The following is a 72089-nucleotide window of genomic DNA, read 5'->3' as shown; positions in this document are numbered from 1 at the left end:
TTTGCACACTTTTTGACACTTGTCTCTATGTTTTTTGTGTTGTTTGCCTTATTAAATTGTGATTGTCAACCCATTTCCTGATACCATTGTGGTCTTTCCTAGCAAGTACTCAAAAAACTGGGTGTGCCTGCCCTCATGTCACAACTTCACAAATAAATTATCAATTCATTGTCTCTAACACTTTTTCTACTCATACAATCACCATAGTTCAGGCCCTCATCACCTCTTACCTGAATTATACAAAGCCTTCTAACTTCTCTACCTATTTCATCTCTCCCCACTCCAGTTCATCATGTACTTGTCAATGAGATTTTTCTAAAGAATAAGTCTGACCATATCACCCTCATTCAGTGGAGTTCATTTGTACCAATAAACAATAAAAGAAATTGGAGATTTAAACACTTGGAGAAATATTAATAGTTTATAGGTGCACCGAGCCAATATAATAATTATAGTTCTATCTAATCTATTTATTCAATGTCATCCCAATTAAATTATCAAAATTTGCCAGGAAAGACCACAATGTAAAGCCCTCTGTGTGGTATTCAAAGGTGTTTGTAACCTAATCCTTCCTCTCTTTCCTGTTTTCTTATGTTTTATTCTCTTCTATCTAGTTACACCGGTTTATTTTCTATTCCACAAGACTATGTTGTATGGGGCAGTTAGGTGGTGCAGTGGATAATTTATTTTTAGTTTTCAACATTCATTTCCGTGAGATAATGCTTCTTATTGAAGAATCATTGTAAGATAAAAAGTCCTGGGCCTGCAGTCAGGGAGACTCCTCTTCCTGAATTCCTCTGACCTCAGACACTTACTAAGCTATGTGACTGGGGGCAAGTCACTTAACCCTGTTTGCCTCAGGTTCCTCATCTATAAAATGAGCTGGAGAAGGAAATGGCAAAGCACTCCAGTGTCTTTGCCAAGAAAACCCCAAATGGAGTTATGAAGAGTGAGACAGGACTCAACAACAAAGCAAGAGAACTCACAAATCTCTCCAGGCAGTTCCTTCCTCTTTTGGGCAGCTTTATGTTAGAATGTGCCAGAAAAATAAACAATCACATAGCTCTTCTGATAGAAGGAAGATAATGTCTCAGAGAGAGCACCTGGTGTTATCAAGGGGAAAATTCAGTCTTCACAGTCTTTAAGGAGTCTCTCTCTCTCTCTCTCTCTCTCTCTCTCTCTCTCTCTCTCTCTCTCTCTCTCTCTCTCCCCTTTGTCTCTCCTTCTCCCTTTCCCACACCCTCTCCTTCTTCTCTCTTTCCTTCTCTCTAGTAGTGACTGCTTCCCTACTATAAACACACCAAATCTTCCCAATCCTCAAATAACCCTCACTGGACTTGTATGTTCTATATTCAGGGGTATGCTGGTAAATGTTTAACAACCAGGTCTCTGAAAGTGGAAAATGTACCCACAACCCAATTTTAAGTTTAATTTGCATTATTAACATTTTCTCCATCCCTTTGTTAACTAAGTTCTGACAATCAACCAAGAAAGCAATAAATCAAGCCTTGATTTGTACCACATATAAATTTCCAAGGTGTAAACACTCAAATTGCAAATTTTAAAATTTGCTCTTGAGTGGGTTGAAGCTTCTTAGCACACCCTTGCCTAAATCTCTTCTTTCTGTTGTGCTGAACTCCTTGAGAAAGTCTCTGTAATTATGCCCCAATTTCCTTTCCTCTCTCTCTCTTTGATTAGATCTCTACAGCCTGGCTTTCAGTCTCATCATTCAACTGAAACTGTTCCCTTCAAAGTTACTAGTGACCCCTTAATAACCCAATGTAATGGCCTTTTCTCAGTCTTTCTCCTTTTTGACTTCTTTGCCTCCTGGCACAATTGATCACCCCTTTGAGATTCCCTTCCTTTTGGTTTTCATGACATTACTGTTCCTAAAAGTGAATTAAGATTGATTTCTCCTTCTACTTGACTGCCTTTATTCAGTTTCTCTTGCTGGATCTTCATTCAGGTCTTTCCTGTTAAACATGACATCTACTAACTTTTCTATCCTAGGTCCTTTTCTCTTCTCTTTCCATATGATTTTGCTTGGTGATCTCATCAGATCCTATGGATTCAATATGGCTCAGGAGAAGAAAGTGAGGTTGGTGACCTTGCATAGCCCTCCTTTGCTCAAATCAAAGTCAACTGCAAGTCATGTCAAAGTATATGTTAGAGCACGGTTGAGAGGTAGAAGCCAGCTTATAAGAGGTTAAATACTATAAGTGGCAAAGAAAGGCAACTTATCTTTGTAAGGAAACAGAGAAAGGGCAATATTTTATCTAGCCCACTGGGCACTTGACAAGTCCCAGGAATTTCCAGTTCCCTCCTTAATATCTTTGTACTACAATCTTTGTTGCCCTCTCCTGGTCATGTCAGGAACTGTGCTTTTGGTAAAGTTTACCTCTGACGTTGTTCAATTGTTTCAGTCATGTTTGACTCTCTGTGACTTCCTTTGGGAATTTGTTTTTGTTTTTGACAAAGATGCTGGAGTGGTTTGCCATTTCCTTGTCCAGCTCATTTTACAGATAGTAAACTGAGACAGACAAGTTTAGGTGACTTGCCCAGGGTCATACAGCCAACAAATATCTGAGGCCAGATTTGAACTTGTGAAGATGAAGGCAGCTAGGTGGTACAGTGGATAGAGTGCCAGGCCTGGAATCAGGAAGACCCATCTTCCTAAGTTCAAATTGGACCTCAGACTTACCAACTGGGTGACCCTGTCCGAGTCACTTGAACTTGTTTGCCTTGCTATCCTTATCTGTAAAATGAGCTGGAGAAGGAAATGGAAAATCACTCCAGTTTTTCTGCCAAGAAAACCCCAAGTGGGGTCACGAAGAGTCAGACACAACTGAACAACAACAAGACTAACATCCCATCTATGTGGGTACTACCATTATGGACACAAATGATAATCCCTCTACACTTTAGTATAATTTAGTGGAAGATATTTAGTAGTAATTTAGCATTAGAGAATTTAGAGTTTCTGAGGCTAGAGAAATTCATGAACTGGAAATGCACCTTCTAATGATCACATTCCTTAGGCCCAATTAGTTTCAGCCTCCTTTGACAGACAAGCAGGCCATCCTTGATGCCTCCCTGGCTTGGCAGGTAGGATTCAACTACCCTTTGTGACTCTCCCCAGCACAATAAAGCATGAGTGTGGAACTTTAGCAGACATTTGATGAACTGATGTCTGACATAAAGCTGGAACTTTTAAAATGTCTGTCTTTCATGGTGTCATAGATCTAGATTTGGAAAAGACTCCAGAGATCAATCAATCTACCCCCACCACCCCACTTTGCAAAGAGGAAGCTAGGAATAGAAGGCTTAGATGTCCTGCCCAAAGTCACATGGTAAGAAGTATGAGAGATAGGCTTTGAACTTAAATCACAAGATTCCACAGACTGTGCTCTTTCTACTATATCCTTAGTCATTAAAAATATCTAAAATATGTGAATGAAATAGAGAGTTTAAAATGTATTCTTCTTAGTTCATGTGAAATGTTCTTTTCACAAAAGGATAGTTATTTCTTCCTATTTCACATGGCTAAGAAGCAATTTCCTTTCAGGAAAAAAAATGTGTAATATGTATTATTGCAATCCTGACTGAAAATTAAAACAATTCAGAAATATAATGTCCTTTTAACTAAAGAACCCAATATTTTCTCTTTATGGAAGCAATAGTTACTCTCTACATCATTAGCAAAATATTCAGAGAAAACAGGGGGTTGTTAAGATTTGCTGTGTTTCCAGAGAGATGTCATTATTTAAATAGTTTCTTTTTTTCATTTGTTTCAAGTTACAAAGAATTTGAGCTGATAGCATTTGTTTATAACATTAAGTTAGGAAAAATTTCTTTCATCTATGACAAAGGTGAGGAGCTTTCTGAGTCTGTCTTCCTGGTTAATTTCATTTAGCCCACAAAAATTTTCTCTTTTTTTAATTGATTTTTTAAATCAAGCATTTAGATATACCTTCTATTTATGCTTATTTAGTTTACCAAACATTTATTAAGAACCTTCTATGTTAAAAGCACAAAGATGAATAAAATAAAGTTCTTGCCCTCAGAAAGTACACAATCTAATAAAGGAGATAAAATAGCAACAGAAGACAATTTGATAAGTATATTCCCATAGGATAAGCAAGGTACCTTTGGGATAAAGGATATTCAAGAAGAGTAATTACTTCCAGATGAGGGGCAAGTGAAATCATCTGATTTGGAACTTGAAGGTCCTCTGGAGACATGACTGATCAATGATTTGATTAAAGTTCTTAAGTATTTCAAAGTTGGTTTGTTTTTCTTTTTGTTTTTTAACAATATGTTATTATTGTATAATTTGTTTTCCTGTTACTACTTGCTTCACTCCACATCAGTTCATTTTTTCCAAGGATTTTCCTACATCATCTCTTTTCTTGTTTCTTTCTAGGTTTCTCTTGACTCTTTCATTTGAATTTAAAAATTCCAACTCAGCTCTGGTCTTTTCTTCAGGAATGCTTGAAAATACTCTATTCCATTGAAGATACATTTTTTCCCTCTATAGGATTATACTCAGCTTTTTAGGGTAAGTTATTCTTGTTTGAAACCCTGTATTTTTTGCCCATTCAAATGTTCTGGTTCAAGATCTCATTGCATTTATAGTTAAGTCTTATGCAATTATGATGCTGATTTCTTGGTACTTGAACTCTTTCTCTCTGGCTGTTTGCAGTATGTATGTACATATGTATGTATTTCATATATGCATATACATAAATATACACACATATCTATATGCATATATATTATATATAATTTGATGTGGAATGCCTGGGTTTTGTAAATTCCTGGAGTTTTTCCTTTATAGATTTCTTTCAAAAGCTTATAGATGGATTCTATTTTCACTTTGACTTTTAATTCTAATAGGTCTGAACAATTTTTATTGATGATTTTTTGAACTATAGTGTTAAGGCTTTAAAAATATTTTTTTCTGGCCAAGATGGTAGAGTAGAAAGACAGGCCTGCAGTAGCTCTCTCCTCATACCTTTTAAAAAATGACTCTAAATAAATTCTAGGGCAGCAGAAGCCACAAAATGACAGAGTAAAAAAGATTTCCAGCCCAAGATAGGCTGGAAAGCTGACAGGAAAGGTCTATGACACTGGGCTCAGAGCAGACCTCAGCCCAACCTTGGCCTCAGGGTATGGCAGGGACAGGATTAGAGCAGGTTTGAGGGTGCAGAATCATGGGTAGCAGCTGTGTCTCCCAGATTTCTCAACCCACAACCGCCAAAGACAACTTCAAAGCTCAGCGTAAAAGCTCTTTCACTTCGGTGAGAAGGGAACACTGTCTGGCCCTAGCCACTGCCGCAGCAACATCCACTTTTGGAATCTTCAGCCTAAAAATCCTGGGGGAATTGAGCAGCCCATCTCGGTCTCAGTTCTGTGTGGTGGTCCTGGGGTGAGGAGGAGCACTGACTGGTGGAGCTGGTGGAGGCTCTGAAGAGGGAACCCTACTCACACATCCTGCGCAGAAAAGAGTGTTTGTTGCTCCCAGACCAAAGCGCAGGCCAAGAGAGGAGTAAACTCCTCTCCTTTGATTGTGCTACCTTGGAGGAACTGAGAACTTACAGATCCCTAGAGTATACCCTCCCCTTGACAAAGAACTCAAAAGTCAAATTAACTGGCTGAGAAAATGCCCCAAAAAAGGGGAAAAAAATAAGACTGTAAAAAGTTACTTTCTTGGTGAAAAGGTATTTTCTTTCATCCTTTTGGATGAGGAAGAATAAAGCATACCATCAGTGGAAGACATCAAAGTCAAGGCTTCTACATCCAAAATCTCCAAACAAATATGCAATGGTCTCAGGCCATGGAAGAGCACAAAAGAGATTTTGAAAATCAAGTAAGAGAGGTGGAGGAGAAATTGGGAAGAGAAATGAGAGGAATGCAAGAAAATCGTGAAAAACGAGTCAACAGCTTGCTAAAGGAGACCCCCCCCCCCAAAAATGGTGAAGAAAATAACACCTTTAGAATTTTTGCAACTAGTGTCTATGATAAAGGCCTCATTTCTAAAATATATAGAGAACTGAGTCAAATTCACAAGAGTACATGTCATTCCCCAATTGATAAATGTTCAAAGGATAGGAAAAGGCAGTTTTCAGAGGAAGAAATTAAAGCTATCTATAGCCGTATGAAAAAGTGCTCTAAATCACTATTGATTAGAGAGATGCAAATCAAAACAACTCTGAGGTACCACATCACACCAATCAGATTGGCTAACATGACAAAATAAGAAGATGATAAATGTTGGAGAAGATGTGGGAGAGTTGGAACACTAATCCATTATTGGTGGAGCTGTGAGCTGATCCAACCATTCTGGAGAGCAATTTGGAACTATGCTCAAACGGCTACAAAAATGTGCATACCCTTTGATCCAGCAATATCATTTCTAGGACTATATCCCAAAGAGATCATTAAAATGGGAAAGGGTCCCACATGTACAAAAATATTTATAGCAGCTTTCTTTGTGGTGGCTAAAAACTGGAAATCAAGGGGATGCCCATCAATTAGGGAATGACTGAACAAGTTGTGGTATATGAATGTAATGGAATACTTGTTGGGACTGGAAGCTCAATTCCGTGTGGATGGTCTCGGGCGGGTAAAAGTGGGACTTCTAAATCTTAGAGTCTTACGAGGCCCTCCATGAACAGCGGGGGTTCGAGAAGGTCAGACTGAGCTAGCTCGGCTAGCTCGGGTATTTCCGCCTCTCCCCCGGAGATACCTGATGGGTGGAGTCTCCCTGCCCTCGAGGTCGTCCCGGATTGGAGCACACCTAGTTACCTAACAGCACGGTATTGAGATGCAAACTGTGTGGCTGAAGATTGAGTAGGATTGAGGAAGCCAGAAAGCTCTCTCTTAGCACGTGTGGAGCCAAAGAGGAAAGTAGGGCTCCGCTTCTTTTCTTTCCTCTCTCCCCTCCCCCTCTCTCCCCGCTTGTACTTCTACTTCCAATCCCTTAAGCTTAGCCTCCTTAGGAAATCTCCCCCTCTTCCTCCTAAGGAAGACTCCCCTGCATTTGTAACCCGGACCCTGAAATAAAGCTCAACCCCTGTTTGACTCTGGAACGTCCTTTCTCTCATACGTTTATCCGGTTTGGCCAACCGAAGACCTGGGACAGGTAAGAAAGACTCGGGTAGCCCAATACAGGCCTCTAGGCTTGGCAAATACTAGTGTGCTATAAGAAATGATGAACAGGAAGACTTCAGAGAGGCCTGAAAAAACTTATATGAACTGATGCTGAGTGAAAGGAGCAGAACCAGGAGAACTTTGTACACAGCAATGACCACAGTGTAGGAGAAATTTTTCTAGTAGATTTAGTCCTTCATTAGCAATGCAAGGACCTAAAAAATTCACAATGGACTTTTGAGGAAAAATGCTTTCCACATCCAGAGAAAGAACTATGGAATTGGATCACAGAATGAAGCAGACCATTTTCTTTTGTATTATGTTTTGTTTCGTCTTATGGTTTCTCCCATTCATTTTAATTCTTCTATTCAACATGACTAAGGTGAAAATGTATTTAATAGGCATGTATGTGTAGAACCAAATGCTGTTTGGGGGAGGGAGAGGGGAAGGAGGGAGAAAAAAGGGTGAAAAATCTAAGATATATGGAAGTGGTTATAGAACACTGAAAACAAATAAAATAATTTTTTTAAAAAAGAAAATAACACCTTTAGAAACAGAGTAACCCAAATGCCAAAAGAGGTCCAAAAAGCCAATGAGGAAAAGAATGCTTTACAAAACAGAATTAGCCAGAAGGGAAAGGAGGTTCAAAAGCTCACTGAAGAAAACAGTTCTTTAAAAATTAGATTAGAGCAGATAGATGCTAATGACTTTATGAGAAACCAAGAAATTATAAAACAAAATCAAAAGAATAAAAAAATAGAAGACAATGTGAAATATGTCATGGGAAAAACTACTGACCTGAAAAACAGATCTGGGAGAGGTAATTTAAAAATTATTGGTCTACCTGAAAACCATGAACAAAAAAGAGCCTAGACATCATCTTCCAAGAAATTATCAAGGAAACTGCTCTGATATTCTAGAACCAGAGGGTAAAATAGAAATGGAAAGAATTCACTGATCACCTCCTGAAAGAGATCCCAAAAGGAAAACTCCTAGGAATGTGGTAGCCAAATTCCAGAGTTCTCAGGTCAAGGAGAAAATATTGCAAGAAGCCAGAAAGAAACAATTCAAGTATTGTGGAAATATAATCAAGATAACACAGGATTCAGCAGTTTCTACACTAGGGGATTGAAGGGCTTGGAATAGGATATTCCAGAGGTCAAAGGAGATAGGATTAAAACTAAGAATCACCTACCCAGCAAAACTGAGTGTCATACTTCAGGGGAAAAAATGGAATGTCAATGAAATAGAGGCCTTCCAAGCATTCTTGTTGAAAAGACCAGAGCTGAATAGAAAATTTGACTTTCAACTACAAGAATCAAGAGAAACATGAAAAGGTAAACAGGAAAGAGAAGCCTTAAGGAACTCATTAAAGTTGATATGTTTACATTCCTACATGGAAAGATGTTATTTGTAACTCATGAGACCTTTTTCAGCATTAGAGTAGTTAGAGGGAATATATATATATATATATATATATATATATATATATATATATATATACACATATGTAGGTGTGTATGGGTATGTATGTATGTATGTGTATATTATATATATGTAGGCATGTAGATGTACATAAGTGTGTATGTATATATATGTGTGTGTGTGTATATATGTGTGTATGTATGTATCTATATCTATCTATATCTATCTATAGATAGATAGATAGATAGATAGATAGATAGATAGATAGATAGATATACATATACAGAGGACACAGGGTGAGTTGAATATAAAGGGAGAATATCTAAAAAAATTTACGGTTGAATGGAATCCTAGGAGTAAGAGAAAGGGAGGGGTAGAATGTAGCAAATCATCTCACATAAAAGAGGGAAGAAAGAGCTTTTACAATGGAGGGGAAAAGGGAGGGAGATGAAAGGAAATAATTAAGCCTTATTCTCATGGGATTTGGCTTAAGGAGGGAATAACATACATTCAACATTCAAGTAGATAAGGAAATCTATTTTACCCTGCAGGAAGGCAAGGGAGGAGGGGATAGGAGAGGGAAGATAATAGAAGGGACAGCAAATTGGGAAAGGAATAATCAGAAGCAAACATTATTGTGGGAGGACAGGTGAAGGGAGAGAATGGAATAAATGAAGGACAGGATAGATCAGAGGGAAATGTGGTTAGTCTTTTACAATATAAATATTATGGAAGTGCTTTGCATTGTTACACATATATGACCTATATTGAATTGCTTGTTTTCTCAATGAGGGGGAGGGGGGAGGGAAGGAGTGAATATGGAACTCAAGGCTTTAAGAGTGAATATTAAAAATTGTTTTAGCATGCAACTGGAAATTAAGCTATACAGGAAATGGAGTATAGAAATCTATTTTGCCCTACAGGCAAGTAGAGGGGAAGGGGGATGGAAGAAGGGTGGGTAATAGAAGGGAGGACAGACTGGAGGAAGGGGTAGATGGGGTGCATGCTGTTCTAGGGTGGGGAGAATTGGGGAGAAAATTTTGAATTCAAATTCTTGTGGAAGTGAATGTTAAGAACTGAAAAATAAATAAATAATATATATAAAAATATTTTTTTCTATCTCTCAACTCTGCATTTTTACTAGCTATCTCCCATGCTTGAATGTTTTTTCTCCTGTCTGCCTACTTGCTTTCTTTGGCTTCCTTTGGCTCTTGGCTAAAAACCTATCTTCTACAAGAAACTTTTCTTAAGCCTTAAGATTCCCCTTAATGCTCCCTCTGAGATTACTTCTGACTTATCCTGCATACATCTTCTTTGTACATGGCTGTTTGCATATTGTTTCCCTAATTAGACCCTGAGTTGCTTGAGAGCAGGGATGGCTTTCTTTCCACTTAGCGTAGTACCTGCTACGTGGTAAGTGCTTATTCAATGCTCATTAACTTGATTTTTTAAATTATAATTTTCCAGGGAGGCTGGTGATTCTTAAATCTTCTTTCCTTGATCTCCTTTCCAGATTATTTTTTTTTTCTGATAGCAGCTATTTTACATTTTCTTCTATTTTTCAACCAAATCTCACATGGCATTGTTTTGACTTCCTTTGCCAATGTGCATAAGATAAGAAGATATAGAGAAACTGAGGTTTGAGCTGAGGATATGTATTAGCAACCACACTACCACACAGGATGGGCTGCTAGCACAGGTTCTTTGATCTGATTTTCTAAAGGAAAGATAGCTTTAAAGGGGTCAACAATCTTACTTTAATTACAGATAAGTAGAAAAAAGTGAGTATAGAAAATACAAGCAAAGAAATTAGCACAGAGATTCAACAGACAGGACCCAACTATCTGAACAAAGCAATACAACCACCTACATACACCACCAGACTGAGAGAGCATCAACATCTGAGTAGTCAGGAGCTCTTAACAAACAGCTACCCAGAGTCCAGTCCAGGGAATCAAAAGGTCCTTCTCATGAGTGAGCCCCCAAAGCAAAATATCAGCCTCCCTGTATGAATAGTTTTCAACTAATAGGCTCAGAACCAGAAGGCATCACAACTCACATGACTCAGCACAGCTGCGAATTACTGAGATTATCCTTCGGATGTTTAAAATTTAGCCTGAGTCTAGGAAATTGAACTCCAGAAAAACGACAACAAAATTCCACTTTGCTTATGCTTACAGGATAGTATCGTACATCTAAAGCATCAAATGAGAAGTCTCTGAAGAGAAGCAGACCAGTTTTTGAAGCCATTACAATAGCATGGCTGTGAGACAATGAAGGTCTGGATTAGGGTAATTTCAGTGTGAGTGGAAGGAAGTGAATGCAAGAGGTTTAGAGGTTGTAAAATCTATTGTCCTTAGCTGCTGGTTAGATGTAGGGGATAAGGGAGAAGAAATGGTTATAGCTGACTCTGAGATTTTAAATCCAGGTGACTAAGACAATTGTAGTACCACTAACAGAAATAGGTACATTTGCCAGTGGCACAGGTTTTAGGAGCCATTAAGGTTGATTTGGGGCATATTGAATTTGTGCTGGTAGGACACTGAGGTGGAGATCTATAGTAGAAAGTTGGAAACATAGGACTTTGGGTAAGGTTAGGGTTGAAATGACAGATGTAGGCATCATGCACATAGATGTTAAGTCATAAGCATTTATTAATCAACTGCTTCGTGTTACATACTGTGCTAAGTGCATAGGAATGATCATTAAAGCCATGGGAAAGAATATAGAAGTAAAGAGGACACAGAAAAGAACATTAAGGAACTCTCCTCTAAAATTTAGAATTAATAGTATAAAATGTAGAAATTTTGTTTCTGTTGTTAAACCTGTTAAAATTATTAATTCTGATTATTACAGTTGTTCCTATTTGACTTATTTTTATCGTTCTATTAAATTATCATTTTGTCCGAAGTTGTCCTTATCATGGCGCAAATTATTTTTTGCTTTTATTTGTGATTCATATACCTGTCTACTTCATGTGCTTACAGTGCAAACCCTACTAACCTATCACAAAACACTAAAGAATATTATATTTTAAAATCCTTTTCTGGAAAAAAGTATTTAAATAAAAATGGCAAATAATAAGTTAAATATCACCGATTCTAGCAATGTAAAAATAAATTGAATTATCCTGTAAAATAAAAAGGGTCATAGAAGACTATAAATTTCCCTAAAACAGAGAAAATATTTTTTCATCCCTATTGCCTTAAACATCATAGGCACTTTATTAATACACTAAACCCATGACCCAACAATATGCGACCTACCTACACATAATTCAACTTATATATGTCAATTCAAAGTTTACAAAGTGCTCTCCTCACAACTCTGTGAGGTACAGAGTGAAACGATTTTACTGATAAGGAAACAAATACAAAGAGTTTAGTCATGTATTGAGAATGAGAGGCAGCTTGGCATAAAGGATCAGGAAGACCTTGGTTTGGGGTCTTGCCTCTAATATTATTATTTATGTGACTGTGAGAAACTTCATGTTTCTGAATCTGTTTCTTTTATAAATGTTTGCCGAATTGAACCAAATAGACCAAACACACTCTATTTCTCTGTGCTCACTTGATGACATCATAAGCTCCCAAACATTTTGTCAACTTTATCTAGATGACTCAGTTACACAATTGATCCTAGTTGTTTTCCTGAACTCCTTTCCTGAACTGCCTAGTGGACATTTCAAGATGGAAGTACCGTGCACTTCTCAAACTCAACATGTACAAAATAGAATGATCTTTCCTCACCAATCCACCCCTTTTCCAAAATTTATAATTAATTTAAATTTAATTGATTAATTAATTTAAAATTAAATTTAAATTACTACCATTCTTATAGTCTCCTAGGTTCATAAAGCTCAGTGTTATAATCAACTGTGTTACTCTCCCTCACCCCATATCCAGTCAGAATTCAAATGTTGCTATTTCTATCTCTACATCCACTTGTCTAGATCTAAATTCTCTTTGACCTCCAATATTGAATCTATAACTGCCTAGACATCTTGAACTGGATGTCCCGTAGACATAATAAACTCAATATATTCAAAACCAAAATCATTTATCTTTCCCCCAAAATTGTCCCCTCTTCCTAACTTCTTTTTTTCTTTTTAAGGGTACCACTATCATCCCAGTCGTCCAAGATTACCATTGATTCTTCCTTCCCACCTGCCCCACCCCCTTACCCTATTCAATCAGTTGTTAAGCCTTGTCATTTCTACCCTCTTAATCCCTTTCATATCTACCCCTTCTCTCTGAAACTGCAATTACTCTGGTACAAGCCCCTCATCACCTCATTCCTAGACCCTGGCAATAGTTTGCTGGTTGGTTTCCCTGCTTCAAATATCTCCCTCCTCATTCCAAACCATCTTCCACTTAGCTGCCAAACTGATCTTCCTAAAATACAAGTCTGATCATATGCCATCCCACCCCCACTCAGTAAACACCAGTGGCTCCCTATCACCTCCAGAATCAAATATAAAATCTGTTTGGATTTTAAAGTGCTTCATAACCTGGCCCCTTTCTGCATTTACTTTATTTTCTGCATTTATTTATTGTCTCATACCAGACTGAATCCCACATGCTTTGTGATCCAGGGACATTGAACTCTGCTGTTCCTCAAATGCTGTGCTCCATTGCCTGACTCTGAACGGTTCCACTGCCTGTCCCCATATCTGGAACTCTCTTTGTCATCTCCACATTCTAGATTATCTTCTTCAAGTCTTATGTAACATCTCACCTTCTGCAAGAGCTTTCACCAGTTCTCCTTCATCTTAGTGCCTTCACTCTGACTACTCCCAATTTATCCTGTACATATCTTATTTGTACATGGTTGTTTGCATGTAGTCTCTCCCTCATTGGACTTTGAGTTCCTCGAGAGCAGGGACTAGGCTTTTGTTGTTTTTGCTTTTCTTTGTTTTCTCCAGCACTTAACTTAGTGCTTGTACATAGTAGGAATGTGATAACTGTCATGTGATGCATGTAGGCATGCACATAGTAGTCATGTGATAAATGACAGCTCATCAACTACATCTCTTGCATCTGTTTCCTTCTCTCTGCTTACACAGCTACATCGCTTCATATCTTCATCACCTCTCACCTGGGCCAACATAATGATTTCTTAGTCTACCTGCCTTGTCTCTCCTCTTTCTAATCCATCCTGAACATAGTTGTCAAACTAATTTTCTTTAAGCACAGGTTTGACTATGTCTCTCCTCTGCTACAGTGACTTCTATTGCTTCTAGATAAAGTATTAACTTGTTTGGTTTTTAAAGACCTTAAAACCTGTCTTCAGTGTACCTTCCAAGCCACATTATACATTCCTGTACTGTACAGTCCAGCTAAACTGGTCTTTATCTCTGTTCCTCACCCTCAAAACCTGATCTCCCATATCCATGCCTTTCCATTGCCAGTCTCCCATGCCTGGAATGCATTCATCTTGGCTTCAAATAATCAGTCCCTCCCTTCTTTCAAAACTTAGCTCAAGTACCACTTTTTACATGAAGTCTTTCCTGATGCTAACTTATACTGCTCTCTCTTCTATTTATTCTGTATATAACATGCACATATATATATTTATACATGCATGTATGTATTGTACATAAGAGTATATGTATCTATGTACATGCCATTTCCCTCAAGAGAATGTAAACCCCATAGAGTGTAGTGATCTGTTCATTGCCTAGTTATAGCATCTGTCCAAAGTATACATGAGGATGGGTTAATTAAATTGACTTCTTGTCCAGTTAAACATAATTTAAGCAATGTACTTCTTTCCATCACTGTTTCTTCAAGGTAAATAACTAAGTCAATCCCCTTTGAACAAGCATTGAAAATTCTCTGTAGGGTGAAACACAGTCAAGCACAATGTTATCTGCAAATAGGAGCATCTGAAAAACCTTTCTATCACTAGAAATTTTTCTCTTGGCTTTGTGCAAGAAATACACCATTTTCCCATTTCAAGCCAATAGTCAGTGTATCATTGTAGAAAATGACCACCATGGATGCATGTCATAGAATCTTGTATAATCTTAGCATGACTGGAAAACCCTGTTTAAGGAAAGTCTTTATATGGCTAACTGCAGCTTTTCAAGTGAAACAGGTTGTTATATTCCCTACACATCAGTCAACTGCATTACAGTGAACATGTGGTCTGCTGGAGAAAGTTTCTTATGGAAATGTGACTATTCCCTTTCATCAAGGATAATCTTCATGCCTATCAGGAGACCATTCCTATAACAATCAGAGACTTGAGGGACACATGGAGATCTGTAGTTGCTGATTTTTTTTTTTTAAGTTGTCTCTCTGATAATATTACAATCCATTGTCTTATATTCTTTGGTAATCTTCCCATTTGAAAACTGATTGCCAAATGCCTTCAAAATATGTTACTTTCAAGATGAATTTCCTCTACATACATTTGGTTGGTTCAAAATTCTTTTCCTAATACTATTGTGCTATAAGAAATGATGACCAGGAAGACTTCAGAGAGGCCTGGAAAGACTTATATGATCTGATGCTGAGCAAAAGGAGCAGAACCAGGAGAATTTTGTACACAGCAACAACCACAGTGTGTGAGGATTTTTTCTGGCAGACTTAGAACTTCATTGCAATGCAAGGACTTAAAAAATTCCCAATAGTCTTTTAAGCCAAAATGCCTTCCACATCCAGAGAAAGAATTTTGGAATTCAATCGCAGAATGTAGCAGATCATTTTCTTTTGTATTACATTTTGGTTTGTTATATGATTTCTCCCATTCATTTTAATTCTTCTATACAACATGACTATAGTGAAAATGTATTTAATAGGAATGTATGTATAGAATCTATATAAAATTGTATGCTGTCTTGGGGAAGGAGGGAGGAAGTAGGGAGGAAGGAGGGGAAAAAATCTAAGTTATATGGTAGTGATTGTAGAACACTGAAAATAAATTTTAAAAAATTAAAATTAAAAAAAGGGGGGGGGGAGGGAGATAGCGGTTACCAATCACTCCACCATCTTGGTTCTTGGAACTGGAAATCCATTTACCTAAATTAATTTACTTATTCAGTGCCATACCAATCAAATTATTAGAGAATTATTTCATAGAGCTAGAAAAAATAATATCAAAATTCATCTGAAAGAACAAAAGGTCCAGAATATCAAGGGAACTAATGAAAAGAAATGCTAGGTGGCCTAGCTCTACCAGATCTCAAACTGTATTATAAAGTCACAATTATTAAAACCACTTGGTACTGACTAAGAAACAGAAGGGTGGACCAGTGGAATAGATTAGGTACCCAAGACCCTGTAGGCAATGAATGTAGCAATCTACTCTTTCATAAACCCATGGACCCCAGCTTCTGGGATAAGAACTTACTGTTTGGCAAAAATTGCTGGGAAAACTGGATAACAGTATGGTGGAATCTAAGCATAGACCAATGCCTGACACTGTACACAAGAATAAAGTCCAAATGGATACATGATCTAGGTATAAAGATTGATACTATAAACAAATTAGTGAAGCAAGGAATAGTGTATTTATCAGATTTATGGAGAAGGGAAGAATTTTTGACTAAACAAGAGATAGAAAACATTATGAAATGCATAATAGATAATTTTGATTACATTAAATGGAAATGTTTTTGCACAAATAAACTCAATGCAACTAAGAACAGGAGGGAAAGAGAAAACTGGGAAAGAATTTTTGCAACTAGTGTCTGTGATAAAGGCTTCATCTCTAAAATATATAGAGAACTGAGTCAAATGTACAAGAATACAAGTCATTCCCCAATTGATAAATGGTCAAAGGCAGTTTTCAGAAGAAATCAAAGCTATCTAGTGATATGAAAAAATGCTCTAAATCACTATTGATTAGAGAGATGCAATTCAAAACAATTCTGAGATACCACATCACACCTATTAGATTGGCTAACATGACAAAACAGGATGATGATAAACGTTGGAGAAGATGTGGGAGAGTTGGAACACTAATTCATTGTTGGTGGAGCTGTGAGCTGATCCAGCCATTCTGGAGAGCAATTTGGAACTATGCCCAAATGGCTACAAAAATGTGCACACCCTTTGACCCAGCAATACTTCTTCTAGGACTGTATCCCCAGGGCAAAAGGTCCCACATGTACAAAAATATTTATAGCAGCTCTCTTTGTGGTGGCCAAAATCTGAAAATCAAGGGGATGTCCATCAATTGGGGAATGGTTGAATAAATTGTGGCATATGAATATAATGGAATACTATTGTGCTGTAAGAAATGATGAACAGAAAGACTTTAGAGAGGCCTGGAAAGACTTATATGATCTGATGCTGAGTGAAAGGAGCAGAACCAGGAGAACTTCACACACAGCAATAACCATAGTGTGCAAGGACTTTTTCTGGTAGACTTAGAACTTCATTGCAATGCAAGGACTTAAAAAATTCCCAATGGTCTTTTAAGGCAAAATGCCTTCCACATCCAGAGAAAGAACTATGGAATTCAATCACAGAATATAGTAGATCATTTTCTTTTATATTACATTTTGGTCTGTTTTATGATTTCTCCCATTCATTTTAATTCTTCTGTGCAACAGGACTAAGGTGAAAATGTATTCAATAGGAATGTATGTGTAGAACCTATATAAAATTGTATGCTGACTCGGGGAGGGCGCAGGGAGGAAGGGGAGGAGGGGGAAAAATCTAAAGTTATATGGAAGTGATTGTAGAACACTGAAAACAAATAAAATAACAATAAAAATTTTAAAAATTCTTTCCCGAACTTCCATCTTAATTACAATTGCTATGTATTTATTGATCCCTGACTTGCTGAGATTCCAAATGTGATGAGTTCCCACTATCAATGATTTTAAAAAAAATAGATCACAAAAAGGCTAGCATATGTATTCTTTTTCATGTCTGTTTTTCTACCAGCAAATGAAATTTGCGTGAAGCTTCATGCAGACTTTAAAGACTACATCAGCTATTACAAATGATTGTGAGAATGACCTGTCTTATCTGAGTCTTGTGCCAAGTTCTCTTACAAAGTGTTTATCTTCCATTGCTTTGTGAGACAATGCTCTTCAAAATCATCCATCTCCTCTAGTGTTTGGCAACTAAGCTTATACCCCAAGTTGGTGTACTTCCTAGCTGGCACAGCTCCCTTCTTGACAAGATCAAATATTTGTTGACTAAATTGTTTCCTGGACTCTTCCTATTGATTTTGGCAGCTAGGTGGTGCTGTGAGTAGAGCACAGGGCCTGGAGTCAGGAAGACCTGAGTTCAAATTTGGTCTCAGAGTTACTATCTAAATGACTCTGGTAAGTCATTTAACTTGTTTGCTTCAGTTTCCTCATCTGTAAAATAGGGATAACAGCAGCTACCTCCTAGGGTAGTGAGGATCAAATGAAGTAATAATTGTATAGCACTTAACACAGTGCCTGACACATAATAAGCATTGTGTTAACTATTATATTACTTTCCTAAGAATCTTTATTTTTGTCCTTTTTTTCCCATGGAAATTGCCAGGTTCAAAGTATATATTGATCCCCAATAGATAAAAGGATACCACTTTACAAAAGAAGAAATACAAGTTAGCAACCAAAATCATGAAAAAATGCTTCAGATCATCAGTAATTAAGGAAATATATATGAAGGCAGCTCTGAGGTTCTAAATAACAACTCACCAGATTGGCAAAAGTCTCAAGAAAGGACAATGACAAGCGCTGGGAGGGGGTCACTGGAGAACGGGGACATTAATGCACTGTTTGTTGGAGCTCTGACTTGTTGAGATTCCTTTGGATAACCTTTGACCCTGTGTTGCCACTATTAGGTCTACACCTCAAGGAGATCAAAGAAAAAAAGAACCCATATGTACAAGAATATTTGTGGTGGATTTTTGTGGTATCAAAGAACTCAAAAGAAGGAGATCTTCAAACACTAAAGAATGGTTAAACAATTTATAGTATGTGAATACAATGGACTCTTATTGTGTTGCAGGGAATAACAAAATGGATGTTCTAAGAGCAACCTGGGAAGACCAGTGTGAACTAATAAAATAAAAGAAGCAGATCAGGACCATTTATACAATAGCAACATTGTAAAGAAAAGCCACTTTTAAAGATCTGACTACTCTGATCAATACAAGGTCATGACTTCAGAAGGCCAATGAGGAAGCACACCATCCCACTTGCTTGACAGATGGGTGATGGATGGACTGAAAATAAAGAATACACACTGACAGAATGTGGAATTTTTTTAAGATTAGGCATCTTTGCTTAAAAGGGTTTCATTTTTCTTCCCCCCACCCTAACTAATGGGTGCGGGAAGGAGAAGTGGGTTAGGGATAGAATTACCGAAAGGGAAAAAAGGAAACAAGGGTGATTGAGTCATTTTTAAAAATGAACAATACATATAAAAGGCCAGAAAGATGCACAGACAAGCAGAACAGCTTGGAAAACTGCAAGCTGAATTTACTGTGAACTTTAGGAGATAAGTAAGTTATTCCTAAGCACAAAGCACTTGATTCAGGTACCTCATTTTATCTTCACAACAACCCTGAGGTGGGTTCTATTGTTACCCTTTTCACAAATGAGAAAACTGATGCAGGCAGAAGTTTAGTGACTTGTGCAGGGTCACAAAGTTACCGTTTGAGGCCTTCCTCACTGCACTCCTGCACACACTGCCTTACTGAGCATCTTTTAGGAGAACATGAGAGAACCGTAATTCTATCTATCATGTGGGTTCGATGTCTATGAAAACACCCATTTTATTTGGTATTTACTTTCAGAATAAAACCTCCCAAGGTATAGATGAACTTTGTTGACACTTTTGTCTTCACTCCTAGCAATATGTATTAGTACATTAAGTGGCAATTATCTTCATGGTGATGTCATAGACACTCTGAAGCAAAAGGATCCCACCGTCCCAGGGGATGTTCTCTTTGGGACAAATGAGGACATCACCACTTCCTCTATTTGCCTCTGAGAACCTTTCAACTGCCCTTCCATTTAGATGAAACTTTTTAGTTTCATTTAGAGCTAGAATATCAGTATTGTATCCATTTGTTCTTTAGCCAAAGACTACACATGTAGAGTACCGATCTACCAACCTTTATTTATTAAGCTCTCCTATATGCCAGATATTGTGCTTAGTATGGCAGATACAAAAACCATATAAAAACAATTTCTGTTCCCAAGGAACTTACATTCTAATGCAAAAGACAACATTAACAACACAGATACATAGTAGATGGAAGGCCTTTTTAGAAGGGAAGGTACTAGCACCTGGGGGACGAGGAAAAGACTCCCACAGAAGATGGATTTTGAGCTGAACTTTGAAGGAGGCCCAATATTCTGAGGTGGAAGTGAGAAAGGAGAGCATTTCAGGCATGGAGGGAAGCTAATACCAAGATGCCAAATAAGGGGCTATGTGGGAGCAACAGCAGGCAGGTCAGTGTGGCTGACACGTAGAGCATGAAGAAGGGAATGATTTCCATCACAACTAAAGAGGTAGGAGAGGTTGGGTTGGGAAGAGCTTTAAATGCCAAAGGAATTTAGAGCTGATTCGAGAAGCAGTTGGGAGCTGTTAGTTTATGGTGTAGCAGGGACTAGGGTGAGCGGGTGACTTGCACTTCAGGAAAATCACTTTTCTTCATGGAGTGGGCAGAGTCAAGGTATGGAGACCAATTAAAAGGCTATTACAACAGTCCTGGGGAGACGTGATAAGAGTCTGAACTAAATCAGCTTATTGATGATTTAAGAACTGTCAGACTTAGCATGCTCTGTTCCATTTTCTATCAGTGCACCAGTAGCAACATGGGATATGGAAGAGGGGGTCTAGGAGGGTGAAGGCCATTTTGCACTTTAATCTGTTTCATGAATCCCTGTGCTGGAAAAAAAAAAGCTTTCTGATGATGATTCTCTCTCTACTTGGCTTGGGATATCCTTGAAAAGCTGACACAGTTGATAGAGGAACCCATCCATATCAGAAACCTTTCCAACTTGGTAGAACCTTCAAGAGCCATCCACCAGCTTCACAGCCTCCAAGGGTGCAGGGTCACCTCCACACCACTTTGAAGACTGAGAATTCAGTCAAGGCACTGCTTGTGTATTTTGAAAGTAGCTGGCTATCATTCATAACTTAAACCATCAGATTTACTACTTGTTGGGGATCAAGAGACTCTTCTTTTTATTTGTAAACATACAGTGTCTATTTACTTCAGCTCTGTTTGCTAGCTGCTCACTAATCTCTGGCTCTCCCTACGAAGGGGTGTCTATATGCATTGATGGAGGGAGCAGTGACAGAAGAAACCAAAGATTTTTGATGGCCTGAAGTCAGTATGTTTCTTTGTATAAAATGTTGTTTTGAAAATTCAAAGATATATAGTCATATGAAAAAATGCTCAAAATCACCATTGATTAGAGAAATACAAATTAAAATACCTCACATCTATCAGATTGGCTAATATGACAGGAAAGGAAAATGATAAATGCTAGAAAGGATGTGGGAAAATTAGGACACTAATGCATTGTTGGTAGAATTGTGAACTTATCTGACCATTCTGGAGAGTCATTTAAAATTGTGACCAAAGGGCTATAAAGCTATGCATACCGTTTGATCCAGCAATAATGCTCCTAGGTCTGTATACCTAAGAAATTATTCAAAAGGGAAAAGGACCCATATGTACAAAAATATTTATAGCAGCTCTTTTTGTGGTGGCAAAGAATTAGAAATTGAGGGGAATCCCATCAATTGGGAAATGGCTGAACAAGTTGTGGAATATGAATGTAAATGGAATACTATTGTGCCATAAGAAATGATGAGCAGGCGGATTTCAGAAAAACCTGGAAAGACTTATGTGAACTGATGCTAAGTTAAGTGAGCAGAACCAGAAGAACACCATATACAGTAACAGCAACACTGTGATCACTATGACAGACTAAGCTCTTCTCAGCAATACAATGATCCAAGAAAATTCCAAAAGACTCATGAAGGAAAATGTTATCTGCATTCAGAGAAAGAACTATGGAGTCTGAATGCAGATTAAAGCACACTATTTTCACTTTTTTTTGTTTTTTATTTTTGTGGTTTTTCCTTTTTGTTCTGAATCTTCTTTCACACCATGACTAAAGTGGAAATAAGTTTAACTTGACTGTAAGTATGTAACCTTTATCAGATTGCTTGGCATCTTGAGAAGCGAGGGGGGGGAGAAAAATTTGGAACTCAAAATCTTATAAAAATGAATGTGGAAAACTATCTTTACCTGTAATTGGGAAAAATACTATTAAGTGGGGAAAAAAAAAGAAAATTCAAGAATAAGATATAAACATTAACCCTGTGAAACAATTTAGTATACATTTGGAGATTTCTCTCCCCAAGGCTGGCAGGGCAGCTGCTGCTCTGGCCTTACTGTTACCCACAGCATGGGAGTTCTGGCCTGGGTGTACAGTCCTTCCTTCTCCAGGCTGGGGACCCTCCACACCCAAGAACAGACTTACCATCATAACGTCAGATTTAATACAGGCACTTGATATGCTGCAGCTCTGAACTCCCAGATGCAAGTGATTCACCAGCCTTGGCTTCCCCCAATAGCAAAGGTTACAGGTGAGAGGCACCACATTTCTCATATTATAATAATTTGTTATAAAGAATCATCCTGAGTGTTTATAAAAATTTATTTTATGACATACTTTGTAAAATAATTAAAAGAACTCTTATTTTTGATCTAACACAAAACCAAAGTTCTTAAATTTAAAATGTTATTTATTAAGTTCTATAGTTCTGTAAAAACTGAAAATAATTGAATAGTTGGGCTATGTTGCATTTTTGCATGGGAACCTCAAGTTGTCAGATTTATATTTCCCCCCCAAACTCACATGCTTATCTTGATACTTAATATTATTATTAATACTAATTTGTATCATAAGCATTTTTATGCTTGTTTCTGAAAATTAGGAAAAGCAAATTTAATAAACATTATTAAATAATTTCCCACATGCACAGATTTTAAGATAAAAGGTTAGAAATATAAATGAACAGTAAACATGTACATGTGTGTGGACTCAGCCATTTGAAACAAAAGAAATTAATTATTCTAGAAGGTTTAATACAGAAACTGTATTTGCACTGATTTCAGGTAACTGATTTTCCATAAAACTTCAAACACCCAATTCCAAATCTTCTAACTCCTGTAGGAGGGCTTTTTCTTTCTGGATCTTCTCCATCTAGAAAATTTCAAAACACTACATTGAGCTTATTTAAGGGAAAAAAACACAAAAAGAGAAAGCCATTAATTCTTTTTAATCTGTTAACAAGAATTCTAGAGAGCTGAAGGAATAGTAACACATTTCCATTTAACAAATGAGAGAAAAGGTACACGTTATATTCCCTTAGTACACTTTCTAAATAAAAGGATTTCTAAAGATTAAGTTTTAAAATTCCAATTTAATCATGCTGTCTGCATACACATTCTATTAATGCACCAGCAAGAAAGAGTCAGTCTGTCTATCTCGCCTCCTCTTCTGCCCTTTACACAAGGTGAGGTGAGAGTAGGGCTGCCTCTACTCAGACACAGAAACTGGAGAGGGACGAGTGGTGCGGGCTTATGAGGCTCAAGTTCAGTGGAAATGGTGGAAGCAATTAATAGAAACTTGCCATGTTTTTCAGTGACAGTCCAGAGGGTAGCAGATATTTATGTAATTTTTTTTTGCTGTTTCAGAGGGACAATATTAGCAATAAATATATCAATAACTTTTTGGCTTCAGTGTGGACAGTCCCTGAATCGATGGTTCTAGTAATTTTCCTACACTTTCCTTAGCAGATGGTCTGTATATATTCCCATATGTTACATGCACATTTGTTAGATAAATTAATATATGTATAGGTACCCACGTATCTATACTTCTGTGGGGCTAGGGATAAACAGACTGCCACCAGGCTGACTCTCGGGGGAAGCGCGTACAAGGTGTCACTCAGCCCAAACTGGAAATCTTTCCAGTTCAGCAGAGCTGGCCAGACATTTCACTAATGGTTTTATCCAGGGTCACCTCCAGATCATAGCAAGGCATCAATGTTAAGACTTCAGTGGAAAAGAGTGAAACTTGACCTGTAAAATTATTTGATTGCGGTACATTTTTTTAAAGAAAAAAATTTGTTTTCAAAATTTATATACTGTCTTACCTGATAAATTATTCAAGAAAAGTAACCTAAAAAGGAACTATGACCCCAAAAGATGACAGAAATACCTGATTTTTCTCTAGCTGTTTACCGCTAGCTGCTTGTTCTTTCAATTGTTCAATTGCTTTCAGTTTCTGTTAAATTCAAATAATGAGATGGGGGAGAGAAAATAGTTTTAGAAGACTTAGTCATTACAAACAAACTGATTTCTTAGAAAGATATGAAACTAGAATAAAGCCAATTCAATCTTACTATTTTATTTAAATCAAAATACTGCAGAAATATCAGGATGGAGTACCTTTTAAAAAACTTTAGATATCACTGGTAATGTTAAAAATGTAGCACACTGTTCACAAGGTTTAAAATATGCTATTCAAATTTAATGGGGGAAAAGACAGTTTTTAAAAACCGAAGCCCCCTAAAATTCAACGTCTCTTCCTTGGCTCCAGATATCACTCTCTATCATAGCGTCCCTGGGTACCCTACGAGGCAAAGAATGACCAGGAATGATGGTGCACTAGTGAAGGAAGCCAGGGACACAGGCAGCCAGCCTGGGTACTCATCAAATATCACTCAAGTGGTGTTGTTCGATTCCATAGGGTGAGTATAGTAGCATCAACAATGACAATAACATCAAATACAACGGATACTGATGTATGTTAAAAGACAAAATTAGAGCTCATGAATTTAAAATCATTTGAAATATTATGCATGCAAGGATAAAAACTCAATGAGAAATTGCTAGCACCAAAAGGGGGAAAGAACTTCATAAATAAACTTGCAGCAACTTCCTGTCACTTTTAGAAAAAGAATTTAAGTAAATATTAACTAGAAATATTTTCATGAAAATATTTTTCTTTAGCTATCTGAAAAATAGTCTCCCAAACCTTAAGAGCCTTAGAATGTGAAAGGTCCCTGGTGTGCTGAGAAAAGTACTACTAGGAACCGAAGGCAAAATAAGTGCCCCCTGTTACTACGGCTAAACCCTTCTTCTGTTCTCCACATACACCACAGAGAAACTGCTGTGTGTAATGAGCTGCTGGCACCTAGAGAGCACACAGACTCAGTGACTGAGAATGCAACCTCACAACCCTCTCTTGAGGGCTACAAACATTTTCCCACCCCAGGCTTCTCTACATCACCAAATTCTCAACTAAACCAGGCATCAGAGTTCCAAATGAGTTTCCCAAATAATGACTGACAGTGGAGTACTGGAGACACAACAAACCTGCTTCCAGGATAGCATCAACTACCACTAACCTACAGGGAGATTCTGGGCAAGTCACCGAACTCCTGGTTCCCATTTTTTCATCCCCAAATGGCAACAGTAATGCTTACACCATCTCACAGAGTTACAACGCCTCAGATAAGACAGGCTAGGTAATACCGCTCCAGATATGGGTACCACACAGACATGCAGCATTATGCAGACACACTTGACCTGAGATGGAATGTTGGTCAGTCACAAGGGAAGAGACCAAAACCAGGGCCTCCTGCTCTTCCAATTTCACAACATTGGAGTGGAGAGCTTGAAAACTGGAAGTTTCCTTCACCTACTTCCCTGCCATTTTGTTTGTGGGAAAACTATGTCTTCAGATCATCCTCCCAGCTACTCTTTCTAGTCAGTTTCTGCTTGTCCTTTTAGTAAGAAGCCTATTACCTTTCTCAGGTTCTTGATCTTTTTGTCTACCTCAGGGTCTCCTGATGTTGGCAGAGAGACAACATTTCGTGGGGTGTTCTGCTGTGGAGTTGGGTTAAGAGCCAAATCTTGACTGTTCTCACTTCTTGCTTCCTGTAGGAATTTATTTGTTAAATACAATTCTCCAAGAAAACAGAAACACTAAAATTTTCAACCACTATAGCCCAGAAGTATAAAATGCAAAAATCAAAATGTGATTTTATCTTTTCTACATTATGAGATTATAATTAAGGGGGTCTGAATTGGAAGAATGAGCAAAGACTGTATATTATCAGCAAGGGTAGATATCTGATCATATACACATAAATAAGAATAACCTCATAATGAAGTTCTTGGGAAATAGCTGCTTTGCTCTAGTGACCAATTCCAAAAATATTGCTCTTTCTGCCACTCCAGTGATAAAGGATACAAGGTTGGCTGATGTCCTTTTGTGCAAAACTCTAAAGCAGAGTATGTGTAGTAGTTTGCTATTTTTCAACTGAACTCACAAAATGAAAGACACAAAGCCTGTTTTAGAGAAAAAAACTGAAACGAAGCTTAACTTCCCCTGACACAGATGAAGAGATTTTAATTTAAACCTCCAACTAATTGGTGATCCTAGCAGCTATTTTGCTTCTACAGGTGTAAAAAAATTAGTAATAGAAAAATACTCTGTGATTATTAAAGTTAAGTAAATGTATTGATTTTCAATCTTAAAGTAACCAAGACAAGTAAATTAGCTCATGTGTAAACATTGCTACATTCCATACTTTCTTATCTGACAACTACTCAGAGAAAATATATGCTAACAAAAAGAAATCCTTTTGATTGAACCTCTAGGTCAAACTGATCGTGTCGGTAAAACTGCCAATGATTACACAACTGACTCCTTTATCTTGGCAGCTGTCACTTGCTATGTTTTATGGTCTGTGACTGGTAAACTCATCTGGTCAGCTAATGAGACTAAGACCATGTAGCCAAGCTTGGTCCTGGGCCAGTGGTAGTCCTGCTCTACTTCATGACTACAAATGGCACTAACTTCAGATATCCATCTCATAAATGTGAGCCAAAAGGTATGATGAAGGAAATGTGACTGGCTCCAAGTGGTCCACTGCCAAGAGGCTTCTTGAGCACACAAGTAGGTTAGCCTGGATACTTTACACCCTTGCAACAACAAGATGCTATGATAAATCAGCCAATCCTTCACAGCTGCAAAGGTACCAGTCTCTTCACCCGTGGCAGGGAATGCTGGGCCTTGTTTCGCAGTTATATTCTCTAAAATAGTCTTTGATTCTATGATCTCACTTGAAAAATCTTTCTTGTATCTTCATAGCAAAAACCCCTACGTTTTATGAACATTCTATCACTGGGACTGTTGATGTTTTTCTCAATTAAAGGACAAATTCAATGTCTATCATCTCAGGTAAAAACAGCAGTTAGAAGCGCACACAGTCAGAGTGACTGGAGCAGCCATGACAGTACCTGTTTCGCAGCCTTCTTTGCCTCGTGCTTTCTCTGATTCTTCAGAGCTGTTTTAGATAAGGGCTTGTCACTTCCTGATGGTGGTTTCATATTCTGAGGTGGTTCATCCTCATGCTACAGAAAACAGACAACAGCCATTCTGAAAAGTGTATTCCACATTGTGAGTCCTAAAGAACAGCCAGGTATACATATTTCCACACATTTTAATTCACCCCATTTACTTCTTTTATACTACAAAGGCCCTGTGACAGAGCTCATCTTTGCTAGGTTCTCCGAGACAATGCTAGCAAAGCTCTGGCAGGCCTCCGGAGAAGCTAGGAGGAAGGGCCTAGCAAAGGTTCCAGTGGATCATGTGCCATCAAGGGCTGGCCATGAAGGGATAGTTTGCTTGGCTAGAGCAACTTTTCAAATTGCATGAGGCATGTTCAGGTTGTCATCTACCTACATGGATGCAAAGTATACTTAAAATGACAAAATCACAAGTCCTTCAGAAACAGTAAGTAATAACAAACATTTAAAAATTTTTATCAGTAGTTAAAATATTTTAAATGGCAGAATGGATTTAATTAGGTATTTCATCCAAACTAACACATGATATCTCTCAGCTTTACGAGAGCTGACAGAATTCACTTCCTTCTGTGAAACAATGGAGTTTTTCTTCACAATTCTGCTACCCTCTAATTCTTGTGAAACCAGATACCAGGAATAACTTCCGGGGATGCCTTTTCTGGCTGCCAAGGCCTGTGACAAACTTAATATCCAAAGCACACTTATTTTCTTTGCGTAAAAAGTTAGTTAATTTACTAGATCTTTCTTTTTAAAATCTAAGGTTAGAGGATTACCAATAAAAGCTGTAAGGCTATCCTGGGAGGGAAGGATTAAAGCTGAGATTCATTTGCTAATCTGGATTTAATTCAACGAAATCTATCTGTTGTTGTCTGTACCGTAGAGATGTTTCCTTTCCTTCATGAAGGTAAAAACCAATTCATGTATTCTAACTGAGGATAACTGAGAAGCCAGGTGGCACAGTAGATAGAGCACCAGGCCTGGAGTTGGAAAGACTCCTCTTTATGAGTTCAAATCTGACCTCAGATTCTTACTGGTTGTGTGATCCTGGGCAAGTCACTTACCCCTGTTTGCCTCAGTTCCTCATCAGCAAAACGGGCTGGAAAAGGAAATGACAAACCACTCCAGTACCTTTGCCAGGAAAATCCCAAATGGGATCATGAAGAGTCAGACATGACTGAAAAGGCTGAATAAAGTAACAAAGATACTGCAGTAGTTTGCCTCAGTTTCCTCATCTGTCAAACGAGCTGGAGGAAATGGCAAACCACTCCAGTACCTTTGCCAAGAAAACCTCAGTCAGACAAGACTGAAAAACGACTGAACCAGCAACAATACAAAACTTGGATAAGTGACTATTTCCACTACCGAGCACACACGCCATGTTCCTTCACTAACACCTACATTCCAGTCAAGGGACAGTCTTGTGAGGTCTCTAAAATGAGAAGCAATCTAAGTCATAAGTGACTGCATAATAGGGCTCACTTTCTCATGATTTCCCACCACAGAGATGCCTCTCTGCCCACTCTTACAGGGACAAATACACTGCCTTTTATTCCTGTCCTAAGGATATGTCTTAATAGCAGGAGGGCTAACACAGTATGATTTAAGCTTCTCATAACTTCTACCACACCCAGCAATAATAATCACAATCACTACCAATATTTAGAGAGCGCTGTGAGGGTTTTCATAGAACTTCCTTCATCATAATCTTACAAGACACGTAGTGTAAGCATTCTGATCCTGGTTTCATAGATGAAGAAGCGGTGGCTCTGCCCATGACCTCAGCTAACAATGGTACAAGGGGGAGATCCTGGCTCTGGGTCCATCCTTCCACTCTATTCTGCTGCTTATGCTAAGTCACTTCTGGTCCAAATAAAACTTATAAAGAAAATGCTGAGTACTGAAAAACCCAAGAATGGCATCAGAGGAATAGGAGCTATTAAAAAGCTTTCTGTAGAAGGTAAAACTTGGGAGGATATAATTAACTCTTTCAGATCACCAGAGTGTTATCTGGTACTAAATTGAGATTATCTCTCTCTTTAAGCATGTGAAAAAGATTTACTTGATAGTTAAATTACAGCTGAGATCTACACAAATATAAAGCAGGAACAGACTTGTACTTATTTCTTGTACTTCCTTTGCATATCATTTAACAAGGACATTGATCATTGATGCATATCACATTCTAAGTAACTTGACTATTTGAGAATTTTCTGCATTATAAAAGATTATGGAATTTCTTTTCACAATGAGCTCTGAGTTATTTAAAATTATTCAATTTGGGAAAAAAATTGGCTTAGGTGATCTTAAAGGAATGCATCCATTATGTAAAGCCCTATACCATGGCCTGGTGGCCTGATACAGTTACTGCAAGGTGATCTAACTTGGTATTAGTGTCCACCTTTGAACTTGGGGAGATCTGACTCAACCACCACACATCAAGCAAGGTCTCCTCTCATGAGGACTCCTTCCAAGATGACAGGACTGTTAAAAAGGTAAGGACAGTTCTCAGCCTCCTTAAAATTTACAGGTTACAAAATATGACCCAGGTGAAAAATCTACCAATTTGACTCCATCAATTCATAATCACCATTCATCAACCATCTTCTATGGACAAGATGGTGCTTGGTGCTGAAAAAACAAAAAAGGACAGTCCCTCATCTCCAGAAAACTAGTAGGAGAAACAAGACACATTAACCAAAAAATGAAGTACACTTCAGAATGGAAGATGCATAGGAGAGCTCACACTGCAAAGTAGGAGAAATTAACTGGGGAGAGAGCTCTACAAGCTTTACTCTGGAAGGGTCACCAAAGGAGACTTCAAGCTGATGCCATTTGCTATACGTATGTACATACTTCTATGTACAAGATGACAAAGATCCAGGCACCTGTAGGACTTCCTACCCTTCATGACCTCATGTGATTCTCCAAGATTCAGAAGGTAGGGCTGTGCAACATTTCTGGTTTTCCCCCGAAAGTAAGGGAATGATCACAACCAAGATGGGGCAAGCACACAGCAACTATTAAGATAGAATCTTCTTTTTCTTAGACTTAACAGAAACCCCAGAAATAATAATGTGTTTTTAAGTTTTAAGTCTTACTATTGTTTACAAGAAGTCTCATAAATTAAACCCTTCCCAGGAAGAAGAGACCTTAGTTATGCTATAAGAGGAACAAGGAGGCTCTTTCCAAAGATACCTTCAGTTACTGTCTTCTTAGTTAAGGTATTTGTGCATCTTACTCATCAGGAATGTAACTGTTTATTACTGCAATGGAAAAACAGTATCCCTAAATAGTTAGCCACTGTTACTGAGGCTGGGTGCTTATGGAAATAAAAACACTTAAAACTGAACAGCAAAATAAATTGTAGAACCTAAAAATTGGAAAGGCTCTAGTCCAAACCATACACGAAAGGAATCGCCATTCAGACATACCTGACAAGTGGTCATCTAAACACTGCTTCCAAGAGAACCCATCACTCCTCTAAGGCAGCTCATCTCAACTGTTAGTAAGCCTAAAATCATTTCTTTGCAATTTTCCCACATTGTTTCTACTTCCTCTTTTTTGAGGTCAATCGAGTGAAGTCAAGTCAAGTCAAAAAGCATTTATGAAGCACATAAGTCTCTCAACTTACCAGCTTGGAGCCAGTTATGGGTTTGTTTCTTAAGGCTGGGGGTCTGTAAGCCTTTGTAACCTTAGACTCCACCTCTGGCACTTCACTGGGTACTGCTTGGTAAGTTACTGCTTTTGCTGGAAACACTCCATCCAAAAATGGCTGCCAAGACACTTGCCATATTTCTGCATTTGATGGGACATCGTACTTGTGTAGAATTGAGCCAGTGTAATGCCAAATCTTGTATCCATTACTAACACGTAACCGTGGAGCACATGTAGCAGTTACAATATGCTCTCCATCTGGGCACCAGGCAAAGTATGTTGAATCTGAAGCCACTGGTTTGGAAATAAGTTTGTAGTTTTTAACATCCCACACTTCCATCTGTCCTCGGAGATTTCCAAACCCAGCAAGTACTAATATATGTCCGTGAGGGCTGTAGTAGGCTGCATTCCGAGGACCAGTTCCAAAATCAAACACAGGATCACATTTCAAATTGAAAATTGTAGCTTTGGCTGGCATAAAACCATAAACAGCACAAAACTCAGTGGAACTGGAATTCCATACTACATCATATATGGGACCATTTTTTGCTAGAAGAAGAATATAAAACCCATCTTATTAATAAAAAGAAAACACATTGATAAAAAACCCAAAAGAGCAAGTCCAAGAACATGTCAGCTGATAAAGGTACTTAAGTGAATATGGCAAAAGAATAATTTTCAGAAAAAAAAACTGTTAAACTTCAACTCTAGAACTGCTAGTGGGTACTAGAGGTGATAGAGTGTAGTGGCTACGGAGGGAGGCAGAAAGTCAGAAGATTTAAGCAGTCCCACCTCTGACACATACTGGTGGACATGGATGGGTCTGCACCAAGGAAATCACAGGCCCAGACCACCCACACACCCACCCACTCACCCACACACACCCAAAAATTCTAACAGAATGTGATTCGAGCTCTAGTAATGTGGTCCACAGCAGTTGATATACAAAGTTACCTTGCTATTTGTATGAATAATTTGAAATAGGTGGCAGAATGGTAAAGATGCTTTGTGGCTAAATTAAAAATACTTACCATCAGATTCTGTTTCAGCCTACAAAAGGAAAAGTATACCAAAGTAACACAATCTAATTACCCACTATAATGTTTTGAGGATCAAGTGAGAAAATATAGGCAAAGTACTTTATAAACCTTAAATCCCTATTATAGTTACTAATATTATTAAAGAATGATGGCAGTGCATTTCAAAGGCTGGTTGTCAATTTAGTCCTTTGCTTATCTAATCCCCTACCCATGCAGAAACTGCCAGTAGGCTCTAATGCGTAAAGAGCACTTGACAGACAAGGAAGCCACAACTGCCCCGACCCAAATCCTACCTAGATCTCCCCTTCCCAATGCTGCCCACGAAGGACCCTGCACCTCACCACCTGCCCTGCAGCTGAACTCTCCCATATGTTATCTCTTCCAATTAGAAGATGAGCTCCTTCAGAGCAGGGAGTGTCTGTTTTCTATCTGTATTCCCAGAATTTGGCACAGCACTTGGAATATTTAAAATGTGCTTTTCCATTTTATTCCAGTCTCACTAGTTTAACCTGCCTTTATAACAAACTACAATTAGCAAATCCTTTTCAAAATAATTTTTTTTATTTAGCAGAAAAATAACAATCACAAGTTCCAGATCCCCTAGCAAAGAGTTGGGATAGGTTGGTTCCAAATTTCTGATGTCAACATAAACAATGCTTGGGGTCTTTTTTATTTTACATTGTTAAAATTAAAAGAAGAGTTCTGTTTATTTCTTCAATACTTTAAGGATCCATGATTTCATTAGTGGGGGTACTCCCTCACTGAAACAGATAGCAACCACCTGTAAACAACTTGATCAGCTGCCTCTGAGACCACCTGAAGTGAAAACCTGTAAGTCACCCTGTAGCCAATGTGGGATGAGCAACAATTCCAAGCTCAGCTAGGCTGGCCTTCATCAAACAGAAGCTTTACTTTGGCAACATGAATATATGCAGCTGCAGACCATTGGAGTCCATCTTAAAACACTGAAAATATTTAATTTCCCATTACAAGATGAAGCGTTTCTGTTTAGAATGCCAGGAGATGGCATTCTACCAAAGGGTCACAGATGAAGTACTCACGTAATTGCACCACGGCACTTTCTCCATTGGTCGCAATGTAGTGTAGGGTTTGCTCTCCGTAATAAGAAGCTCCTGTCTTGTCAACATCTGTACTAGCAATTACTAACACAGCAGTGGCTATAAAATTAAGAAGTTTAAATTACTATAAAAACGCAAACCAATCCAGAGCAATTAGCAAAACCCTAACTAATGTTAACAGAGATCATATCTAATTTTGCATTAGGAAAGCACAGGTCATTAACAAAAGGAAACTGACAAATTAGTTAAGTTGATAATAAACTGCTTGACAAATACAAAGGGATGGAGCATTTTGATATACCTTTTTTATTCCACAGCATTGTCACCTTATCAGCCTTAAAGAAGCTTTTGTTAGCCAACGCAGCATGAGGCCCACTAAAACTGGGGTACTGGTACAGCCTCACAAATGAGGGGGCGCCCTTGCTGCCGGGAACATAAACGGCCACCTGAGTCAACAAAGGATCAAGCCATTACTTCTTAGCCTCTAAAACTTACAGCAGACAGAGCAGTTGGCATTGGAAAGTTTGTTAATATAAAGAGCAGGCACCTTGCATGGCTGGGGTCCTGGTGATAACACAAAATCACTAATTTTTTGTAAATGGAGTTTGTTTGCAATTGTACCTGAAAAATTACAAATGAGATCAGGTTAATAACAAAAGACAAAATGAACTCTTCAGACCCTCACTTTCTAATAAAATAATAGTGCCTTACAAATGCTAATGCTGCTTAAATAACATATCTCAACTTCAGGCTTCTGAAACTAATGCTTTACCAAGAACTGAACATGTCATAAGTACGGAGCTGTAGACTTTTCAGACTTTAATTTCAAACTGACACAAATAACAGCCTGGCCACTATATTATATAAGGTCAAACACTCTGTTTAAGAGGGAACAGAAATACAGTGCCCAGTGCCCATCATTAATTTAACTGAAATGAAAAGACAGGCATTTTACCAATACTCAGGCAGAAAGGGAAAGCTGGAGAATGCTTGCCTACCTTAAGATGGTCATAGAATGCTACTGCTATGCCATTAATTTAAGAGCCTTATTTGCATATGAAATGCCAAACTGATTCAGAAGCAAAGGAAGTAGGGACAGAGATGTTTACAAGTAGTAAGAAAGCATGGACAAGATCACACATGTGCCAGTCATTTTTGACGTGTGTACCATAAATTGCTAATCCCTATTTTGTTTCAGTAGGACTCAAATTCTATCGTTACATTTCATCAGCAGTTCTCAAAAGGTCTTTCAAACTGCTGAATTTAAAATTCTAATAAATAAAATAATTTATATAAAGAGAATAACACGGTGAAATTTATGTTAAGGAGAGCTTTAGGGATATAGTAACAGAAAGCAATTTTAGTGTATTAAGCATTGCTAAATATTTAATCTTTCCATACTGAAGATGTTGTTTTCAAAGAAGTGAACTTCATTGTTAACATTCCTGGCACAAATGCTTTCATCATCTGCCCAAGATGGACACCTAAATTTAAAAGAAATAATTTAAGTCAAAACCAATAAGACTATAAAAAATGCAAAATTCAAATAGCTTCTTTTAATATTCATCAAATGAAAAAATACAGACATAATTACAAAAACCAGTTACTACTGATGGCTTCCCGGTGGACATTATGTTACCATCACTGTAACAGAAAGTATGCTACAAAAAACTAAATGAAGATTCCCATAGCTCAAATTCCCAAAGATTTACCTTTTGGCAACATATGAATTATTTTGAAAGTCAGTATCACAAGATAACATAATTTCAACATGATTTTGAAAGAATATAAAAAAATGTACATTCCTTTGTAAATAATTAAGGCTTTTTTTTTTTTTTTACCAGTTCTGCATCTTCTTTTGGATGAAAGACTTTAAACATTTTCCAGTTTTCACATCATGAAGTTGTAGATTAGGTACTCCTGATGTGCCATCTTTAGAAGCTGGAATAAAAACACATTTTCGAAACAGTTATCTCTAGTTATGAGAGTTACGTGCTTCCCTCACCTCATTCCCTCAGTCCCAAAATGAACTTATTAAGAGATTTACTTTGACTAATACTATTCAGGTGAATTCAAAAGGTTGATCTAGAGCAATTAAATTTCCTCTAATTTCACAGCTCATATTTAACTCTAGATTTAACTGCCCACAACTAGTTACTATTAGATTCTCCCCCTTTGAGTGTGATAAAGATTTTTTGAGTCAATGCCTTGAGTTTTCTTACTTTGATAGAGATATTACAAAAATGTCTGGTTAAATAAATTTAACTCATCTCTATATTGTGAAAGCTTGATTTTATAAGCATGGAAAAATGAGTTTGCCTTCCCTTGATCATAGTTGCTTTACAATTTATCTTTCACCTTTTTAAAACTTTGATGGAACAGTGACTACACTGGTCCAACTAGTACAGATCACAACCCTTCCACTCATCTTTTCATCCTGTGCAATGATTTAATCTATGTTTTCCCATAAATCCTGCATACAAATTCCTGTCCCACATTTCCCTGATGACATCTTACTGATCACAAACAACAGCTTACTGTTACATCCAGGACATGTATCTCCATTACCTTCAGACATCTTTGATTCTCTGAGAATTGTAGTACTCTGGGCAGCTATGTGGCACAATGGATAAAGCAAATGGACTTGGGAGCCAAGAAGACTTGAATTCAAATTCTGTCTCAGATACTTCCTAGCTTTCTGACCCTGGGCAAGTCACTGAATCTCTTCCATTTGAATTTCCTCAACTATAAAGTGGAGATAATATAGCACCTCTCTCCCAGGGAGGGAGTGAGAATCATATAAAACAACACATGTCAACATGCACCCTACGGTTCAAAGCCATAGAACTTCACCGGGAGAATACTAGTATTAAAGAAATGGGTTGTGAGGTCAGAGAACAGAGTCTGCCTTTCTCAATCAAGGATGATGTTTAAGTTTTCCTTAAAAAACTTCTTCCCCATATATTTGATTTCCTAACTGTACCTGCTTCAGGATAGCTTTATTCTAGGAACAGACTACTGTAATAAAAACTGGCCCACACCATATTATGTTTAAGAGGAACAGTATTTTTCCACTAAATTTCTGTTGTCAGTACCTTTATTTAGCTAAAACAAAATGATTGCACTTTCACATTGTGCATTAGCATCACAGACCACTGATAAATGTGACTTGAACACTCCCTTCAGTCTCTCTAGGGCTCACTTCTTCCTAGCCTGAGCGTTCAGGTTTTAGAGCTACTGCATTTCCTCTGAGGCATGACACATATTCCACTGTAATACACAAAGTCTTCATTTTTCTAGGGTTTTAGATAGTGCAATAGCATAGAAGCTTCAAGTTTTTAAAAATACTATTTAACTGATCTTACAAGAATGTTTTTTTTGTTTGTTTTTTTTTTACAAATGGCCAAATACTCACTTGCGTAAGGCTGCCATATTGCTAGGACACTATTTTTTGGTGAAAATTCAAGGCAAACTGCTTTTGGAAGATCAAAGGAATGCAGCAACTCATTGTCAGCAACATTCACTAGATTTACCCTGGTAGCAAAAGAAATCATTTTAAGAGTCATTATACCACTTCAAAATAGCCAACATTATAAAAAACGGAATATATTTCACAAGCAGTTAAGCACAAAAGATTCATTAAAACAAAAACTAATTTTCATAATTCTGTTAACAATTTATAATCTTAAAAATGTGTACTTAAAATTTCAATCCAAAAAATGTCCTGGCTAGGAAGAATACATATATAACTTTTTGTTTTGCACCTACAAAGGACCAGTCTGAAACAGAGGTGATCTGTGGAAACCTAAGCAAAGGACGAAAAGAAGAACAACACCGAGGAGTGTCAGAACACCAAGAGACTTGGTGGGATATGTGCGGGGAGAGGTAGTGAGGAGTCTAGTACAACTTTTAGGTTGTGAGCCTGGGGTCCCAGGAGAATGGTGTTGCCCTTCTCTCAGAATTAGGGGGAAGGATGAGAAGTTCTGTTCTGGGTCTCTTAAATTTGACATGTCTACAAAATATCCAGTTCAAGATGTCTGAAAGGCAAGTGGAAATGCAAGACTGGACGTCGGCAGAGATGTTGGGACAGGATAGGTAAATTTAAGAATCATCAACACAGAAATGATAGTTAAATCCATGGGAGCTGATGAGATCACCACAGGAAGTAGTATAGAGGGTGAAGAGAAGGGGATCCAGGGCAGACCCCTGAGGGCTGTCTATAGTTAGAGGGCGTGACCTGGAGGAGGATCCAGCAAAGGAGAGTCAGAAAGAAGGGTCACAGAGATAGAAGCAGAAGCAGGAGAGAGTGTTGTCCTGAAAACCTAGAGAGAAGAGAATACCAAAGAAAAGGTGACCAACAGTGTCAAAGGCTGCAGAGAAGTGGAGAATGAGGACTGAGAAAAGGTCACTGGACTTGGCAACAAAGATCAACAACTTTGGAGACAGCAGCTTCGATGGAATGATAAGTTAGAAGCCAGACTGTATGGGGTTAAGAAGAGAGCGGACAGAGAAAAAGTTGAAACACCTTTTCCAGATGGGTTTTTCGAGGAATTTAGCCATGAAAAGCAGAAGAGAAACAGGAGGATAATTAACAGGGTTGGATGGACCAAGTGAGGATTTTTTTCAGGGTGGGGAAGAAATGGGCATAGGCAAAGAGTCAGAGAGAGGAAAAGATGGAAGGTAAGTAATAGTGGAGAAGATGGAGAAATAGGGACCCACTGTTGTTTACTGAGCAGAGGAATGACATGGTCAGATCTGCACTTGAGGAATATCACTGTGGCAGTTGTGGGGAAGATAGATCAGTTGGGAGAGAGTTGGGATAAGAATCTAATTAGGTCATTTCAGCAGTACCGGTGGAAGTGGCCAAGGGCTGAAAAAAGGTAGCTGTTTTACAGTGATGAGGACAGGATCTCTGCAAGGGACACTACGGAGGTAGAAGCAGCACGATTTGGCCCAGAAGTGGTATCAAACCTTTCTTATCTCAGTCCCCCAATGACTGCACAAGATGCTGCTGCCTAATTCTAGTTAAAGATTAAGGCCCCCTCTAAAGTCGAAGGGCCTGGATGTAAACTCTGACTCTGCCACTTAATGTTAACTTGGCTGACCTTGGGAAAGTCTCTTTGATCTCTCTAGACCTCATTTTCCTCATATGTAAAATGAGTTGGATAGACAACTTCTAATATTCTTTCCAGCCCTAAATCCATGACCTTCTTACCTCTCAATTCTTCTATTAAGCAGCTAAAGCTCCCAAGGACCTCTCTCTCTCATTTCTAATATCTTTCCTACCAATCAGTGCAGACCAACAACCTACCAACATTCTCAGGGGGCCTCACCTGAAATCTTCCCCTGCCACTCCTTCAAGCTCTCATCCTACTGGGTTTCTCTTTTTCCACCTTCTTTCTTGCTCACCACCTCAAAGAGTGCTTGTCCCCAAGTCTGTCCTCAGCCCTCTTCTCTCTCCACAATTCTTCTTTTGGTGATCTCATCTGATCCTACACATTCAATGATCAGCTCTATGCACATGACTCTTCAACAGTGTTATCCAGGTCTTCATCACAGCCTGCCGGACATCACTACTAGGATGTCCCTCCAGCACCTCAAATTCAACATGTCACCAATAACATTCTCAGCTCCTTGGCCATCTTGAATACTTTCCTCTCTCTCACCGGCTGTACAGCCTATCATTTAGTAAGTTAAGCAGACTGTAGCCACGCAGTATCTCTTCTAAGTGTCCTTTTCATTCAAATGACCATCACTCTAGTTCATGCTTTATCCACCTACCCTACTGAAACAGTATATCATTGGTCTCCCGGTCTCTCCTTTCTTCTATTCATCTTCACACAAACGTCAAACATCACCTTAAGGCAGAGGTTCGGCCATGTCACTTGTCTGCTCAAGAACCCTCGTTATGCTTTTGTTCCTTCAAGATAAAATATAAACTCCCCAAACTAGCTCACATTCAAGGACTTCTAAAATCTGGCCCTAACCAACATGCTTAGTCTTTTTTCATTTTGCTTCTGTTCATTCATTCTTATGTTCCCACCAGAATGGGTCACCAGTCATTCCCTGACTCCACGTTCTGCCTGTCTCCTACTTGTTGGGTTTTAAGTCATCTCTGCACCTGGAAGGAATCCCACCTTGTCTAGGCTATTTAGAATTCTTATCTATTCTGCATTTAGCGCAGACATCACTCCCCTTGGAAGCCTTCTGTGGTTCCCCCAAAGTATTATTTTTCCTCTTCAAATGTTCCCAGGGCATCATGTATGGATTGATTTCTCCTGGGTTTGAAACCTAGTTCACCTCCTTATGACTTGTGTAACCTTCTGAGAACAAGATGAATCTAAAGTACTTTCTAGCTCTAAATGAATGGTCCTATAATCTAATGCAAAATAATTCTCTCAGCATAAGGAGGGCAGGGGAGATACAAAAGGCGACTGAGGGAACTGACAGAAGACAGAGGATCAGAGCAGGAAAGATCAGAGGGTGAGAGAAGCTGAGTGGGACTTTAAATGGCAGGAGATGGGGACAAAAACACAGGGAACAAACTGCCTGCTGGTGAGAACTAAGAGATCACTGTGGCTGAAGCATAAAGTACATGAAGGAGAAGGAAGCCATTAAAGGGAGCTGAGCAGAAACGTGATCAAGAGACATGTGTGCAGGAGGAACATCCTCAACCTCACACCAGTGTGAACGTGAGTTGGACAGGGAGAAAGAAAGCATCAAGGATTAGAAAGAGGCAGCTGAGTGCTAACAGGAGCCCTGCCTAATGGTGTGGCCGCAGGACTGACTCACTAAAGAGGGGAAAGGCAAGCCCTTACAGAATTACAAGGAATAAGGCTAAAAGCACTAAGTAAAACAGAACGGATGAAAGAAAATATACCCAAATTATAATTTTATGCCAGAATCTTTTTTACCTGTTAAATTGATTTTAGAGTTATTGTGTTTTGTTTTACTATTATCAAATTATCAGTCACTGATAAGAGATTCAGACTCCTCGTAGAACTCAGGACAAAGAGCGTCTCAAACAGAACAGATGGCAACCATATCCTGGAACAAATTCATGTTTCCACATGGCCAAAGTAGCACCACTTCCATTTCCCTAACCAGAATTTCTGCATCTATATACAGAAAACATCACAACCCTCATAGTTTTTGCTTTTAATTGCACACCAAGGGGCAAGAGGCATCCAGGTAGCTGGATAGTCGAATGGATAGAAACTTGCACTTGGAATCAGGAAAATCTGAGTTAGAATTCTGCCTCAGATACATATTAGTTGTGTGAGCCTGGGCAAATAGCTTTACCTTTGTCTCAGGGTCCTCATCTATAAAACGAGGATAATAATAGCACCTATAGCTCACAAGGTGGCCATGGGTAGCAAACTAAGTAATACATATAAAGTGCTTTGTGAACCTTATACGGTGATTTAGCGCTATATAAGTCAGGCGGCCTGCACACCGTCAAGAACTTAGAGGATGTTTTCCTCTACCTTTTTCTGCAGGCCACCCAAAGTCCTTTGGCATGTGTGCTGCAAGCAGCCCTTGGATCACACATTGTGCAGGCCTGATAGAAATACTAGCTATTATTACTATTATTATTATTGTTGTAGTAATAACGATGGCAACAATGATGACACTTAATGCAATGCTCTTCTCTAACCTCTAGAAACACCAACCCATCAGATGCGATGGGTCAAACTCTTCCACTAACTTCAGAATGTGCACACACAACACTCTGGCCTGCCCCTATGTTCTCTGCCTTTAGGATAACGACTTTCTACCTGCACTAATCAGGCAAGCAGAGACAGGACAAGGAAGCAGCTGTGACTGGGTAATCTGGGAGAGGGGAAGAATGCTGCTGTCTGTCTGTGAAATGCTACATAAATTAACAGAAGTGGGGACATATCTGTAAAAGGCAATACGGTGAAGGCTGAGGCAGTAAAGTGTTCACACCTAAGTTAAAAACAAGCAATAAAGATCTATCCTGGTTCTGGAAGTGGAAGGCAACATGGTAATATAACGCAGAAAATGAGAAGGACTGATTTTCTTAAAGGGATAATTATTAAAGTGAATTTAGATGTAGAGATTTTCTAACAAAAACATTTTTGTTGCCGTGTTAGTTTCCTAATACCATATTTTATGTAATAAGACTTCAATACTACCCTCTGACTCACTTACAAATACACTTAGAAAGTATACCATTACAAATTACATAACTGGCAAAAATAATCACATATTTCAAAATAATTTAATTTCAATCATTAGGCACAAAATTGAGGTATATAAACAAGAAAAAGGAAATGTTTTAAATTCCAATGTGTACATTTTTAAAAATACAAAGCAGTAACTTAACACAATTTTTTTCTCAATTTCTTTGCAGGCAAATAATTTATCAAATTAACTGCCCTCCTTCCACTATTAATTTTTAGTGTTAAGATCTGAACTATTAAGTTTTTAAAAGCACAAAAACAAATACAGTGACTGTAAAGGCTTTATGAAAGATGGCTTCTTTTTCCCAAGGTGACTGCTTCAACTTCTTTACAGTTTACCAATGTTCAATAAATACACGTTATGCAAACAAATCACAGCTCATATTCACAACAAACAGAAAGGCAAAAACGTTAATTACAACGTGTACTTACTTTTCTCCGTTACACCAAGCAAACAGGCTTCCATCCTTGCTAAAGGCATAAACTTTGCAGTTTTTCCCTGATTCCCTGAAGACAATAACAATACAAAGTTAGTATTTAAAGGTAATAAGGACTCATCCTTTATAATAAACTGATCTTACAAAAGTTAATTCAATAGCTAATTAAATGCCCACACAATTTATTAAACATTTGGAAAATATTGAGTTTTAGGCAGAAATGAAAAGACCTGCATTTTAAACACAATTCTAGAATTATAAAAGCATAGGACAATTTACAAATGAGGAAACTGAGGACTAGAAAGGTTAAAAGACTGCCTCAAGCCACCCAGCTAGTATACCAGTCAGTAGAAAAACCCAGTCCCCTGACTTTTTCCACATGGCATATTATGTGACTCTCTTTAGTCAATGTAGAAATCACAATCTATATGCAACAGACATGTGTGTGTTTTTATCTGGGCGGGCGTTTGTGACTTCCAAAAACAAATGTAAATAGTAACATTTAGAGACTTCATCTGTCTTCCATGAACTCAAAATGAGGATTGACTTAGTTGTGCTGTTCATTGTCTTAGAATGACTGTTCCCAAAGTCCCTATTTTCTACCTCATTTATACACAACTATCTGTGTGTATCTATGTATATACACACACACGCATATGTACATACATATCTATTTTTAATATGCATACACTCACACATATATGGACAGTTGTATCTGTGAGAAATGAGAAGGTGTGTGTGTGTGTGTGTGTGTGTGTGTGTGTGTGTGTGTGTGTGTGTGTGTAACGCACATGCATTGCAATAGCCTTGTAATTGGTTGGCCCGCCTCAGTCTCTTTCTTCTCCAGTCTATCTTGCTCTCAGACACAAAAGCAATTTTCTTCAAGTTAGGTCTAACCACATCCTGAACCATGGCCACTCCCCTTTTTCTCCCCTCCCCCTTCCCGTTGAGATGTAAACTTCCACTTTCAAGCTCTATCTCCATCCTATATGCACAGAGTTCTCAACATGCAGCTCCTTCATTAGAATGTGAGTGCCTTTTCACTGCAATATCATAAGTATTTAATAAATGCTTGTTGGTTGACTGATAACTCTCCTTCCCCACAAACGTACATACCTCTTTACTTACTGAGAAAATGGAGACCCTCTTTTCTATGCAGATGATTCAGAGATCTATTTCTCTAGTCTTAGGCTCTCTCCTGAATTTCAACATTGCATCACTAATTAATTACACCACTAATGACCTACTGGACATCTCAAACTCGAAACATCCAAAACTGTTCCATTTTTCCTCCAAGTCCACCCCTCTTCTGACCTTCCCCAGGTTTCCAACTCTGGAGTCACCTTCACCTTTTCACATTCCCTCTCCCCCATAGCCATTCAGTCGCCAAATCTTTCCACTTCTACCATCCCAAAATCTTTCAAATCTGATCCCTTCTCTCTACTCATAGCCACCACCTTCACCAGCTCTCACTTGGATCACTACAACAGACTCTTGTCTCCTCTGCCTCTCTAGTTGACCTTCCATTCAGCTACCAAAGGAATTTTGCTTAAATGCAGACCTTCCAGCGGGCTCCCTACTCGCTCTACCTTTCCAGGCTCAGTGACCATTACTTCTCTTCCTGCCCTCTGTAATCCAGTTAGACAGGTCTCTGTGTTGCTGGCCATCTTCCAGGCCTGGAGTATACTCCTTCCTCTCTTCTGCCTCAACAAATCCCTCTCTTCCTTCCTGACATGGCTCAAGTACCATCTGACATGAAGCATTTCCTGATCCCTTCCCAAGCCACCTTTTTAATATTTTATATTTATTCTGCACATACCTCTAGATGTACCTGTTGTCTTTCCCATTAAGAATGAAGGGATTATTTCACTACTTGTATTTCCAGTCCCTGGCACACTAACTGATGGTTAATCTGGTATGATTTCTTCTTGCTTGATTCTGTCTCCTAGAGATTACTGCTCCCTTTCTAGGCATTTAAGAGCTTTCCCTTTAACAAGCCATTCTAAATTTTTTTCCCCTGGGATTGATGACAAATTAATTATCTGTGGTTTCCAGTCAAACTTTTTTTCTCCCAACACATTTATATATAAACAACACTCTGGCATCACTTCCATGCTCCATGATTTCTCAAAGATTTTCAAAAATGATTTTAGAAATTTTTTTCAGTGCTCTGGAATATCATTTATCTGGGCCTGGAGACACGCTTTCAATTAAATTGGCTAGGCACTCTCTATTTCCTCATCTCCCTTGGAATCTAATCCCCTTTTAACCATGTTTGCTTTCTATTTTCCAGTCTGAAGATTCTCCTCTTTGAGAGAACAGAAGACTGACTTTTCAATGACTTAAGACTTCTGCTCCAAGAAGCAGCTGGGCCTATACCTTCCTTGATGTTCTTTCTGCTTTAAACACGACTTTTAAAGCCCTATAATAAAATGTATTTATTTCACATTAGAATTGACTAGGAAAACCAGGCATGCATAGGTTTCATAAAACTACTTTATAAAGAAATATGGATTTCTATTTTCTCACATGGTGACTAGACCTGTAAGTTCACTGTAATTCTTGGATGAAGAAATTCTCTCTACTAATGCAGGCTGGTGCTTTCTCTGCAATTTACATTTTAAGAGAGTTGCCAAGAGCCCTGAAAAGTCATGTGACCTACTTGGGGATACACAGCCTATTATGGGTCAAAATCAGGACTCAAATTCAGGTCTCTCCTGATTTCAAGGCCAGCTCTGCTTTCACTGCACCACAAGTGTCTCCATTTTCTTCATTTTACATTTAAAATGTAAAATTTTTAAATTGAAAATAATACACAAAATATTGCCCCCTAATTAACACTGACTTTCAGAATATAAATCATACCTCAGAAACACTGTATTTTCTGTAAAATTTGGTGGCCCATTCACCATGTAGAGCCCCTCTGATCCTCGGACTAGAAAGAAAAATAAAATATAATTACTATATTATGTTTTAACAATTCATAGGACTGAGTTAAAGGAGGGACCTTAGCCTTCACTTAGTTCAGCCAAACGACAAAAAGGTTGTAACAGGACCAGCACTCAAAATACAATCCCTCACTTCAACTCTGCTGCCCTTTCAATTATGTAACAATGTCACAACCTTTCACAGCCTCAGTTTCCTCATCTGTATAAGAGTGCTAATAAGGTTCTAACCTCCCAGGGTTATTGTGAGGATCAAATTAAATAAGATACATAGAACTTTAAGGTTTAAAAAGGCTTTACAAACTTTAAAGTGACATAAATATTAACTATTATTGATGAAATAAAACATTTGACTAAATCTATCTTTAAGTCCTTAAAGACTTAGAAGGTAACTTACCTGTTTATATATATGTAATGTGACATCATATTAATTACTCTAATATTCCTACAAATCAAGTTGAAAATAACCAAAGATATCTGGTATTCACACAACTCTACACACTTCATACCGCTTTTTCCACTTTATTTTCACGTTATTTTACAGCTGTTGAAGCCAATGGACCCCTTCTTAGGATAAAGTTTTTAAATGCATATGGAGAAATACAAAGGAAAATATACTGAAATAGAGAGTTATCAATTTTTTAACATTTTTAAAAGAGATTCTGGATCCTGGGTTAAGAAACCCTGTTCTAGCTCCTGAATCCCTGAAGGTGGTCCAGTAACTACAGCTAAGGGCCCAAAATCAAACAAACATTTTTTTACTTTTCAAGTATAAAGAGATTGCCTGCAGATTTTTCTACTAGTCTCTACACTAAAAGGGGACTTTCAAAAGTAACAAAAGGGATATAAAAGCAAAAATGGAACAGTCCCTGTCCTAAATGTCAGTAGTACCAAAACCCCAACAAAACAAATGAAGAGAATCTTATGCTAAGCAATAATGCAAAGGAAAACATGGAAAGACTTTAGAACTTTGATCACTCCTCAAGGGGACCAGTGGTGAAGACTGCTAGAGGACATGAACTACAAGTAAGGAATAGGATAATTATAGTTGTGGCCAATATGTATATTGGTTTTGGTTGGCTATAACTTAAAATTTTAGAAGAGAAGGTTAGATTTGGGGAAGGGGATATTAATGGGAAGTGATGGTGATACAACTAAGTTCTGATAAATGTGAATAACAAACCTTATGAAGTGTTCTCACTATTCAAATTCATATCACATATTTCCATTGGGCTGGAACCAATTGCCATGTTACAAAATTGTAACTTTGAATAGTCTGAAGTAGAATAAATGAGACGATTTTATTGGGTTAACTGGGACCTGACAGTTTAATAAGACATTTTTAAAAAAAACACAGTTTAAATCTATCATCTACATCCCTTTATAGGCAAATATGCAACCAAAATGGATTTTTATCACATGAATCTCTTGCTGCAATATGAACCGTGATGCTTCCATGTGAGACTAGGGATAATCAAGTTATCTAAGGATATACTCAACTAGATCTGTGGTGTCATCAACATGGTTACTTCCTCGAAAGATGCAGACAGCAAAATACAGATGCCTGCCCATTGAGTACAATCAGCCGTTGTCTACATCCTCTCAAAATTCGCCACCAGTGTCTATCCAACATGCTGGGAGCTTCCTCTCACTTTTTTTCTGGAAGCACAGTAGCAGTGATGCAGCTAATGGACTGTTCACTCACTGATGATGCCTCCTGCCACACAATTCAATTTATCTTTTGGCTGTCTTTTCTACCTATGACCCCTGGCCAGGAACACTGATACACAGTTTGTTTATATCCACCATGCATTTCTCCGTGACCCTTTGTATAAATGATTTTTTGTTTCAATCCTTCAGAGACATTCCTTTTCTAGGAATTAAAGCCAAAGATGGGCTTTGGTTTCAGGAATAGCTTGGGGTAATTAAATGAAGGTGGCAATTTCCCAAAGGCAATCCAGCAGCCTTTCTAGTTCTTATTCAGTTCTGGGCCTAATTCACTACCCATCTGTAGTGTCTGTCCAAGATATGCTAGTAGAAAAGCATTATAGGCTATCTATTCCATGGCATGTCCTCGTCAGGACAACAGACATTCTTCATCCAATTGGTTTTTCCTGTGTTGATAGTTAGGGTTGATACCCTAAGCACAATCTTACCTGCAAAAAGGTACAGGTAGAGAATGAGATATCATCTATGAGGAATCCCTTCTCAACAAATGACAATGATGAATACCCTTGGAAAGCACGTATCAACTTATTCCAATATGATCAGAAAACTGTTGTTATATCATAATGGGAAATACAACACACACAATTCTATACACATACATGTACATATAAAGAAGATACAAGGTAACCTTAGAGGTGAAGGCACTGTGGGAACTGGGAGAGGTTTTCTATAGAAGGAAGCACTTGAGCTAAGGTCTAATGGAAACCAAGAATTCTACAGTTGGAGGTGAGGGGGAGAGCAGACTAGATGCGGGTCTAAGAGGTGGGCAACAGCCAAAACAAAGGCATATAGATAGGAGATGGAGGGCCACGTGTGATGGACAGCAAGGTGGCTGAACCACAGGGGGCAGAACAACACTGGAAAGGTGAAGAGTATTTATAATAGGTGCTCCATTTCCTGTCTACATCCACAGAAAGAAGTGATGAATAAATGTATAGAATAATTTTACACATCTATATCTATACACACCTATTTGTATCTAATGGTAGCCATGGGGGGTGGGGGGAGAAAAAAACTGACATGATAATTCTGTTGTATATGGGAAAGGAACAGCAAGTTGTACATGGTATATCTGCAGTTTCATGTACAATCACCTTTTTTTTAAAAATTGTATTATGTTATGGAAATGCTTGTTTTATTCCATAAATTAAGAAGAAAAGAAAAAAAGAATGATAGTAAGAGGTCATGTCAGAGCAGAGTAGTGACCAAGTCAGATTATAGGATTTTGCACAATCCAGGCCTTAGGAAATTTAACATGACTGTCGTATGGACATAAGAGAAGATTTACATCCTAACAATGTCCTAACAACACAATAAAGTTACATTCTATAACACAAACCTGCTTATCCAGTGTAGGTAGGCCATAATAATGGCCAGATTCACTTACTTTTTATTCAGAAACAATGTTACAGTAAAAATAACAGTATGCTAGAAATCAGGACCCTGAGCTCTGACTCCTGGCTCTGACATTCAGTAGCTGTGGGTAGCTATAATTTGTTTCTGAGTCTCGGTTTCCTCATCTGCAAAATACGGCTGCATTACTTATCAAAGAGGCGTTTTCAGTTTGGAGAAATACACTTTATGAAACTTAAGTATTATTTAAATGTGAGTATTATTACTATGCTTGTGACCCCCATGACTACAATCAACTTGGTCATCCAAGCTCTATAGGTTGTTGCCTGCACGCTGCTAGCTCAAGTAAAAGTAGCTGTGCCCCAGAAAGCAAATGGAGAAAGGCAGACAAAATTATTGGCTATAAAAGTGTAAAAAAGCAAATGAAAAGCAACTCTGGCTCCTGATCTCCCATACCATCCATTGTGGGGACAGGGACTGCCCAGAAATCCTAGCTCTTGACCTATGGGAGAGAGAAACAGCCTGGGTGAGGATTTCCCTTTCTACTGTGCTGGAGTTCAAAGGCTCAAGCAGCACCCAGACTCTGATTTCATTTCCTTTTTCTGGTGAAGGAAATTAGTTACTTTTTGGTCCACAAGTCTGAACTCAAAAGAAACCTTTTAAACCTACAATGGTCCTTGTTCAACACTGAGACGCAGCACTGTTTCTATCAAAACCCAGGCCAATATGTTTTTTTTCATCAAAACTACAATTCTTGTTTTTGGAAACAGCAAGTTCATAATTAAATTTCCTATGGTTCTATAGGTCCAGTCTTACCTAGAAAATACTATAGGAAAAGGTAGCTGTGTGGGTAACTATAATTTGTAACCTAGTATTAATTAGGCCAAAACTTTTTTTACTTTTCAAGATAAGAAAGGTTTCTCTAAGAAACCAAAGTAGCATCACAGAAAAAAGAAGTGGAAGGGCCTTACAGACCATTAGTAAAATGTCCTCATTTTACAGATGAGGAAACTCACTAGGTTATTTTAAAGGCTAATAAACTGCTTATTATTGTCCATTAAAAGGTTACACTTCATTGGAAACAGAAACATACAGCTACAACCTGGAATTAAGTAATTCATCAGTTTTCCCCTACATATTTACACTGTTAAAAATAATTATTTTGTTCTGTACTACCCTATATAAATAAAAGCTCACTACAAGAATGTGCTACAATGTCATTTCTAGATGACTAAATTTCTATTCAAGATTATCTAAAACTTATGAGTGATCATCATCAGTTTCTAAACATATTGATCATTTTCACACAATACAATATAAGCCATATAAGCATTTGTTAAGGTGAATGATAAAGTGCAGTTTATAATATGGAACATTCCTCATTTTATGATGACAGAAACAAAAAAATCTGTTTCAAAAGCAACTTTAATAGCAATGATAAATATCATGTTTATGCTGTTAATAGACTCAGCTGGATTAGATGAGACTGAAGCACATTTGCATAATGCTTATTACACATAATTAACTCAGTCTCTATGTCATCAAAGATTTTTGATTGAGGCATTTTCCCCTAGACAAAAATGAATAAACATGTACATCTTATGCCATCCTACAGAGTAAAGAGAAAGATTCTAGAATACACAAAGTATTTTTAATATTTTTAATTGTATCAGCAAATGAACAATTAGCGTAGATGGATTATATTTTATAAAGCAGAATTCAGAATTCTCACACAATTGTTACATTACGTGCCACAGCTGTGGAGTACCTGTATTTTGTGTAGGAAATTATTTCAACCTGTTCTAAAAATAGGCAACTGCTGTTTTTAAACAAGTTGCTAAAACAAAACAAGGTTTTCCCCATATTTAAGTTCTATATTTAATGCTGGCGACAATATATAAGTTTCCACTTCCTTTCTGGCTGGGATCTCAAGGTCAGATTTACTTTGGCCACTAACTGAATTCTAGACCAGATTTTCTAGTCCTTGTAACTCAAGTGAGTTTCTAGTAGCATTTATGAAAATTACTCTTTAGAGTGCCACTACCAGCTATACCAATTACCCATTACGAGTTCTTAAGCAAATCAGATTCCATGCTTCAGTTCTTCTATCCATGAAACAGTGCTAAAATAATGTGATAACAGAAGAAAAGATCCAGATAAAAGTGCTCCAGGAAAATCTGAGGAGGCAGATTCGAGAAAGCTTGGTAAAGACAGTGGTACCTGAGGTAGATCTAGAAGAAAGAAAGGATTTCAACAGGTAGATAAGAAACAGGCATGTGTTCTAAGGTGGAAAAAGCAAGAAGGAGAGCTCAAGGAAGAACAAGGAGTGCGCGCAGTCTGGCTGCATTAGAAAATACAGACAGGGAGATCATGAGATACAAGTCTGAAATGGTAAACTAGAGCCAGATAGAAGAGTTTTTATCATATCCTCTGGACAATAAAGAACCACTTAAGATCTTTAAGCACCCATAAGTACATAAAAAAAATGAATCTGGTAATTGTATGAACAATGGCCTTGAGAGGGAAGACGAGAATCAGGAGAGGAGACCACCAAACTTCAAAGAGGCGTCTATGTTCTCTGCCTGTTTCTTTTTCTACACTCTTCCTCCTTTTTGTGCTCTCAGACTTTAATTGGGATCTTCTAGACATGTCCACCTGAATGTTTGAAAACTTAACATGTTCAAAACCAAGTTTGTTTTCCTCTCCAAATGACCTCTGATCTTCCTTCTCATGTTAATGGCTTCCTTTTGCCTACAACTTACCAAGACTTGGAAAGGAAAAACTTTGGGAAGTCAACTTTGTTCCCTCAAATAACAGATATTAAGCACCTCACTCAATTACATGAGACATATGAATGATAGTACATCTTGATAAGACTGCCATCCTTACATCCACTGACCTAGTCTAACCTGCACAACAACACTGTCGCCTTTTTGTTCCTACTAACCTACTTTAGGTTCCCATTACGTATCAACTTAAACTAATGAAACTAGCTCCTAATAAGTCCCCCAGTCTCTGATTCCAAGCCAAACCCAACAATATGGTTCTGTATATTACCCTATCCCCAAAACTCCACTGGCTCCCCATCAACTGTAGAATAACTTCCATTTCCTCCCGCTCCAGGATACTTCAACCTTATAGTCCACTATTCTTTCAAGTCCGCTAAATTAGATGACGTATTCCTTGGTTTTCCTGCTCTTGCTGTTTTCTTTACTTCTTTACTTGCTTTCCTTCTCCATCTATCAAAATCTTGCCAAGTATCTTTCAATTTAAAGGTCAAACGTAAACACCTACCTCTTGATAATACCTCACATTGGCTCTGTTGAGCATTTATCAAGTGCACATATGTGAACTGAGATAGGGAATGGATCAGTGATCTCACTTGTATAGAGGGAAAAAACTATCATTTCTGGGTGAGAAACTAACTAAAGTGAAAATATGTAGATATGTATGTGGATATGCTCCCCTCTGATGAAGACAACATTCACTGGGAATAAATCTTATTCTCTCCTTTATAGAGTAAGAGAGTAAGGCAAGTGACCTGCAGAGCTGGAACAAGAATGGGGTCATCCAATTGTCAGGCCAGTGCCCGTCTTAGTAGGTCTTGTGCATGAAGCTGTCCCTCAGCCTTCCCACCAGCCAGTGCTTCCATAGCACTCTGCACACACATACACCATTTCACACAATCTCTTGTATTTTTCCTAACAGACCTGTTACTGCATAAATGTTCTCATCTTTTATCTCTCTTATTGCTGACATTTATATAGCTGCTTGAAGGTTTGCAAAACATGTGACAAACTTTATTTTGTTTGTTCCTTACAACAACCCTCTGAACATATATTACTGTCATTTTACAGAAGAGAAACTGAGGCACCGAGAGGTTATGACTTCCCTATGGTCACACTAGTGATAAGTGTTTGAAGCAGGATTCAAAATTAGGTGACATGACTCCAAATCCTCTATATCATTCAGAGAACACCTCTGTCAGGGAGAAAAGGTGGAACTATGCTCCCTTTCAGATGGCTGTTGTCTGCTGACTTTTGCTTCTTCATAAATCAATTATCCTGAGCCTGTTCCAAGGGCCTACACTTATTTCCTTCTAAATTTTATTTCTTTGCCTTCTGCAGGCCTCCCCTCTCCAGGTGCTCAGTTAACTACTCACTATCCCTATGCCAAGGAGTGCCCACCCCAGAGTAAAGCTGACAGAGCCTCTCTCAATTTTTTAAAAACCATTTATAAAGAATTCATTTTTAAAAACAAACACCTACTGCCTACTGGGCAACTGGCATAGAAGCAGTGACAGAGCAGATCTTGAGAGCTAGCTTTGAAGCCAGGCTGACCCTAATTGAAGTCCCCCATTGTACCATTCCGTGTGAACCCTGGGCAAGTTCCTCAGCCTCTCGGTGCTCTAGATCAAAGGGGCCCAACTGGAAAGCTGTGGGCACCCCCAACCAGAAGAAATCTAACTTGGAAATGTTTAACAAAATAAATATACAGCTTAACATAATGTAAATCTGTGGTTTTCTAAGTTAACATGTGGTCACAGGGATCTGATCTATTTGAGTTTGCTGCCAATACTCCAGACAACGCTCTACCATATGCTGTGGTGAAAGTGCTCAATTACACTGGCAGAGGAAGTAATGTAATCACGGATTCATCTCCTATCCCTATTTTTCCATGCCAGGCACTGTGGGCAAAACAAAGGGAAATCAGACCAAGTTCTAGTCTCCTGGGACTTGAAATTAAAAAAGGGCAACATCTTGAACACTCTGCTGCCACCCAAAATACTCAACAGAAAAAGAGTTCATGATCTTGAGTCAATATGGTGTAAGCAAAAAAGGAATAGATTGAAAGGCAAAGATTTCATGTTCTCAGCCCATCTCAGCTATCTGAGAGCTGCGTGACTCTGAGAAAATGTGGAAAGCAAAGAACGTGGGCCCTGGGGCTTTTGACCCTCTGTTCTTGTTCTAGGCCATAAACCCTGCCTCTACTCCCACAGGTTCAGTTCTTTCACCCTTTTTCTTTTTTGAACCCCATTAATATTAACTAATGTAGATGTCAATTAATCACTCTAGATTAACAACAACTGCACTTTGAAATCAGAAAACCACTTTACACTGTTTCATTTGATCTCACAACAAACCTTTGAGATCCTGGCTATTCTTACTCTTGTAATGACTAGAAGTGACTGGAATCCAAGTCCAGCACTCAATCAGTGATGCTCCGGGTAAACGACCGCAGGACCCAGGCTGTGTCTTTTCTATCACAACACGCAGAAGAACCAAAGTAGGCATTTAACTGTAACAAGGGCTGACGATTCATTAGCCCTTCTAGGTGGGTGAAGCACTTTACACACGTAATCTCACTGGACCCTAAAGAGATTTCCATTCTTTTCTAAACGAGAGGAAACTAAGAAAGGTGACTACCCTACCCAGGCTTACACGGAGAGTGGGTCTCAAGCAGGACTCGAGAAACCCACGTCTTCCGGACGCTCAATTCAGCACCCATCTGGTGAACGCGCGGTGGAGGGAGAGCTGGCCCAGCCTGGCAGACCTGGGCTCCCGCGGCACCTCCGACGCATCCTGGGCATGTGGCCCTGGACCAGTCACTTGCCCCGGCTCTCGGAGGTCCCAGGTCAGACACCAAACTGGGCCACCGCGGACCGGCCGACACCCTCAGGAAGGTTGCCCTATGATCGTCCCTATGGCCGGGCTTGGGGGTGCCGCCGTCGGCCGTCCTCCCTCCTCCACTGACCGCGGGGCCCACAGAGCTGACCAGTCACCGCGGGGGGAGGGGACGTGAACCTTCTGCTTCCTCAAAGCCTCAGCTAAAATTCCACTTTCTACACAGTCCTGTCTAGTCTTCGGGGTCTTCCCTTCCGTCGGGGACTCCCCCTCTCCCCCACCTCAGGGATAGTGTCTCCCGCTCGCGCACGTAAAGAGTTAATTAGACGCGGCAGTGAGCTGGGGGAGGGGCCTTTCCACGTGCCACCGGCTGTCACCCGGGGTCAAGGACCTCAGAGCAGCTACGTGTACCTGCGGCTGGCCCAGCCCCGCGGGGCGGGGAGGGCGGGGGGAGGGTCCCGGAGCCCCGGCCCCACTCCCCTCCTCTCCCCACCCTCCCTCCGCCCAGCTCCAGCCCTCTCGGAGCTTCCGCGGGTCTCACTTCCGAGTGCCACGCGACACGTGGCGGGGACGACCCCCGAGCCCCGGCGGCGCCGACCGCGCGGGCGGGCGACCCCAGCCCCAAAAAGCCCTCGACCGCTGCTGCGGCGAACGCGGGCCCACGGGCCCCCGAGTCTCCGCGGCCCCCAGGACCCACCTGCCAGCAGCGGGGTGGAGGGCGCCATCTTGTCCCGGAAAGAGATCTCCGTCCGTCCGGTGGGACGGGTCAGAGTTCACGGGGCCAGGGGCCGGCCCCTGAGGGACCTACACGTCCTCGCTGCCGCGGAGGCGACGACGTGGTTCTTCCGGCGCGGCGGGGCGGGCGGGGGGCGGGGCGGCCCCTGATAGGCCGGGGGAGGGGCGCGGGAGGCCCCGCCCCCGAGGGCTTGGCGGCCGCCTGCGCACTTCCGCGAGGCGGGGCCTCCCCAGTGCTGACGTTGGCAGCCGGACGCCGCGGAGCAGCCCGGAGCCGCCTCTACAAATTCGGCCAGTGCCTGCGGTCTTCCCCTTTCTCCTCGGCAGCTTCGGGTCCGGACGAGCCGCCCTCTTCCCTGCAGGCGCGGCCCCGCTGACAGCGCGCGCGCGGCCTGCCCTCCGTGCCCCGGCGCGGCGGCTCTCGCGGTGACAGCCGGAGCGGAGCGCCCCCCGCCCCCTCGGCGCGCACGCGCACAGTCTCGCCAGCGGCCGGCCGGAGCTCGCGCCCGGGGCCCCCAGTCCGGTGAGCGCGGCCCAGCGCGGCGGTAGCGGCGGCGGTAGCGGCGGCGGAGGCGGCCCCGGCGGGCCCCGGGCGCAGCGAGCCAAGATGGTCGCCAAGCAGCGGATCCGTATGGCCAACGAGAAGCACAGCAAGAACATCACCCAGCGCGGCAACGTCGCCAAGACGTCGGTGAGGCGGCCGGCCCGGGCGGGGGGCGGCGGGCGGCGGGCGGGGGGCGGGGCGGGCAGGGGCGCCACTAACGCCGCGCCTTCTCGCCTTGCAGAGGAACGCCCCCGAGGAGAAGGCGTCCGTGGGGCCCTGGTTGTTGGCGCTCTTCATTTTTGTGGTTTGTGGCTCGGGTAAGTGTCGCCCACTCGTGTCCGCGGCCGGGGCGGAGAGGGGCCCGGAGTCCGCCCCTTCCGTCACCTCCAGGCGCTCGGAGGCCCCCCCGCCCCCGGCGCCATGGCCAGTGGTGATGGGAGCCGAGCAGCCTCCGCGGGCGCTGGTGGGTCGGGGCTTTTGGGGGGCCCTGCCTCTGACCGCCCCCCCCCCCCCCCCCGATACGTCCCCGCTGCCCTGCGGCCCCGGGGCTCGGCGCAGGTACCCGCCGGCCTGGCCCTCCTTTGGCACCGGGCAGCAGCCGGCGACGAAGCTGGCGGTGCCAGACTACCACCCGTGTGGTTTGTAAGTGACTTTGGGTGGAAGTGGAGGATCTGGACCTGGGAAGGGCTTTGAGCCATTCCAGACCCGCTGTGGGTCCGTCCCGTCCCCAGCCCGAGGAAAGCCGAGTGACCTGGCCAGGGTGTCGCCCCCTGGTCCTGGGCGTTCTTTGCTCCCTGCCTGCCTTTCCTAGCGTTTAAGGAACCTAAGAAAATCTCACTTTAAAAAAACGTTCACCTAATAGGAGTATGTGATTTGTATTTCCTTTTTATTCTTCTGTGAGAAATGGAACTTGAGGTTTTAACGGTGCTTTGGGAGAAAGTAGATCGCCTCAAATGAACACAAGTTTTTAAGAATTGTCTTCAAGCGTTATTTTAATATTTGCCTCTTCTCCTTGCAGCAATTTTCCAGATTATTCAGAGTATCAGGATGGGCATGTGAAGTGACTGACCTTAAGATGTTTTCATTCTCCTGTGAATTATAACTTGAACTCATTCCTGATGTTTGATACCCTGGTTTAAAAACAGTTCAGTAAAGCATCCTGCCTCAGAATGACTCTTCATGTCATCCTTCATGTGTCATTCCCAGGTTCCTTCACAAGTCATTCCAAGTTTTCTAGTTCATACCACAGTGCCTTGAGAAGCACCACATGTATAAAGCAATAAAATTTGATTGTTGATCTACGATGGTGGACCCGACTTATTCAGTCAAGTATAAATTCTCCTTCTATGTGATTCTGAAAACTGTATGCAGTATAGATACGTAGACTAAATCTGTATAGACAAAAGATCTTTGATTTTTGTTTGCCCTTTAATGTATAAATGCAGTTAGTCTTAATTTAAAATTTGGAAGCTGATTTTTATATAGCAGCTAGGCACTTTATTGCTGTCTTTCATTGAAAGCACATTCATTAGGTAAATTTAGCAGTGCTGTATTATGGTGCTTATAAATGGAACACCTAGATGTAGTTAGCCTAGTTTCCTTCTTCCCCCACTCCCAGCCATTGGCACCTGAAAATGAAAAGGCTTTCACAATATTACTATAGAGGGAGATTCTTAGATCCAGAACGTTTATTTTAATGAGGTTATTACTTTTACACTACCTTGGATTTCACATGATTAAATAAACCTAAGAGGCCATAAAAAACAACCTGATGAAACATTCTGTCACCTCCTTGGTTACTGCAGTTTCTTTGAGGTGATAATGTGGTAGAACCTGTCAGTGATGGCTTATAAGTGTTGTGTAAATGTCACTTGAATTGTTCGTGTCAGATATTAAGGGTATTCACCACAGGTTAGTATTCGCAAGTTAGCCCATACTAGTTAAGCAGTGCACTATGGCATAACTTGGAAAACAGGTATTATGACAATTCCACTACTCATTTATCAGGTTGTGACATGCTGTTGAGTCCAGCTGTGCCTTAGATCTCATAGCATGTTGATAGGACTTTCAATACCAAAAAAGAAAAAAGGCACACCAACTAAATTAAGATCAACTTTAAATCTACTTTTTTTAGACTTAAGATTAGAATTCCCCTGTAAAGATGCACATATGTAAAGTTGTATTGACATGTTGTTGCAAAATACATTGGGCTTAATCTTAATTCACCTTGAAGTTAGGGGTGTGATACTTGATATTTGGTTGCTATCATTTAACCTTTCCTGTTACATTGAGGATGGGAAGAGCTAAATTTTGAGCTTGAGAAACTTGGAAAAAACCCAGCCACTAATGACTTCCTCTCATTGATTGTAGTTATAGGGAACCAGTGAACAAAGCTTGGTTTGCGTATTAATGAAAATGGCATATGTGGTAAATGGGGAAGTGGCTTTTACTGCTTCCTAACCCCTCACTGATGACATCTGGACAAGACTGTAACGAAGAAGAATAATTGACAGGATTCTCTTAACTAACTTCCAGGCTGTTAACCAGAGGCAGTTAAAGTAGCAAAGACACTGGTAGTGAAGGTGTAACAGAGGTAAGTAAACTACTCCTGTCTTTTTAAAAGAACAGGAAAGCTGCTAGTACTGGCATTTGGCCAAGGTAGATAGGATTCTATCTCCTTCATTAGTTGTATTTTTTGCCCCTTCAGTTAGCATAACCAAGTCCCTGTTTGTCATTTGAAGAAAAATGCCTTCGTTAACAGATTCTACTACTATAAAAATGCAAATTTTTGCTCTAAATTTGAAGCAGGTGCCTTAATTTTGTTTTGAGTCAAACCATTCCATTGCAAATTTTTTCTTGCTTTAGTACTGTTGTCTTCAAATAAGTATTTTCTGTTTACAGTGTCTTAGTGACTAAATTGACTGTTAAATTGGTGTACAAATTAGTCATTTCACATCTGTAAAAAAACTCCATTCCCTTTGTATTTACATATGTAATTTACCCACTTTATGCATTTTATATTAAGCAATTTATGCATGTTTGGTTAAATGAAAATCTGTGCTTTTTGATTGGTTTGCCCCCATTAAAAATAAAAATACCCTCAGTATTTGATGCATTTGTAAAGGAAAACAAAACCTCATTTAAATGTCTGATTATTAGATGATAAAATGCTTTGTATTATGCTGTTTAAGTTAAAGGAAACATTACTGCTGATGCTTTGCAATCTTTGGAATAGGTGTAAGGAATAAGTTGGAAAGTGCATAGTGATACTTGTACAGTATGCTTTTAAAATTGTTTAAATGCTTTCCCTATGTAGAACTTATCCCCCGTTCACTGTATTGTCTTCTATCTATGGAAAAACATACCTTCCCTCCTATTCCTCTTTCTTCTCCTTTCCCCCCCAACTGAATTCTATATACTATCTACACATGTCAGTCAACAATACAAAATTAAATAGTTTATGAGATTATCAACATCTCATTTTCTAATTTTTAGTCGTAATAAATTTCAAGGGGATAACCACATTATTTCATTGTATGCACTTGGTTGTATATAATACACCTCAAAATAAAGTGGTTGTTGAGTAGGTTTGGAAATATTTGTGACTGTATGGAGATTTTTCACTGTAATGGAATTCATTGTAACAGGCTTTGACCTGTATTAAAGGAACTTGGTGTGCTCAGATTTGTGTTAGGGCCGTGGACTTTTGTTAAGATATACCTTATGTCCAGCTCTTGCACTCACTGGGCCTAAAGGGCTTTTGAGCAAATGTTTGTTGTGTGTGACTCCTTTAAATAAATTAAATGAAGATATGGTTGGTATTTAGCAACAGCTCTCTTCAGGAGCATACTGCTTAGACAAATGGTTTGAATAATCTTTTGTACCAATCAATAGAACGTAATTGCTAGATGCATTATTACCAAAGATGGTAAAACGGATGCAATCCCTGAATGAAAGAAAATGAACTCAAGGTTCCAATTTATAAAATGATTAAGTATGTGTGATTGAACACTGAGTTAGGAAGTTTAGTCTTTTCTCTGTCACTTATTAACTGTGGTCTTGGGCAGATAGAGGATTGCAGCCAAAGAAAAGAAATTCTTATCGTTAGGAGGCTTAAGCAATCTGGAGTGTTTATGAATTGGCTAACTTTTAAAATGTTATCTGTAATTTCCATCAGAGAGATGAAGTGGAGCCCTTTTGTGATTGAAATATAGGTGCCAAAGTAGCTCTTCTAGGCTTAATCAACCAAATGAACAGGAACTATAAAAGACTTAGGCAAAGTGGTAAAAATCTGAATGTGCATACACTGTATTTTAGTCTTGCTACACTTTGATCAAATACAATTAAAGAAACCCTTTTTAGAACACAGGATTTTCCTTAACAGCTTGGGATACAACTTCCTAGAACAAGGAGAATAGAATCTGATTTACCTGAAGCTTTAAAAAAAGTTAGACTTAGAAAAATTCACTTCATGTTTTCCGTTTGCCCAGACCTGTGCTAGACACTGGAAATATGAAGACAAAAATGACATGGTCCCTTGTCCTAAAGGAGCTAAGATTCTTCTGGAGGGGTCATGTATACATATGGAAAATGAGTATAAAGTAATTTTGAGGGAGGTGGGTACTAGCAGCCCCAGGAATCAGACATCATGTTAGACAATAGAGAATATCAGATGAGGAACAGTTTGGCTTCACCAGAGATTGTTGATATGAGGAGTGATGTATGAATATGAATAAGCCTGGAAGGTAGGTTGGGAGCCTGATTGTGAACAGTGAAAACAGGAATTAATGTTTGATTCTGGAGTTTGAATCCTTCATTGATCAGGGGAATAACATGCTTAGATCCAAGCTATAGAGACATTAGTTTGGCAACTGTGTTAGGGATGGGTTGGAGGAGGGAAAGATGAGGTAGGGAGAGTATGTAGAAGATATTTGCAAAATCCTGGCAAGAAGTGATAAGGTTCTGAATGATCACTATAGCGGTGTGAGTTAAGGGAATGGGTGGGAGGTATTTCAGCAATAGAATCAAATTGATGTCTTCAGGTGAAGTCCCTCTTAACTCCATTTCCAGTCACCAATCGCGTATTGGACATTTTGGATTGGATTTCCCACAGGTATCTCAAATACACAACATTTCCACAACAATTCATAATTTTTCATCTAAAACCCATCTTTCCCAGGCCACAGCACTTTTCAGACAGCTCAAAATCTCAACATCACCAACTCTGGGATCTCTCAAACATATTCAACCCATTGCTAAATCTTGTTTCTACCCTCAAATTTCTCCCATAGGTCCCCTGTTCTCCACTCATATTACAACCACCCCACTTCAAGTCCTTATCTCTTTCTTGGGTAATTTCACTATCCTGATGAGTCTCTCAAGCATCTTGCACTCCAGTACATCCCCTGCATTGATTTCCATCAATACCCTATGATAAGTGTCGTCTCCCTTGTTTGGCATGTAAAGCTTTTCAAAACCAGTCTCCTTCCTGCCTTCCAAGTCTTCATATACTCCCATCTATGCATGCATTCTTCTATCCAGCCATACTGACCTGTGTGCTGTCCTTCCTGCACAGGAGTACACTGGTAAATGTTTTAACAGTTGACTCCAGGTGAAAGAAGGACACACATTTAAATTTAATCTGTATTATTAACACTTTCTCCACAACTTTTTTTTAAGACTAATCAATTAACAAAACACTAAATTAAACTCTGATTTGTAGTGTTTGCTAACTTGCCAGGTGTAAATGCTCACTGAAAATTTAACATTTGGCTCTGGAGAACAGGTTGGAGTTGGCTCCAGCACAGACATCCACACACACATCGCCGTCCATGTCCCATCTCCCATCTCCATGCCTTTGCACAAGTTTCCCCTTATGCCTGGAAGGAGCAAGTATTCTCTCTTCGCCTCTTAGAATACCTGGCATCCTTTAAGACCCCATTTAAATGCCACTTCCTGCAAGAAAGCTTTTTCAAAGCCCTATTCAACCCACCTCTTCTCTCCCACAACTCCCACCCCTGCACAGGTACTAGATCTTTCCCCTTTAAGGGAAAGCATCTTTTGGGTACCTGTTTTTAATGAATTGTTTTTCTCCACTGGAAGGTAAGCTCGAGGGCAGGAATGTGTGGTGTGTGCATATGTGTGTGTGTGTGTGTATGTTTTGCTTTGCACAATACCTGATACATTATATGTACTCTTAAAATTCTGATTAATTACCCAGTTATCAGTATAAAAAGACAAAAGGGAAGCAGTTTCTACCCTCAAAGAGCTCACAGCCTAACTGGCTGACTTATACCAGTATATTTATATATAAAATAGATGCGTGATAATTCAAAGAAAGGCACTCAATATGCAGCCTCAGAATTTCACAATTTTCTGAATAATATAGAGACATCCCACCATATTTATGTTGATGAAAAAAGTACTTTACAACAAGGTGTCTGCCATCCAAACAGCAAAATCCTTTTAGATCCCTTCAAAGACATAAACCCAGAAGTGATCACAAACAGCAGATGATGCACACAAGCAGGAGATAATGTAGGCTTGCCAAAAGAGTTTGCCCCTGTGCTGAAGGAACTCCAGGGCAGAGTCCAAGTTGGAGGAGGTTCCCTGTGGATGGAGAGGTCCTCCAGATGTTCCTGTTTGTGTGGGGGGCAGTGTGCTGAATTCATCAAACTCCAGAACGTTTTGGAGCCTCCTGTAAGAGATATGTAATCACCCAAAGGAGTTTGGTCTGACCACTGGGGGTGGGAGGGGGTGGGGGGAGGGAAAAGAGAACAAGCATTTATTAAGCCTCTACTGGATATGAAGACTTGTGCTAAGCACTTTACAAAGATCTAATGTTCACAACCACCCTGGGAAGTAAGCATTATGATTATTCACATCTTACAGTTGAGGAAGCAGGCAGTTACACAGCACTTAAAAGACTTGCTGGGAAGTGCTGAAGGCTGGATTTGAACTCAGGTCCCTGACTCCACACCCAGTGCTCTATCCATTGCACCAACCAGCTCCCCCTATCCATGCAGGAAAGACTGAGTGGATGAAAAATACCCAGTGTCCAGTAATAATATACATTTCAGTGGACAATCTGTAGAACTTTGTTCAACAGTATATATTTATTTAGACAGTACTTATTGGACAATTAGTTGGACCCAGAGTTATACATGGGAGAGTGGGCAAATAAAGGTCTTTTGAAAACCCCACATTTCCCCTGGAGTCAAATTCCTGTCTTTTTATTACTGATATCCCACTGATGTTTCTCTGGACCATGACATGGAATACAGTCATCTCTGGAAACCTGAAAATGAAGGTCACCCCAAAGAATGATAGAGGAGCACATGATGGGTATGAGCAAGCTACAATATATATATAAGAGGAAGTCCAAGGAAAAACTGGAGTGAATGTCATCACCAAATGGTAAGAGGCTGAGAGATGGAGGGTGGACAGCCAGAGTGCTCCTCCAGTACCTCCTAACCCTCTCAAGGTCAGGAACAATTGAGCAAAAGGAGCTTATGGGAGCACACGGAAAAGAGTCAGGTAGGATGAACCAGTTTACCATCTACATTGTCGGAAGCAACTTCCTATCCAATGAGATCCCAGAACTGGTTGGTATTTACTTGTGTTACAGAAAGAAAATGAGAAGAAAGAAGTTAGTGTCTTTAAAATTCCTTTCAAGTGTTGAAGTGACTGGTTATGATTTAAATCCATTTCATTACAGTGCCTGTACTAATGTTAGGAAAAAAATACACTGAAGGCAAGCAAAATTCACGGACATCTTAATGGTTGCTATTCCAAACATAGGATTGATCCTAAAATATTCAAATAATATGCTTTTTAAAAAATCATTCAAGTAGGATCTACAAATAGGGATAACAAATTTTGTAAATTAAAATAGATTATGTTAAATGTTAACTCTGGTCATATGATTTCCCTTTTTCCATTGTTATGGAGAAAGTGCTTTAACTTCATAATTAAGTGTGATGAGAGAACAAGAATTATAGAATTGTAGAGTTGGAAAGAACCTTAGAAATCATCTTGTTAAATCTCACATTTTATAGATGAGGAAATCAGGGAGGTTAAGTGTTACACCATCTCTAGTCTCTGTGTTTTTGTACTGGCTGTCCCCCATGTCAGGAATGCCCTCTCTTTTCACCTTTGCTGCTTAGAAACCTTGACTTCCTTTAAGGCTGAGCTCAAAGGTTACCTTCAGTTGAGGTCTTTCCTGGCTCCTCCTCAAGCTACTAGAGCTTTTGCCTTCTCAGATTACTTCAGTCTTGTATGTACCTTGTTATTGACATAATTCTTGGATTGTAAACTCCTAAATGTCAAGAACATGTTTTTTTTACTTAGTGTTCTCTCGGCTTAGTACAGTTCTTGGCACATACTAAGTGCTTAAATGTTTCTTGATTGACAAATGCTTGTTGACACTAGGTCACACAGGTAATGAGTGGCAGTCATGATTTGATCCAAGGTCTTCAGACTCCCAATGCAGTGCAAATTTTATATATCCATATACATGTGTATATGTGTGTGTGTATACACACATAACATACATATGTTATTTGTTTAACTATCTTTATCTTGAAATTGATAACTAATTTGGGGGGATGGGGTTGAGAAGGGAACAAGACCTATGATTTCGTTGACATAGAAGAAATTCCTCTATCAATGCAGAACAGCACCTTGCTCTGTACTTCATATTCTTGGAGAGTTGCCTGGGGGACACAGGTTAAATGTCTCTTCTACAGTTCACACAGCAATAATATCTTGAATTTTTAAGGTCTCCTTTCATCCAACTGTTTTTGCATATATATTCACTTGTTATATCTTACATATAAATGTAGAGATAAATTTCAAGAGGATTTGAAAAATTCCATTTGGTTTTATTTTCATCAGGAGGTTTTAATAGGCCATTTTATAAATCATCAATGTCTCTTTATTGCCTATTGAATGAAATCTGAATTCATTAGCCTGAGATTCAAGGTCAGTTCACAATACAGCCCTAACTGCCTTTCCACTATTCATTCCTCTGTGGGAATTACATTCAATTGAAGTCAAACTGAGAAACTGTTCATCTCCCTCCCTGGGATACCCACCCTTCCCTACTTCTCTCAATCCTACCAACATTTCAAGGTCAGACTCAAGTTCAGCTTCTTCAAATTCTTTCCTCCTCTTCTAGCCTCCTCCTCTCAGCTCCTTCCAGTAGGACTCATTGTTTGTACTATTACTACTGAAAGAGTATTGTCAATTTTGGTTTTTTTTGCATTCATTCTCTAACTATAATGTAAGTTCCATGAGGACAGGTGCAGTACTTTAGATTAATTTGTATACTTGATCACTACCATTCCTACCCTGACCCACCCTGATAGTCTTGTATATAAGAGGTCTTCAATAAATATATTTGAGGAGTAGGAGTGGAATGGGGCCAAGTGTCTTTTTCGGGCTCACAAAACTGTCTTGGAAATTGACAGAAACCATATCTTCCTTTAAAAAAAATTTGTTAAATGGCTTTTATTGATGTCTTCTCTTGGAAACCATATCTTCTTAACATAAACTACTTTAACCCCTAATAATAGTAACAATAGCTGGGCCACAGTGGATAGAGTGCTGGACCTGGAGTCATCTTTCTGAGTTTAAATCTGGCAAGTCACTTAGGCTGTGTGCCTCAGTTTTCTCATCTGTAAAATGAGCTGAGGAAGGAAATGGCAATCCCCTCCAATATCTTTGCCAAGAAAACTCTAAATGGGGTCTCAAAGAGTCAGACACGACTGAAAAAATCACTGAACAACAACAACAGAAGTGAGTTTTTTCAAGAATCTGATCTCAGGGTGTGTCCTGACACCAGGAGTTAGTAACCATGATTCTCCATCAGCAGAAACACACAGTCCATCACTGGGCCTATATTTAAATCTTTCTAGCCTGGTAGAACCTGCCATATTTGGGCCCTGCACACCCAGCCTTCAAAGACCTTGAGTCCCCTTCTTGACACAATAAAGTATGAAAGTAGAACATCACTGGAGGCTCAAGTGTATTAAAATTTAATCTAATACAGTCTGTATCTTCTTCCAGACACAAAAGTAGCACTTAATTCTACCCTACAATTTTGGTTTTAAATCATTCCTAGTGATAATAACAACTATATAATCATTGCCTCTGAAAATCACCTCCCTATTTCTGTTGAGGGTGTTACCCTTCTTTCAGCCACCCAAGTTCACAATCTTACAATCATCCCTATCTTTCAGTCTCCCTCACCCCACATAGCCAGTCAGTTGCCAAATCTTTTCATTTCAGCCTCCACAAAATCTCTTGACTCTATCCTCTTTTTCTCTACTACCACGGTCAATGCCTGAGTTCAGGCACTGATTATCTCTCCTGTATATTGAAGTAGTCTCATTTTTGGTCTCCCTGACTCAAATCTCTACCCTCTCCAATTAATCCTCCACACAGCTTCAAATGTGATTTTTCCTAAACTTCAAGGCTGACCATGTCATTTCCCTTCCTTGATAAACTCAACTGGCTTCCCCAGGCTCCTAGGATCACAATAAGCTCTTTTATTTATCTTTGAAAGATCTTCACCACTTGGCCCCAAACCTTCCCAAACTTATTACTATTCCCTTCCCACAGTCTACAGTCCAACTAAACTATTCTCATTGTTGTGTCTATCCAATGCTCCATTTTCCATCTCTTTCCTTTTCACGGACTTCATGCCTTGCCTTCAGTGAACTCCCAACTCGCCTTGGCCTCTTGGGACCCCGTTTCCTTCAAAACTTCTCAAGCAACACTTTCTATAAGCAGCTTTTTTTGGTCCCCTTCCCCCACTTGTTAGTACCCTTACCTCAAAAAAATGTATTATAAGATTCCTTTTCTGTTTTTATGTATTTGTATTTTTATGTACACATTTGTGTTTTGTGTATATTTTATATACTTACACATGCAAATGTCCCCCCTCAATAAAATATAAGCTCTTCTAGGGCAAAGATTATTTCATTTTTTGCATGGGTATCCCCACTGCCTAACCCAGTGTTTGTCATATGGTTGGTGCATAATAAATGTTAATTGATTGCTTGTCAAACCATTTAAGTTTTGCAAAACGCTTCACATACATTATCTCATTTGACTTGTACAAGAACCCTGTGGAGCAGGTACTGCAGGCATTCTCTCTATTTTACAGATGAGAAAACTGAAGTTCAGAGAAGTGATTTTTCTCCAGATCATACAAATATCACAGGTAGAATCCAAATCCAGTCTTCCTAATCCCAAGTCTAAACCTTTTCCAATTTACTTTTCTATCTTTTCTTAATAAGTATAAACAGATTATGAAAAGATTTGTTCAACAAAGCCTACAACTTACCACACCAGTCCATCTGGTTTATGAAGGACTGATGTGAACATTTTGGTAAGGAGACACTGTATTAGACTGGGTAAGGGGTGGAGGTAGAGGAGATCCTCGGGGAGAATTGGTTAAGGAGTTTTCAGATAAGTATAAGGCATTGTACCTGTCTTTAAGTAGTTTATAATCTGATTAGAGGGAGAATACAAGAGAATCACTGATCAGCATTAGCATATGGCAACACCACCTCGTATTTAGCATAGGTCATCTTGGCAGCCTGCAGATATATTACCACCCTCAGAGAAGTGAGGAGGAAAATGGACTCTTGTCCAAGTGAGGATGTGTTTTAAGCATTTACATCTGTGCCAGAGGAATTGCCCAACTCTTGCATCAACCAACCCTGTAGTATCAGGTTCCTGCTACGTAGTCACCTTGGAGTGGGTGCATATGAAGAAATAGGAATCAAACAGGCCAAGTTGCAGGGGCTAGGGAAAATACGATTATTAAGTCACACATAGAATAGACACCACAGTACTACATGTTAGAACCATGTCAAACACTAAACGACAGAAAGAAACCTGAGGTCTGACAGTGTAATATAGTAGGGAAAGTATTGGACTGGTCGAGGTCCTGAGTTCTAGTTAGGGTCCTGTACTACTAAATAGTCATGTGATTACTTAGAAAAATCACTTTAGCTCTCCAGGTGTAAGGTGGAAGTTAAAAAAAAAAAGACATTGGCCTAAATTAATATTAGCTCGTTTCATTCTCACAAAAACTCTTTGAGGTCGGTACCATTTTTATCCCCATTTTACAGAAGGAAACTGAAACATACCGAGGTGGTTTTTTTTTTTTTTTTTTAGTGACTTGCCCAGGGTCACAAAGTCTGAGGCTGGATTTGAATTCAAGTCTTCTTACTCTAGGCCCAGTTCTCTATTCCTCTACTCCCCCAGCTGCCTATACTAGAAATCACAGGCTGACTCCCTATACATCACAATACTAAAAGAAGAGTAAGTAAAAATTGAAACAATTATCCCCATTATTAGAACATGAAAAATTACAGCTTCAGAAGACCCTGAAGATTCCATTATAAAAGAAATTTAGACTCTTAAAAAGTCAATAATAAGTGCCAAGATAGTATGGCAATCTATAAAACTTGCTCCTTCCCTTAAAGAGTTTATGAGTAGAGAATGGGTAGGAAGGATATCAAGAATGGAGTCAGCCTTAGTTGTGAAATCTTTGGTTCTAAAGTTCTAAAGAATTTACAATACAAGTAAAAAGTGACTTTTAGACTTATATGAAATGATGCTGAATGAAGTGAGAAGAGCCAGGAGAACATTGTACACAGTCACAGCTATTATAGTTCCATTACTGACTTTGGTAGATTTGCAAAGACCTAAAACAATTTCAAAGGACTCATGATGGAAAATGCCATCCACATCCAGAGAAAGAACAATGGAGTGTGAATACAGAGCAAAGCAGACTATTTTCTTTTTTTTCTTTCTCATGGTTCCTCCCATTTGTTCTACTTCTATATAATATGACAATGTGAAAGTATGTTTAATAGGAATACATATGTAGAACATATATCAAACTGCATGCAGTCTTGGGGAGGAGGGAAGGAAGTAGGAGGAGAAAATTAAAAACTTATAGAAGTGAATGTTGAAAGCTAAAAATAAATAAACTTTTAAAAAATGAAGAAACTAAAGGTTAAAGAGAATAAATGACTTGTTCAAGGTTACACAAGTAGGAAATGATAGTCAGGAGTTGAACGAAGGATGTATGACTCCAAATGTAGTGTTCCTTCCATGGTGCTACCTGACTCTATTTCATGTTGTTTATTAACTGAGCTTTTGAGATTCTTTTTTTTGCTCTCATTACACTGGCCATTTTCTACTAAACTTCTCAAAAAATAAAAAAGTGACTTTTAAAAAATCCAGCTGAAGTTTAGTTGATATTTTTGGGGGGAGGGGGTGGCAGTTAGCAATCACTTTTTCTATTCAAGAAATAATTATTAACTCAGCATGACTCTGATAACACTAATTGCCATATGACTTTGGACAATGAAAAATGAATGGCTAAGAAGTTGTAAAATTCTTACTACTTGCTAAACACTGTGCTTTGCCTTAGAGATACAGATACAAAAGCAAGATGCTCCCTGCCCTGGAAGAGTTTACAGGAGATCGCTCATAAAAGGGAGTGGGGGTCAGGAAAGGATGTTCAGTTTGGGATGTCACAGAGATAGCAAGTACCAAATAGGACAGTCCACTGGCAATCCCTCTGCAGAAGGTACCAATGGCAGTGTTGATCTGATTAGTTTTCTAAGCTAGAGATTGAAAGAGTTGGGGGATGCAGCTGCTACGGTCCCAGGGCCTTTGGAGCTGAGTAACTTAAGGGCTCCTTTGGGCTTAGAGTTCATAGATCATCACCAAGTGAGCAAGATGAAATGAAAAGCAAATGTTTCTATTCTCTGCTATTTGCTACGAGCTCAATTCAGTAAGCATCTATTTAGCACGGATTTTGTACAAGGCACTGTATTATGTTCCTGAACTATAAAAACAAATAACAAAATAATCCCTGGCCTCAGGGAATTAGAGTTAATAGGATATAGTATATACACAAGTAAGTGAATGCGGAGTATATTCAAATGCTCCAATATTTCTATGATCTCAACAATTTGGATTGGACTTCAAACAAAAGTGATACAGATCACAACTTAATTATGCCTAAACTCCTGTCCATGGCCTTCTAAACTCAGGGATGGGGTGGAGAGGGGAGGGTCCACCCAATGCTCTGGAAGTCCCTTTCAATTTCTCTGCATACTTGGGGATATCAGTGGATGACCTGGGCTCTCCAAATGTCACCTCTTTTGTTTGTTCCATGGCTAAGCCATGGAGGGTTAGCCCTCCTGTCATATTTTCTGATGATATCACTGACTCGTTCTTCCTCAAAGTTCCTCAGTGGTCATGTGTTGCAGCCAGCTCACAACTACAACTGACCTTTGTGTGATGCTCATTTTCAGTTTTTCAGTTAACTGTTGTGTTCCATGTCTTGTAATCATATGACAACCGTAGAATATTGACATGAAAAAGAGCGGCCTTTGTTTTGGGAAGAAATTTGGGGTCATTGAAAGGTAATCTAGGCTGTTCTCTTCCTCTTTAATTCTGGGCCCAACTTATGGATTTGTACTACTCTGTTCTAGGGATATATACTTACAGACAAGCTCTGTAGGTTTTCTACCTAATTGTTTGTCATTTTCTGAGCAGATATGAGACAGTTCTTCTGACCTACATGTGAACGCCTGTCTTGTGCCAGTTCTCCATAAAATAGTCTTTTAGGCAAATAGATATTTGAAATTCAAACGTGACCAGCACCTCAGAGTTGCACTCTCTGCAGTGGAGTCTGAATGCTTGGCAGTTCAGTTCTGTGTCTAGTACTTTATCTTGCCAGTTAATCTTCAGAATCTTCCTAAGACAATTCAAATGGAAGCAGTTCAATTTTCTGGCATGGTACTGGTAATTATATAATAAATGAAAGAGGAAAGCTGCTCAGCCAGATGAAAATGGTGGAGAATCCAAAATTTGCATTTTGTTTTAGAATGCATCAGAGATTTTATTTTTTAAAAGTTCTTTTATCGCTTATTTTGCTTGTGCAAATGTTGTAGTTAGCATTCCCTGTCTATGCAGATATGGGTAGAGTTAAGGTCTTAGTGTCAGGAGAGAGTCAAGTGTTTGCATTAGCAGGAACTTGGGGTTCTTAAGAAAAAGTAGGGGCAACTAGATGGCACCGTGGATAGGGTGCCAACCCTGGAGTCAGGAAGACCTGAGTTCAAATCCAGTCTCAGACTACTCAAATCACTTAATCCAGTTTACCTCAGTTTCCTCATCTTCTCGAGCTGGAGAAGGAAATGGCATAGCGCTCCAGTATTTCTGCCAAGAAAACGTCAAATGGGGTCGTGAAGGGTCAGACACAACTGAAACGACCAAACATCAATAGCGACACAAAAGTAGAGTAAGCCCAGGATTGGCGGCCAGGAAGCCCTGGCAAGGCACTGACCTACTTTGTCTTTGTGTCCACCATTTCCTTTGATAAATGTAAACAATACCACCTTCCCCACCATGACCTCACGGGTCATTGCTGTTTGGTGCTCATGCAAGATAATAGAAATGAAAGCCCTTGGAGATATCGAGAATGCTATGGAAGTGCAAGATATTGTTATCTAATCAACTATAAACTTAACACAGGCCTGGCCCATAGAAGTCTCATCCTTTTGCAAGCATTTGCAATTTCTGGCTCAACAGTCAATCAAGAGCCTCCTCATTTTCATATGGTGAACAAACCAGAAACAATAGCTGCATATGTTCTAAAAATCCATGTCTGGGGCCTCTACCAGGTCAAGCCAGCTAAGTATACTCATAATTTAGTAAACAGATTTGACAGAGAGTGAGAGACCTTTCATGGGTGACTTCCTCTTCATACCACCATGTTGGGGCTGCTTGGACTACAATTATGGATGCAGCATGGATCTATAAGAAGATCTATTAAGAAGCACTGTCCCTGAATTTATCAGCCCTGGCTAGAGCTGGCTAGATATAATGGGGCTGTAAGACACATTTATCAATCAGGACAGCGTCAGTTCCAGGACGAGAGTTCCAGAGTAGAGAGGACTATCATCTTCAAAGGTATATGGTGAGACCAACTGACTTAGAATAGAGCAGAAGCAGTCAGGCCACGTGTCTGGGGTGAAAACAACATCCTAGATAAATAACTTTCTAGCTTTTGCTTAAATAACTCCAGTTCAGGGGAACAGGGGTGTGCTGGAACCGGTTGAAGTAAGATCATAAGAGCCAATTGTCATATTTTCAGTGATGGGGACATTTATTCCTCAATAATCAGCAATGTCTACAAGTTAGGGCTTGATTTATTAGGTCATTGATTATTTAGACTTAAGAAAGTGAAGACTTATGGATAAAATGTTAATAATACAAATTTAACTTAAAAATGTATGAGCCATTGTTAAACATTTACCAGCATACCCACTGAGGCAGACTATTCCAATCTTGGAAAGCTCATTCTTAGGAAGTTTCCCTTGAGTAAAAGCCCATCTCTGTAACATCCATCCAATTGCATGCCCCATCCTGTACCCTCCATTCTCCCAGTTCTGATTCACTCTGTTGTAAGATTCTGTCTAAGCATCCCCAACTGACAGCAAACAGACCACAGATATTTCCTGATGTCTCACAAATGGGTGTGGTTGGGACAGGTGAGAGAAGGAGGATGCCTCCATGTCCCTTGTTGTCACTGCTGAGCACAGGTCTGAGTACAGGTCCTATTGTGTCACTGATGGTGGCTGAAGCTCTCATCTTGGCATTACCCACCAAACTTCTGTATTTTTTTAAGATTAGGAACAGCCAAGAGGACAAGGAGGGGCCTTCCATAGATAGGTGTATCTGATCTCCTTTTGGAATTAGATTTGTCCTTAGAAGAGAGAGCTAGGGGTCACCGGTGGAAATTACCCAAGATCAGACATGGGCTTAACATCAGGAAGACTACTTGACAATTAGCATTTTCCTGGAATTGAATGGGGTGTCACTTTTTCCTTACTTTCATTTATCAGATTACTGTGTGATGAAGAAAGGCCTCTCAGTTGGCTGCTGAGCAGGAACTGAATGTGGGTACCAAAGACAGAAATTGGTGTCCTTGCAATGTCTTCTTAGTAAATGCCCCTTTGTCAAAGTGAATCAATGTTAATTGGTTATCAGCGATATGAAGTAGATATCAACAGGTCAAGTGATATTGGAGTTTTAATCACAGGCAATGATATTGGAGGAACACGATAGACAGAGGCTTAAGCTGATAATATTTGAAGAGTCCCATGGCCTTTTATGTATTACCCTAGATCTCTTGGGGATATTTAGCCAGCTCTGATGTAGACACCCATTCTGCTAACCTGGGTATGGGTTGAGAGAGTATGTCTAGAGTCTTCATACATATGTAACAGCAATAATAACATCTTACTTTATATAGCGCCTTAAGGTTTGTGAAGTACTTTACTTATATTATCTCATTTGGATATAAAGAAATATGAGAATACTCATATAATGTCCGTGATAATTCTTACCCTAATTATATAAAAAGACCCTAAATAATTATCATTATTATTAATATTATCAGCAACAAAATCCTCTGAAAAGAATAAACAAAAGAGAGGTTAGAGACACAAGAGCAAATAGGGCTGGGGGAGGGGTCATTTTTAAAAAGTGAATACATGTTTTTAACAAATAATTTGGATCAGGAAAAAAACCTGAAAGAGACTTTTGAGGTGACCTAGTAGAGAACATCAGGGATTTGAAACCAAGTTTACCCCTTCTCTTCCCACCATGTTTTGTCACTTTGTTTACGTGAATGTTTCTTTTCAATGGTCAATAAATTTAATTTAAAAATTACATGCATGCGTGTCTCAGCATC

General features: G+C 39.3%; 2 protein-coding genes across 3 annotated transcripts; one reads left to right on the top strand and one right to left on the bottom strand.

The window, feature by feature from the left end:
- Window positions 1-22201: 22201 nt before the first annotated feature.
- Window positions 22202-53169, bottom strand: EIF2A (eukaryotic translation initiation factor 2A). Of its 2 annotated transcripts, none has more exons than XM_072618294.1 (14): window positions 52834-53169; window positions 44232-44301; window positions 41362-41436; window positions 36138-36256; window positions 34564-34663; window positions 34124-34206; window positions 33270-33343; window positions 33024-33168; window positions 32705-32821; window positions 30581-31152; window positions 26881-26994; window positions 25381-25512; window positions 23789-23854; window positions 22202-22768 (listed from the first exon to the last, which is right to left on the bottom strand). In XM_072618294.1, exons 1-14 carry the CDS (start codon window positions 52898-52900, stop codon window positions 22703-22705), a joined length of 1800 nt encoding a protein of 599 aa, XP_072474395.1. In that variant the 5' UTR covers window positions 52901-53169; the 3' UTR covers window positions 22202-22702. The 2 variants fall into 2 exon arrangements, with proteins under 2 accessions (XP_072474395.1, XP_072474394.1); XM_072618293.1 differs by having other exon boundaries at window positions 52824-52842.
- A 1044-nt stretch (window positions 53170-54213) lies between these two features.
- On the top strand, window positions 54214-57893 carry SERP1 (stress associated endoplasmic reticulum protein 1). Its single transcript, XM_072618295.1, has 3 exons — window positions 54214-54442; window positions 54537-54612; window positions 55314-57893. The coding sequence occupies exons 1-3, from the start codon at window positions 54359-54361 to the stop codon at window positions 55352-55354; spliced, it is 201 nt and encodes a 66-aa protein (XP_072474396.1). The 5' UTR covers window positions 54214-54358; the 3' UTR covers window positions 55355-57893.
- Window positions 57894-72089: the final 14196 nt, after the last annotated feature.

This window comes from Notamacropus eugenii, chromosome 6 (genome assembly GCF_028372415.1).
Source record: "Notamacropus eugenii isolate mMacEug1 chromosome 6, mMacEug1.pri_v2, whole genome shotgun sequence".
Classification (NCBI taxonomy): Eukaryota; Metazoa; Chordata; class Mammalia; order Diprotodontia; family Macropodidae; genus Notamacropus; species Notamacropus eugenii.
Note: the sequence above shows the minus strand (reverse complement) of the source record. Positions and strands in the feature narration are given on the sequence as shown.

Coding starts and splice junctions, on each gene's coding strand:
- EIF2A (XM_072618294.1), bottom strand. CDS start 52,900: ATGGGTGCTGAATTGAGCGTCCGGAAGACGTGGGTTTCTCGAGTCCTG. Junction 34,207..34,563: donor CAAAAGAAGATGCAGAACTG/GTAAAAAAAAAA, acceptor TTTTAAATTTAG/GTGTCCATCTTGGGCAGATG. Junction 32,822..33,023: donor AATGCTGTGGAATAAAAAAG/GTATATCAAAAT, acceptor TTAATTTTATAG/CCACTGCTGTGTTAGTAATT.
- SERP1 (XM_072618295.1), top strand. CDS start 54,359: ATGGTCGCCAAGCAGCGGATCCGTATGGCCAACGAGAAGCACAGCAAG. Junction 54,443..54,536: donor GCAACGTCGCCAAGACGTCG/GTGAGGCGGCCG, acceptor CTCGCCTTGCAG/AGGAACGCCCCCGAGGAGAA. Junction 54,613..55,313: donor TTTTGTGGTTTGTGGCTCGG/GTAAGTGTCGCC, acceptor TTCTCCTTGCAG/CAATTTTCCAGATTATTCAG.